At 39.6% G+C, this 72,089-nt stretch overlaps 3 protein-coding genes and 1 long non-coding RNA gene across 13 annotated transcripts; 1 reads left to right on the forward strand and 3 right to left on the reverse strand.

Annotated features, from left to right (window-relative positions):
* Positions 1 to 20,839: 20,839 nt before the first annotated feature.
* On the reverse strand, positions 20,840 to 22,144 carry LOC145798126 (uncharacterized). Its single transcript, XM_082885605.1, has 2 exons — positions 21,435 to 22,144; positions 20,840 to 21,275 (listed from the first exon to the last, which is right to left on the reverse strand). The coding sequence occupies exons 1-2, from the start codon at positions 22,142 to 22,144 to the stop codon at positions 20,840 to 20,842; spliced, it is 1,146 nt and encodes a 381-aa protein (XP_082741731.1).
* Positions 22,145 to 25,723: 3,579 nt separating this feature from the next.
* On the forward strand, positions 25,724 to 28,437 carry LOC145796691 (uncharacterized). The gene is made up of 3 exons (XR_014337182.1): positions 25,724 to 25,863; positions 26,756 to 26,794; positions 28,103 to 28,437. It is a non-coding gene; the product is annotated as an uncharacterized LOC145796691 (long non-coding RNA).
* Positions 28,438 to 28,591: 154 nt separating this feature from the next.
* On the reverse strand, positions 28,592 to 29,341 carry LOC145798127 (uncharacterized). The gene has a single exon (XM_082885606.1). It carries the CDS (start codon positions 29,339 to 29,341, stop codon positions 28,592 to 28,594), a length of 750 nt encoding a protein of 249 aa, XP_082741732.1.
* A 5,525-nt stretch (positions 29,342 to 34,866) lies between these two features.
* Positions 34,867 to 56,886, reverse strand: LOC114278736 (TMV resistance protein N). 10 transcript variants are annotated; one of them, XM_082883596.1, is made up of 10 exons: positions 56,190 to 56,886; positions 50,715 to 51,807; positions 50,285 to 50,593; positions 49,305 to 50,159; positions 45,042 to 45,751; positions 38,174 to 38,606; positions 37,542 to 37,595; positions 37,369 to 37,406; positions 36,273 to 36,372; positions 34,867 to 35,195 (listed from the first exon to the last, which is right to left on the reverse strand). In XM_082883596.1, exons 1-6 carry the CDS (start codon positions 56,681 to 56,683, stop codon positions 38,591 to 38,593), a joined length of 3,477 nt encoding a protein of 1,158 aa, XP_082739722.1. In that variant the 5' UTR covers positions 56,684 to 56,886; the 3' UTR covers positions 34,867 to 35,195; positions 36,273 to 36,372; positions 37,369 to 37,406; positions 37,542 to 37,595; positions 38,174 to 38,590. The 10 variants fall into 10 exon arrangements, with proteins under 10 accessions (XP_082739722.1, XP_082739721.1, XP_082739718.1 ...); XM_082883595.1 differs by having other exon boundaries at positions 36,273 to 36,369; positions 38,120 to 38,606; XM_082883592.1 differs by having other exon boundaries at positions 38,120 to 38,606.
* Between the last annotated feature and the right edge of the window lie 15,203 nt (positions 56,887 to 72,089).

Consider the following 72,089-nt stretch of genomic DNA (forward strand, 5'->3'; position numbering starts at 1 on the left):
ATTGCGGTGTTTTACAAAACGCCATTGTAGTTATTTTTTGAACATAACAAAAAGCTATTACGGCGTTTTTGAAGTGTCGCTGAATGCCTGTGTGACGTCATTTTACTGTTGGGCTGTCACATTAACGCCGCCTATGCTAATTTTACGACGTTTTTAAAGCGTCTTAAACTTACAGCGACGGCCGCGTCCTCGGCGTTTGGTGGTAAGCGTCACTGAAGGAATTAGCGGCGTTTTTCAGACATATAGCGGCGTTTTAAAAACGCCACTAAAAATCATTTTTCCAGCAGTGAATGCAACCTTGGAACATTTTATCGTAAACCTCAAACAATTATTTTTTCTATTATGCCATCCAACTTTCATAATTAAGTCAATGTAGTCCAATCCATTATTAAATATGAAAATATATATGTACGGGGGCGAAATATCCTCTGTTTTCCGTACTCCTTGTACTCCAAGCTCCTCTTGACGGCGTCTACCTGGCAACACAGAAACGGTGAGCTGTCTGGCGGTGGTGTGCTGGATAGACCCTCCAACGATCAAGTCAGTCCACTTGAGGAAGAAGAAGACTGTTAGAGAGAGAGTATTCTCTTTGGGGAAGAAGTTGCATACCTCTAACGTTCACCTTCCTCCACTATTTCTAGGCTGGCCATGCAACCCCAAGATCGTGCGCGCACCACCTCTGTTGTCCTTCCCTGGACAGATGGCAGTGCTTGCCTCCCACCACCTTACGCGTGTAAAGATTTCGTCCTCCAACCAGTACATGCGGAACTGCCAAACGGTATTGGTGCGTGCATGGAGCATATGTCCTCTTCCTCACGCCATTGGCCCAGGTGGCACACTTAACCGGAGTACCACGACCAGCTGGTTCCTTGTGGAGAATTGCCTCCTCGAACACATAATCGAGCTAATGAACGCCGACCTGCCCCTTGGCAAAGGGGCCAAAGTGTTATGCTCATGGCCGGGCTATTTATGATCGGTCCCACCTGACTGAACGGCCATGAAGCACGCTGGACTTCCACCGTTCTTTATTCTTGATCACATGAAGCCCGTCCATCTCGGCCGATCGGTTAGGCGCATGCCGACGCTAATCGCATCTCAAATCCAGTCCGGGCTGCTCTTAGCTTGGTCATCAGACACTGCTGCGCGCTTGGCCGCGTCATAGCTCAGCCAGGCATTGGTTCGTGTCTGGCCGGTCGACCTCTCTGGCCGTGCAAGTCAGGCCGCTGGGCCAAGCAAGAGAGGAGTCTGCTCGGCGGCGTGTGGTTCGTCATGATCGGCGTTATCGTAGCTCGGCCGTACTAACGTGCAAATCTCCTCTCTTAATTGCCCCTTAACCCCATCCGACCTAGTCGTGATTGGGGTTACCATCGTGACCGAGCTAACGGATGAGTTGTGCCATTACCAAGCCGAGCATGATTGGGGGCATATCTATCGCCGAGCTGTCCTGTTTGGTCGGCCATTTCCTCCGCAGTCTCATCAAAGGTCGTACAGCCGTACTGACAGCCGCGTTTCCAGTGCCACGTGGCTTCACGCCATTGGGTCGTGCAGCCAGCTGTTCTGCACGCGCAGAATTCAAACGGCGCAGCCGTTTGGGTTCCTTCCCCTCTCTTTTGTATTCCAACGAAGGGCCTAAAACCCTTCACTTTTCACATTCTCTTCCACACAAACCCTAAACCCTAGCTTCCATATTCTCTGAGAAATTGCCCTCACTGCCGCTGCATCTTACCTGCTTCCGTTCCTATTTTTTGTTTCTCGTGAGGTCACAACCAACTTCGAGAGGCCTTGCTCTTGCATCTGGTATTTGGTAAGTCCTCCTACCTTTCCTTCAAACTCTCGTACACAAGTTCCTCAAGTTTTCCACTTTTTTGTGCTTGTATTCTTCATGTTTATGCTTGGGGCCATTAGAGTTGCTTTCCCTTGCTTAGATCTTGCACACCCTAGGGCAAACAAAAACAGTAGGAATGGATGGGGCTTTCGTGCCCCTTGTTTCTCCTGGGTTCGAACGAGTTCGTCCTATTTCTGGGATGAACAGTTTGAATCTGGGTAGAACCGAGCGAAACGCTCGTTTAGATCCATAAATGACACTACGGCCGAGCAAAAAACTGGTTTGTGGCTTCTCGTAGAGGCTGTAGCCGAGCCGAACTACCAATTAGACCGGTAATAGAACTGAACGGGGCAAAAACTTGAGGTCGTTACTTGGGCCTTGACCGAGCTAAAGGCTCAGTTAGTTCGTCAAATAGGACCCGACCGAGCTATAACTTTGTTAGGATCTCCTTCTTGGACCTTGACCGAGCCAGAAGTGGAGAGTTAGAACCGAACTAGGAAATCGGCCAAGTAGCCTAGCCGAGGTAGGGGTCGAACCGGCCAAACACTAATAATTCCTTCACTAAGCCAATTCCCATAGGGGCCGCGCAATTTATGCCATGCTAACCCTTGGAATTATTTTTTAACATGCAGAACAAATAGGATCGACCAAGCCAGTCCAGCACTATAATTGGTGGAGCTCAAAGTCCGAGCAAACACACCAACATTTTTGTCCGAGATACAAGTTAGTTCACCAAATAAAACCGAGATAGATGGGCAAGCACCAATTCATGGTGAGCTTGCCCGGTGCGATGGCCGAGTTTCGTAGGGAGTACAACATCCCAGATGACGTCGTCTTAGAACTCGCCAAAAATGGAGACACCCCTTGGGGGGATCTAAACCGGTGCTCCTTCACCATCGTATCAATAGTAGAGGGAGGGCTCCGCTTCCCGGTTCAACCCTTGATCTGCGAATTTTTGAGGCAGACAAGGCTTTGCCCGACCCAAGTTTCCAATAACACTTACAAAATAATAAACGAGGTCGCCGAGCTGAACCGGAGGCTCGGTCTCAATCTCGGTCTGGCCGAAATTTTCCATCAGTATAGTCTAAGTAGAAATAAGAGTGGGCTTTGCTGGTACCTCAAAGTCAAGAAGGGCCGAGCAAAGCTAATAGAGGGCAACCCGGACAAGGAGACCAACGACGACGACTTCTTGTGGGTGTCCGGTCGCTATGAGGACACCGAGGCACCCATACCGGGATGGTATATTAGAAAGGATTTTGGCAGTGCCGGTGAGTCGCTTGGCTGACCGCGCTATTTTCTTTATGCATCAATTACTTTCCATGCCGATCTAACACTTGTCTTCTTTTTGCAGATAAGCACTTAGCAACAGACTACCACTAGGCCAACCAAGAGGCCATCAGAGCCCTGCTGTGCCATCCTACCGAGGAGAGGGAGGCTTCGAAATTGCTCGACTTTGAACAGACATACCACTACACCGCACCACACAAGAGCCGGGTTACCGACTTTCTGCGTGCGCCATCCCCAGAACCAGATCCAAACCTACCACCGATCAGGCTTGTTCCACTCACCGCCGAGCAAGAAATGACGACAATTAGGGCAATCAAGTCCATGATTACTGGTGAGGAGGGCGAGTCCCAACCAGCGGAGGCAACCGAGGAAACATCATCCGCACCTGCCGGGCAGAAGAAGAGTGCGGTATTGGCCCTCGCCAGCGAATAACCGGCTGGCCGGTCAAAGAAAAGACCGAGGAAGGACCCGGCCGGGCCAAGCCTCGCTGATGAAGACTCCATTGAGCTCGGCGCCACCGAGCTGGGCGACCAGACCGAACAACCATTGGGCGGGCCTTCCAAATCCCCAAGTTCCCCCCCGGTCTGGGCGCCCGAGATAACGTATAAGGGCCGGGCAGTCTCGTCTGCTGATTCGGTGTATGCTGACAAGGATTACTCGCTTGGTTTCAATATGACCAAGGGGCTAATCCTTCCAGCCGACATGAAGAAGCACGACGAGCTGTCCGATCTGAAAGTGCTTCGTTCAACAGCCAAGTCGATAGTGCTGGTAAGTTTTTCAGTTTGTCTTCAAGTCATTGCTCGGTTTCTGTTCAGTTGCCGTGGTACTCATGATCTCTCATTTGCTTGCAGGCCGCGCAAAAGAATTACCTCGCCCACGAGCGTATGATCGCCGTGCGGCAAAGTTTGCGTGAGGTCATCGCCGAGAATAAGGCCCAAAAGGCCGAGATAACAAAACTCAAGGCCGCGCAAGAAGCGGTCGCGGCGGAGCGAGACATCCTGAGCCAAAAGGTCGACCGAGTTGACGAAGACAAGCAACGGGCCGTGAAGTCGATGAAGGCTCGGTACCTTGCCGAGCTGAGGAAACTGTGCGATGCCAACAAGGTAGCCATGGACAAGGCGGTCGATGATGCTGAGGACCGGGGATACGCTCAGGGCGAGAAGACTTACGAGCGCCAGGTCCAAACGACCAAGGACATCTTTTTCCAGTGCGGTTGGAAAGTCGCTGTGGAAAAAGTTGGCTTTGGTCAGGACGTTGACATGTTCCTTAACCCCCCTGCAGCCTACATCCCGGTCTATATGCAGGCGTACGCCAGTGCTACCCAGAACCGGCTTATTGTTGAGGCAAGGAAAGAGGCCGAGGAAAAAGCCGCCGCCGCGCAACAAGCTGAGCAAACCACTACCGAAGCATCCTAACATGCGGAAGATGAAGTGGCTGATCGGGAGGTTTCTGTGGAGGATGGAGCAGACGATGACGCCGGGGAAAACCTGCCCGAGCAGACAACTGAGATCGCCGAGCAGACGATGGATGCAGCCGAGCAAACCATGGACCTTGAACTGAACTAAAGATCTTCCTTGTTTTGTTTTTTGTTTTTTTTGGATGTAACGGGCTATGTCCCCCATCTTGTACTGAAATTTCCTTTATCAATGAAATTTTTTTACTTTTTGCTCGTTTAACTTCCGTTTCTGTTCAGTTGGCATGTGCATAAATTCCTTGATTCAAACTGGTAGGTTGGCTTCGCCGCGCACCAAGCCGAGCTGAAATTAGAGTTGCTTCACTTAAACTCACTTCTTTCCCTGAGCCGAGCATAATCAGCTTGGTCTGAGCAACAATTAGCTCCGCCATTCTGGCTTTGACAACGTTCTAAGTCTCGTTTTTGGGTGGGGCAAATTAGCTTGGTCCCAATAGGAAGTTGGGGGAAATCACAAACATTTCATTTCTGCCGAGCAAAATCAGTTCGGCGTACATTGGAATTACCAATGTCCCAATGTGGCTAAGCAAAATCAGCTCGGCCTGGCGTTGGACAGGACTCCAACATTGTCTTCGTCCAAGCAAAACCAGCTTGGATCTTGTAAGTTTGGCAATTCACCAACGTTTCGATCTTTCCGAGCAAAATCAGCTCGGACAATGGATTGGACAGAACGTCAATATTTCCACCTTCGAGCAAAGTCAGCTCGGCTATTATTAGTTAGGCAATTCACCAACATATCGTTCGGTTGATCAAAGTCATCTCGGCCTTAACATTGGGTAAAACACCAATATTCCATTTAAGTTGGTCAGGACGTCAACAACCAGCTGGGCAAGCAAGATTCAGCTTGGCCCCTAAGCTAATATACCAATTACTTCGCAAGCCAATCTTCCCAACGGTTTGCGCGATATACCTCATGCCGGCCAGAGAAAGTCAGTCCGGTTCCATTCAGATCGGTCTACTTGCCCCTGGCATCTATAATTGCCTTGCGTCCTTGCGATGTCATTGTACAAAGATGTAATACCAAACAACAAGAGGGCTATTTTTCATTACAAAAGCATTGCCATCTGTAGACACCCCATTTTTGATCGTCCTCAAGACTTGGACGTCACCGTTTGAACACCCGGTGATCATCCATGGTTGTGTTCGTTTGGAGTTCCCGGAGGTCTCGGCTACGCGCCTTGCCTCAGGATCTCCGAACTCGACTGCTTAGTGTCTGGTTTTGCACCAAACACTTGTGTTTTGCCTTGGAGGGGCAGGGAATACCTTGTGAGGCATCCCCACACATCACCGGCCATGGCCAGAGGCCACCGGCTGGTGTTTTGTTGCCATCGGCAATGTATATTGCCGGTCGGCAGTCCATTTTGTCAAAATGGCAATTATGAACAGCCGACTACTGTTCATCTGCTTTTGCAGATATTTTAATACAATTGTATGGCATTTTTTTCCCCTCCATACACGTGTATGAAGGGATGGCCTTCTTGTTAGCTTACCTTGTAAGCTTTACAAGATTGGCTCCTCTATAAGAGGAGCCCTCCCCTCTTGGCTTTAGGGTTAGACATTTTAGAGACAAAAAATACGGAGGAGAGCTCTGGTTCTAGGGTTAGTATAGTTGTAGCTATTCTATCTCTCTTTTTTTCTCTTGAGTGTTCTAGGTGCATTTGTTCTTAGTATTGCACACAAACACCTACCATTACACCTTCTCTTGGCTATTGAGGTTCTAAGGGATTGTTTTCAAAGTTTTGGAGCTGGTTTGGAGCTTAAGGAGCTGCTGGAGCTCCATTTGTGAAAGAGGTCTTCAAGGGTAACAATCTTGCCCTTTTATTCCCCATTTTTGCATACTATTTTTGCCTATCTTAGAACTGTTTTTGATCTTAGTGTACAATATAAAAAAGTTCTATTTTTAGGCCCTCTAAATAGTTTGTTTAGAGTGTTTTGTGATTTGGAGGTGTTTGACCCTTCTTAGGCCTTGAGAGGCCCCATTTTGTGCTATTTTGAGTGAGCTCCAGGACCTTGGTGTTTGGGCCTCCTCACCACTGAAATCTTGAGGGATTTCAGAGGTGAGGATGGTGTCATGAGGTCCTAGGGAGGAGAGGGCCACCCCCTCTCCTTGTTGTCCTTGAAAAGGGCCATTTTTGGCCTCTTGAGGGAGCACCTAGCTTAGGCTCTCGTTGACCATGCCTTGGCTGTTATTTGTGCTTATTATGTCATAATATGCTTCTGTTTTTAATTGGTTTTGGTACACCATGCATGCTTAGCATACCTACCTTGTAATGCCATGTTTAGGCCTTAACATGCCTTAGGTTGTAAACCATTGTTCTAGCATGTTTTAGGCTTAACCTTGTGAAGCTTTCATGCTTATTTTTCCATGTTTAAGGTCTGTCCATAGTTGTTTGGGTCAACTTTGGCATGCTTTGCATAGCCCCTTTGCATTTTTGGTTTGTTGGCCTTAAGTGTGTGAATGTATAGCATGCATCCTTGCCTTAATTTAGTGGGTTGGGATCATTTGTCATGTTATTTCAGTCCCCTTAGCATGCTTGTATGCTTGCCTTGGATGCCTCTTTGAAGCTTTGAAAGCTTGTCTTGCATGCTCCATGTTTTGGTCATTGTGCATGCTTTTGAATTTGAGCTACTTAGATGCCATCTAGGTGTCCCTTGGGTGTTGTCTATGCCTGCCTTAGACCTATTTCAAGTCCTCTTAGCCTTGTGAGGCTTGGTTGACTTAGTCTTGGTTTAAGCCTCTTAGCTTGTCTTGGATTTTGGACCATTGTTGCATGCTATGTTTGTCTTGTTTAAGTTGGTTTGGCACCTCCTATAGCATGATTTTCAAGGCTTAATTTGCATGCTATATGTCCATGTTTGCATCCTCTTAAGTGTGCTTGAGAGTTGCCCTTTAATGTTTGAAGTGTTGGAGACCATTCGTATGCATGCTTGCATGCCATTAGTCCTTCATTTTGGCCACTTTGGCCACTGTTTTGGGCCTAATTAGAGCTGCCTAAATCATGTTTAAGTCCATCCCTTGCTTGCTTGCATGCCCACCTTACATGTTTGTTTGCATGCTTGCATGTACATCTTGCATTCTCATGTTGCATCCTTAGTTTGCATGCCTAGGTTGCATTGCATCTAGCATGCATGTCTTGTTCCTTGATCTAGTGATAGGAATTGGACTTTGGTTTGTTGGTTTGCATTGCACTTAACATCAAAATGTGCACACTTGGTCCCTTGGGCCATCACGCATTGAAATGCGCAATTGGCGGTCCGAGAACCAAGGAGCATGTCCCTTTGACTCACTCACATGATAAGGAACATGATTGGTGCATATATGGCTTGAATTGCATTGCCATGCAAAGTTTTGTCCTCTGCTGCTGTCAAACAGGTTCTGCAGGAACTTCTTGCCAATCGACTTCATAGAGTGCCGACCGGCATTAAATCGGCAGCCGATGATTCATTTTGTGCCGATGACCACCAGACCACTGCCAGTGGCCATTCTACTTAACCGGTGGTGTCGCCCAGTGTCCAGGGAAGCAATTCTGAGACTTTGACAGTCTTCAGAGGAGCAGAGCAGGGAAAATAGAGGCAGATTGCGCATGGCAGTGAATTCCTGAGCAAGACCGAGCATGCATTGCATTGAGCTCTCTTCCCGAGGCAGTTTACTGTTTTTCCTAGCTTAGTTAGTTTGTTAACTAATTAGGTAATTTGTAATAATTAATTAGCTAGGATAGTTAATTCGTTATTCGATTTGTATTATTCTTTTGGTCCCTCCGAGCGAGGGCGAATTTGTAATAAGTGTGGGTGAGTGTGTGCATGTCTTCCAACCCCCACTTCTCCCTTTTACTTACCTGCTTTGATGGTTAGTAATAGGTCATGTTTAAATCAGCATACTTTATGCTATGCATGCGTGCATTCTTACATTTGTCTTGCATGCGCCGGGCTCGGTACATCATGCTAACTGCATTTGTACTTCAATTCCAAATTGAATACGTGCATCAATTGATCGCTTTTCACATGCCATGTTTAGGTTAGCCGAGCCTACTCTAATTGCATCCTGTATGCGTTGCATTAGTCAAATTGACATGAACTAGGGCCATGCATATTGACTAACTAGTTTATTGTTTTGGCACGGAGTACGATGTAAGTATTTATGTTTTAGCATATCGCATGCGTGTGAATGCTATCATGACAGCATGCTTACCATGTGGCTAGATGCTTATGTGATAAACTATTTGAATGCCTGTGGGTGAAGGTTGGATTGTCTGAGTTGGAAAAACTCGTTGAAATTCGTATTCTAGCCTACTTGCGAGTAGCAAATTCCAAAATGTTTTTCAAGACAAACGGATATGCAATGCTTATTTTCAAATTGGGTAATCTAGTCTATACTTGTTTGCTGCGCGCATAACATAGTAATTCTAGGCTAATAAATGGAATAAGAACACATAACGTTTTCAAAATTGGATATCACGGTTAGTAGAGGCCCGTCTTCGGATCGGGCGAGAGGGGGTGCTCATAGCTGACCTTCCCCGATCGTACCCAAGTTCCTGAGCCGAGACAACTTTGGTGATGACGGACACGTGGCCTTTGGCACCGAGTCAGGGTTTCCTAAATTCTCCCATTTTAAAATATTTAGGTGGCGACTCTGTATCTGGCAAAACAGTCCATGTTTGGTACTTCTTTTCAAAAAATCTGTTTCTCAAAACGATTTGCCGGATTTGGACTCTTTGGTTTAGATTAAGAACCGTGACACAAATCGAGTCCGAACTGTAGCGAGGGCCCCCCCCATGCGGGCGCGTCTACAGTTTCTGGCGACTCTGTTGGGGATTTAGAGAGCTTGACTCGAACTCGTGATATCCTGTTTTGATTTCATTTATGTGTCTCTTTGCATTGCATGTGCATTGGTGCGCCTAGGACACCGTGTTTGCCATCTGCCATTCCTGAATGGTTTGCCGGAGGCTTGTCTTGTTAGACATGACCATAAGGCTGACCGGTTATGGGCTCTGACAGTATGGGAACACAAACCCTGGTTTTACCGGGGCACTCTTTTCGACCATTCGACCTAGTGCATATTCGGATCCATAATGACCATTCCAAGCTAGGACAGGTTGCTTACCCGATTATAGGTTGTTTGAAACCGCTGCGTGCGTAGTGAAACCCTAGCTCCTGACAAAATAAGACAAGGAAACCCTACCCCAACATAGGGGTGTTTTGGCTCTCACTTATCTGCTATGTGCCTTAGAGTGCGTCTCTACAGGGAATGCGTGTATCAGTTTGCAAGTCTGGGTATTAGGCCTGTGGACATCAGCATCAGTATTTGGGGAATCAGTTTTACCCGAGTGTATCAGTTTACAGGCAGATATTTGGGAAACAGTGATCAATATTGAGTACAGTCATCCTATTATGCTCAAATCCGTTCCAGTGAAATTGTGCTGAGATGCTGTCTATTTTCTCTTTTGCTAGGTAGTCCTGGAACCATAGCTGCAGAAGGCTCCGATATCCCCGGGGTACATTGGACTAGTGTTGATAGACTTTGTTAGGTCAGAAATTCAATTCAAGGGCAACCAGTGTTCTTTCGCTGAGGCAAGGCAAAGAAAGGCCAGTCAGGGCTCACCGGTTCATCTGATTCGTCAGTCGCCAGTCACATCACCTTTGTTCAGACTCAGCAGACCATGATGGCCCAGGGTTCGGAAGAATTTGTGGCCGTGATAGCAGCGTTAAATCAGGGAACTGCCATGCAGGCTGAGACCAGTATTGAAATGCAGCGTCCATCTGGGGCATCTGCCTCACATCCAGCTTTGGGACCCCAGCCAAACTTTGGCCCACTTCCGCCAGTTGAAGATTTGCAGTGTCCGAATCCTCGAGAAAGGTTGACTCAAGCTCAGGTGCTCAGACCCCTGGTGCAGCCTAATGAGAGGCTTTATTCCCTTGATGTTAATGAGCTCGATTCAACTGTAGTGAAGATTGCGAACCTTGAAAAGCAATTCAAAAAGGCACAGGGCCTTAATTCCATTCCCGACATTGAGGATGGGCACACTGAGTCTGCCGTACGGCTCCCAGACAGATTCAAAATGCCATATATTGACCGTTTCGACGGGTCTGGAGATCCAATGGTACATATCTGACTTTTCTTGGATGTCCTGAAGCCGATGGGTCTGACTAAGCCACAGAAACTCTCTCTGTATGGAAGAACCCTGTCGGGTGTAGCAGCCACTTGGTACGCTAAGTTTGAAGATAAAGTGAAGCAAGATTGGGAAGAATTGGCTGAGGTCTTTGTTGATCGGTATTCCTACAATACCCAAGTTGAAATGACCATGCAAGAGCTTGAAACAACCCGCCAGAACCCAACAGAGCCTTTTGTGAAATTTGTTGCAAGATGGAGAGCAAAGGCAGCATAGATGACAGATCGGCCTTCCGAGAGGGATCAAGTGCAGATGATGGTGCGAAACCTTGAGCACGATATGTTGCAAAAGTCGATAGTCGCTCCATTATTCACTTTCAAAAGTTTGCATGAACTGGGGGTTCAGGTCGAGAATGCGTTCAACAGTGGGATCATCCCCAGAACAAGTGAACCGACAAGGAGGGTGATTTCGAGGAGTACCAATGCTGGTAGTAGCACTATTCCCAAACCCACCGAAATCAATACAGTCGCCACAGCTGACCCTTTTGCCAATCCAAGCCTACAAACCGCCGGCCCAGCCTGAGCTCAAGGCAGAACTTTCACCCCCCTCTATATGAGCCTGACTAGCGCACTAAAAGCCTTGATGGAAAGAGGGCATCTCAAACCCCTCGATCCTCAACCTCTGCCTGACCCACTTCCAGCCAGACATAATCCCTCCAAATACTGTATGTACCATCAGCAGCGCGGTCATGGCACCGACCGTTGCTACCGCCTTCGTCATGAAGTCCAAAATCTCATCGACAACCAGACGATAGCTCCACCTTCAGACCCCAATGACCAAGTACATCATCCACATCTCAATCTAATCCACACACTGGCCGTCCCTTATGACCCCAGCATGTACATCACCCCAGTCCATCTACCCAAGCCTAATGTGTTTATCCCAGAGAGCCTGGACTTATGCATGATGGGTGCATCTGAACCCCAATCATCTCAAACCCACGAACCCACTACTTCTGAGCTGATGAAAATGATTAACGACCTTCAGAGAACTGTGGCAGATCTGACCTTTGGGGTTTTGGCCCCATCATCGACCACATCACGTACCAGGGAATTCATATCTAAAGGCTCCCCAACCTTGGGACGGGTTGCATTTGGAGAAGGCCAATCCCTTGGCAAAGTGGAGGCAAGTGGTAAGAACAAGGTAGGGGCAGGCATTGGTCCCCATGAACACCTTCAGTGGGATATTGAGGCTTTGAAAGCCGAAGGGCTGAACAAACAGCAAGTACTCGCAGTTGTTGCAAAAATTATAGATGACACTTTCGCCACTCTGAATGAGAGCAGTCTGAATCAAGAGGCAAGTCGGGAGAAGGGCCGCTGTACCAGGAATGTTCCTTTCAGCTCTAAACCCTTACTCGGAAGAGATCAGCAAACCCAGTCAGCGCCTACCAATCCCTTTGCTGGTGCATCCAGCAAAATTCCACAAACCTCAAAACACCCACCTCGAGGCCAGAGGGTGTTCGCACCACTGTACATGTCTCTATCAGCCGCCTTGAGGGTTCTGATTAAAGAGGGGGATCTGAAAGCCCTGGAGCTGCGACCACTGCCAGATAGACTTTCTTCCTCCCATGATCCGACCAAGTACTATGCCTTTCATCAGCAAGGCGGCCATGTCACTGATGGTTGTTTCCGTCTTCGCCACGAAATACAAGATCTGATTGACAATAAGGTCATCGTCGCACCAACTCAACAAAGTCTATCGTCATTGGATCAGTGAACCTGGGGGATAATGCGGTGCGATCAGGGGATGAACCACCTGCGGGCGGCGCTCAGTTTACTTCAGATGTGGCGTTTGACACGCACAGTTTTGAGCAATGTGCGAACACTAGTTTTTGTACTTTCTGACTTGGGTATTGGGTCAGTTTTGTTGTTTTGTATATGGTCAGTCTTTTTGTACTAAGTCGGTCAGGTCTGTCTTGTTGTATCGAGTTAGTCCTGTTTTGTTAGAGTCAGGTGATTCCGAGGGTGTTACCTTGGGCATCACTATTTTGTTTTGTGTTTGTCTTTTCGCTTTCTGTTGAGTCTGTTTCTGCCATGGAGCCAGTTACACCAACAGTTATGAATGAAACAGCTGTGGTTTTTCATGCTTTTTGTGCTTGCTTCTGCCTTGTGCCAGTTGTGCCAGAAAGTTTGAATGAAACGGTAGTACTTTTTGCCTACTCTTCTGCACCCCAAAATCATTGCATTGACCTAAGTTTTTCAAAACTTTTTAAACACTGCGGTGAAAACGAAGAGGAAGGAATTCCTTGGGTTTTGCAAAATTTGATCATTTGAGAGAAAGAGAGGCATGCTAAGCCTTTAATGATTGAGATCATGCTTGTTAATGTGAGTACTGAGAAGGATCCTGGCTTGATCTAGATTGGTCTCACACTGTCTTCAGCGCGAGCGACTAGTCGCTCTGTTAAAAGATTTAAAAAAAAAAAAAATCTTTTGCGCGATCCTGCGAAGGCCTGTGTGGAATCGCTCTTGAGATTGTACAGCCTAGGATCGTTCTCAGCCTCGAGACTCGACCCCTCATTTTCAAACCTTGAACTTGGATTCAGAAGGTTCAACAATCAACCACAATGTGAGGCCTGTGTGGCCTGATTTGAAGCAGCCCATGAATTAGGGGCAGGGAAGTCAGATCAAGAAGATCAGATGTCATCAAAAGAAGCTTGCAAAACTAGATCAGAAACACCCCTTGAACTAGGGGCAAAAGATGCCAGATTGTGCTCGAAGAGCCGAAGATGGATCATTCCACAAATCAATGAAGATCGGCAGGAATGCCAAATCCCAGAGGGAGGAAAGAAGAAAGTATTGCTGAAGAAAAACTGAGTTCCGATCCACGACACTGGGGGCAAATTCAGCCTCCATTGGATGGACTCCTGCATCGTCAGCGAACAACAGCCACTCTCTTGGATTCAGACGGATTCGAGATCTCAGAACCATTTGACATGGACCAAGCTACACTTTTACCCTTGAGAGGCTCGCTGGGCCGAAAACCCGGAAGGGCGACCCAGGCAAAAGTTAGAGCAAGAAAAAGAAAAAAAAAGAAAAATACAAAAAAATGAAAAAGAAAAAAAAAAGAAAAGAAAAGAAAAAAAAAAGATGAAAAAGAAAAAAGAAGAAAAGAAATGAAAAGAATTGAAAAGAATTGAAGAACATAGCTCGTAAGGTTGAAAACCCAGAAGGGTGACCTTGGCAAAACTTAGAGCATAAAAGGAGAGGTTAAATACCCAAGTGTACCTTAAACCCCAAACTACGTAAGGCTTGATTCTCATCTTTGGGATACGTAGGAAACTTCATTCCGAAGTCCAGCCGTAAAACACTTCAAAATCAACTGTGTCCATGTAATGGTTTTGATCATCTTTGCCTTCTCTGTATCCGAGAGTTCGGTTGTCATCGTCACTCTGAGGACTGATTGCAATGCGCTGCGATGCTATCCAAACAAGGGGCAACTTTCCGTTACCATACAGTGTGCCGTGGTGCCATTCAAACAAGGGGCAACTTTCCATTGCCGTGCAGCTCTTTTCAAGCAAGGGACAATTTTCCTTTGGATCTGAAGTTGCGCATCTCAAGAGTAGGTTCCGTGCTCGTTGAGCATTGACCGTTTGCAAAAAATAGTTTTTGAGAATTTTTACTGAGGTTGACTATTCTCTCGAAAAGTATTCCATTTTTTTCAAAACTAGACCATTTCTTGGATCCAAAAAAGGAAAATTTTCAGTGCTCATAGCCGGACCTGCATGATTTTAAATCAGAAAATTGAACAAGTATGTTAATCTAACTCTCATATTGGTCAAAATTGTTTTAGTAGAAAATCAAAACAAAAAATGGTCAAAATGATAAACTAGGGGCAAAGTTGAGTCAGTTGTTCTGTCTTTTCCCCATTATTAACATGCTTGCCAAGAAAGGCACCATACCTGCCGGAAAAAGGCACCACTGAAGCTAACCGCAAAAGGGTAGAAAACTCTCACATCCTCCAAGCAACGAGGTATCAAACCAAGTGCGAAACACAAATTGGAATGGATTAGGATATTCCACTCCTTTATCTGGACAGATCTGATCACGTCCAAACTCCCCAGCAGAGCATCGTCAACCGATGTCAGCTGCAGATCTGTTACCCGTCCAGTTGTAGCACAGCCCCTCTCTGGGAGAAACTCACTGTTGTGAACAAAAAGAAGAATCTAGCGGAATGCTAGGGGCAAGAGCTCACAACTTTCTGTTTATCCATCAACCACCTAGGGAAGGGATTTAAAATGAGAGATTGAAGAATACAGAGATGTGCGCTGAGAGAAAAAGTGAGAAAAGGGATTTTTTCAGAAAAACGGAGCCTGAGGGCCGAGCGATGTGAGAATCACAAATGAGAAAGGGTGGGAAACAATACCTGGGGAAACAGGCTCCATGTGCACATTTGAGTCTTGTGTTTTATTTTGTCTATCTCGATTCTTGTTTTGAGTCGCTTCGAGTGTTACTCGATGTGTTTAGGTTGTTTACCTTTGTTTTTCCCTTGTCGAGTCGTTTTGGCTGTGGCCAGTCGTCGGCTCAATACCCGGTTAATAACTCATTTCTCAATTTCCAAAAAATCATCTTGTGCTCAGAGTGCTGTGCCATTCTCCACATTTGTGCAAAACAGTATTTGTTCTTTCATAAAACTGCAGGGTCCACCCCCGATGAGTGTGAACAGTAGAACAAGGACCTATCTGAAGCTATGTAGGTTCCAGACTGCAAAGCAACAGAAAAAAGGAAAATTTGGAGCATCTTAGGGTGTTCCAGCTTTGGCAAGATCCGAGACTGCATTTCAAGTGCACCTTCCCAGACCTCGCCATTTCTCTGGAGTATAAGTGTATCTCGACCCCAAGTGTAAGCCTGCTTCAAGTTAGAATGGCAATTAAAGCAGCAGCAGATGTTATCTCTTGCCAACATAAACAGGGTGTGCCCTTTTTAAGCTGAGTGTGTTACAAAGTCCTCCGAAAGGTAAATCAGAGGCACCAGAGTACATGTTTGATGCCCTCCCATTGCATAGAATGTGCACTTTCATATACACTTCTGTTACATGTGTGCCGCGCATCGTTATGATTTATGTATAGAATATGCTTGCTTTCGGTTCTGCATAGAATATGCTTTCAATATTGCATAGAATATGCTCCTGTTTCTTGCATAGAAAATGCTCGTATCTTTTGCATAGAAAACGCACTCTTCTATACTTGCATAGAAAATGCACCTCATTTGCATAGAACATGCATTCACTCGCACTGTCTTGTGCACTTACACTTTGTATCTCACTAGTACTGTCTTGTGCATCTTGTAGTTGTATCTCACTCACACTATTTTGTGCATTGCATATCCCTCGCGCTGTTTAGCGTATCGCACTGTCTTGTGCATTTCAAAATCACTCGCGCTGTTTAGCGTATCGCACTGTCTTGTGCATTTCAAAATCAATCGCGCTGTTTAGCGTATCGCATTATTTTGTGCATTGCATATCAATCGCGCTTTCTTGTGCATCGCACTATTTTGTGCAGTTTAATCAATCGCGCTGTTTAGCGTATCGCACTATTTTGTGCATTACATATCAATCGCGCTGTTTAGCGTCTCGCACTGTCTTGTGCATTTCAAAATCACTCGCGCTGTTTAGCGTATCGTACTGTCTTGTGAATTTCAAAATCAATCGCGCTGTTTAGCGTATCGCACTATTTTGTGCATTGCATATCAATCGCGCTGTTTAGCGTATCGCACTGTCTTGTGCATTTCAAATCACTCGCGCTTTCTTGCGCATCGTACTATTTTGTGCAGTTTAATCACTCGCACTTTCTTGCGCATCGCACTATTTTGTGCAGTTTATCACTCGCGCTCTCTTGCGCATCGCACTATCTTGTGCATTTCATTACATGCTCTCTCTCATCTTGCATAGAAAATGCTTGTAGCATTTGTCAGTTCATTGCATCACACTGTTTTGTGCACCTTACTTGCATTTTGCATGCATTCTATCGCGCTATCTTGCGCACCTCACCTGTACTTGTTAGTACATTGCATTGTTTTGAATACAAACCGGCTTCACGTAGCGTATAAGTCCAATTATCAAAGTCTTCCTGCATATCATTTGCATCCTGCCCCTGAACTACGCTGGTTTGATTCCTTGCAAAGGGATACGTAGGCAGCCTGCGAGCACAATCATTCATTCATTTGTATTTTGTTTGTTTGTCCAAGTCTTCGGCCTTGTCAAAAATAGGTCGTCTCTGGGCTTTGACATTCACTCCCGTCATTCTTATGACTTTCGAGTTCTGTCAAAGAGGGGTAACTGTAGACACCCCATTTTTGACCGTCCTCAAGACTTGGACGTCACCGTTTGAACACCCGGTGATCATCCATGGTTGTATTCGTTTGGAGTTCCCGGAGGTCTCGGCTACGCGCCTTGCCTCAGGATCTCCGAACTCGACTGCTTAGTGTCTGGTTTTGTACCAAACACTTGTGTTTTGCCTTGGAGGGGCAGGGAATGCCTTGTGAGGCATCCCCACACATCACCGGCCATGACCAGAGGCCACCGGCTGGTGTTTTGTTGCCATCGGCAATGTATATTGCCGGTCGGCATTCTTTGTTGCCGGTCGGCAGTCCATTTTGTCAAAATGGCAATTTTGAACAGCTGAATACTGTTCATCTGCTTTTGCAGATATTTTAATACAGCTGTATGGCATTTTGTTCCCCTCCATACACGTGTATGAATGGATGGCCTTCTTGTTAGCTTACCTTGTAAGCTTTACAAGATTGGCTCCTCTATAAGAGGAGCCCTCCCCTCTTGGCTTTAGGGTTAGACATTTTAGAGACAAAAAATACAGAGGAGAGCTCTGGTTCTAGGGTTAGTATAGTTGTAGCTATTCTATCTCTCTTTTTCTCTCTTGAGTGTTCTAGGTGCATTTGTTCTTAGTATTGCACACAAACACCTACCATTACACCTTCTCTTGGCTATTGAGGTTCTAAGGGATTGTTTTCAAAGTTTTGGAGCTGGTTTGGAGCTTAAGGAGCTGCTGGAGCTCCATTTGTGAAAGAGGTCTTCAAGGGTAACAATCTTGCCCTTTTATTCCCTATTTTTGCATACTATTTTTGCCTATCTTAGAACTGTTTTTGAGCTTAGTTTGAAAGAGGTCTTCTGTTTTTAGGCCCTCTAAATAGTTTGTTTAGAGTGTTTTGTGATTTGGAGGTGTTTGACCCTTCTTAGGCCTTGAGAGGCCCCATTTTGTGCTATTTTGAGTGAGCTCCGGGACCTTGGTGTTTGGGCCTCCTCACCACTAAAATCTTGAGGGATTTCAAAGGTGAGGATGGTGTCTTGAGGTCCTAGGGAGGAGAGGGCCACCCCCTCTCTTTGTTGTCCTTGAAAAGGGCCATTTTTGGCCTCTTGAGGGAGCACCTAGCTTAGGCTTTGGTTGACCATGCCTTGGCTATTATTTGTGCTTATTATGTCATAATATGCCTCTGTTTTTAATTGGTTTTGGTACACCATGCATGCTTAGCATACCTACCTTGTAATGCCATGTTTAGGCCTTAACATGCCTTAGGTTATAAACTATTGTTCTAGCATGTTTTAGGCTTAACCTTGTGAAGCTTTCATGCTTATTTTGCCATGTTTAAGGTCTGTCCATAGTTGTTTGGGTCAACTTTGGCATGCTTTGCATAGCCCCTTTGCATTTTTGGTTTGTTGGCCTTAAGTGTGTGAATGTATAGCATGCATCCTTGCCTTAATTTAGTGGGTTGGGATCATTTGTCATGTTATTTCAGTCCCCTTAGCATGCTTGTATGCTTGCCTTGGATGCCTCTTTGAAGCTTTGAAAGCTTGTCTTGCATGCTCCATGTTTTGGTCATTGTGCATGCTTTTGAATTTGAGCTACTTAGATGCCATCTAGGTGTCCCTTGGGTGTTGTCTATGCCTGCCTTAGACCTATTTCAAGTCCTCTTAGCCTTGTGAGGCTTGGTTGACTTAGTCTTGGTTTAAGCCTCTTAGCTTGTCTTGGATTTTGGACCATTGTTGCATGCTATGTTTGTCTTGTTTAAGTTGGTTTGGCACCTCCTATAGCATGATTTTCAAGGCTTAATTTGCATGCTATATGTCCATGTTTGCATCCTCTTAAGTGTGCTTGAGAGTTGCCCTTTAATGTTTGAAGTGTTGGAGACCATTCGTATGCATGCTTGCATGCCATTAGTCCTTCATTTTGGCCACTTTGGCCACTGTTTTGGGCCTAATTAGAGCTGCCTAAATCATGTTTAAGTCCATCCCTTGCTTGCTTGCATGCCCACCTTACATGTTTGTTTGCATGCTTGCATGTACATCTTGCATTCTCATGTTGCATACTTAGTTTGCATGCCTAGGTTGCATTGCATCTAGCATGCATGTCTTGTTCCTTGATCTAGTGATAGGAATTGGACTTTGGTTTGTTGGTTTGCATTGCACTTAACATCAAAATGTGCACACTTGGTCCCTTGGGCCATCACGCATTGAAATGCGCAATTGGCGGTCCGAGAACCAAGGAGCATGTCCCTTTGACTCACTCACATGATAAGGAACATGATTGGTGCATATATGGCTTGAATTGCATTGCCATGCAAAGTTCTTTCCTCTGCTGCTGTCAAACAGGTTTTGCAGGAACTTCTTGCCGATCGACTTCATAGAGTGTCGACCGGCATTAAATCGGCAACCGATGATTCATTTTGTGCCGATGACCACCAGACCACTGCCGGTGGCCATTCTACTCAGTCGGTGGTGTCTCCCAATGTCCAGGGAAGCAATTTTGAGACTTTAATAGTCTTCAGAGGAGTAGAGCAGGGAAAACAGAGGCAGATTGCGCATGGCAGTGAATTCCCGAGCAAGACCGAGCATGCATTGCATTGAGCTCTCTTCCCGAGGCAGTTTACTGTTTTTCCTAGCTTAGTTAGTTTGTTAACTAATTAGGTAATTTGTAATAATTAATTAGCTAGGATAGTTAATTTGTTATTCGATTTGTATTATTCTTTTGGTCCCTCCGAGCGAGGGCGAATTTGTAATAAGTGTGGGTGAGTGTGTGCATGTCTTCTAACCCCCACTTCTTTCTCCCTTTTACTTACCTGCTTTGATGGTTAGTAATAGGTCATGTTTAAATCAGCATACCTTATGCTATGCATGCGTGCATCCTTACATTTGTCTTGCATGCGCCGGGCTCGGTACATCATGCTAACTGCATTTGTACTTCAATTCTAAATTGAATACGTGCATCAATTGATCGCTTTTCACATGCCATGTTTAGGTTAGCCGAGCCTACTCTAATTGCATCCTGTATGCGTTGCATTAGTCAAATTGACATGAACTAGGGCCATGCATATTGACTAACTAGTTTATTGTTTTGGCACGGAGTACGATGTAAGTATTTATGCTTTAGCATATCGTATGCGTGTGAATGCTATCATGACAGCATGCTTACCATGTGGCTAGATGCTTATGTGATAAACTGTTTGAATGCCTGTGGGTGAAGGTTGGATTGTCTGAGTTGAAAAAACTCGTTGAAATTCGTATTCTAGCCTACTTGCGAGTAGCAAATTCCAAAATGTTTTTCAAGACAAACGGATATGCAATGCTTATTTCCAAATTGGGCAATCTAGTCTATACTTGTTTGCTGCGCGCATAACATAGTAATTCTAGGCTAATAAATGGAATAAGAACACATAACGTTTTCAAAACTGGATATCACGGTTAGTAGAGGCCGGTCTTCGGACCGGGCGAGAGGGGGTGCTCATAGCTGACCTTCCCCGATCGTACCCAAGTTCCCGAGCCGAGGCAACTTTGGTGATGACGGACACGTGGCCTTTGGCACCGAGTCAGGGTTTCCTAAATTCCCCTATTTTAAAATATTTAGGTGGCGACTCTGTATCTGGCAAAACAGTCCATGTTTGGCACTTCTTTTCAAAAAATCTGTTTCTCAAAACGATTTGCCGGATTTGGACTCTTTGGTTCAGATTAAGAACCGTGACACAAATCGAGTCCGAAATGTAGCGAGGGCCCCCCCCCCACGTGGGCGCGTCTACACTATCTTTTACATCAAGTGCCAGAAGGCTAAAGGTTTAGAAAAGCTAAACGACACAAGCAAATTACATCTTAAAAGTAAAAGACCTTAAGGTTGGCCGCATTCCATGGTCGGGGGATAGCCTTGCCATCTAAATCTTCCAGATGGTATGCCCCTTTACCAGCAAGACCAATCACCTTGTATGGTCCTTCCCAATTTGCACCGAGCTTTCCTTCGCCAGGGATCACTGTGTTGCCAAGCACCTTTCTTAATACCCAGTCCACAATCTTGAATAGCCTGGGGTGCACAGCCTTGTTGTACTTTTTGGAGAGTTCTTGTTGATAAGCCGCTATGTGGATCAATGCTCGCTCCCTCCTTTCTTCAGCAAGGTCCAACTCCAATGCCACCGCTTCATTATTCAGATCTGGCTGGAAACTTTCAGAGCGGATGGTTGGCATGCCAATTTCCAACGGAATAACGGCCTCCATGCCATAGGCCAAAGCAAATGGTGTTTCCTCGGTTGACTGCCTTGGCGTAGTGCGGTATGCCCAGAGCACATTAGGGAGTTCTTCAGCCCACTTGCCCTTAGCCTTCTCAAGCCGCTTCTTCAGCTCATCCAGGATGGTCTTGTTTAAGGCCTCTGCTTGACCATTTGACTGAGGATAGGCCGGTGTCGAATTGTAGAACTCGATCTTCAACTCTTCGCAAAATCCGCGAAAGAGTTTACCATCAAATTGAGTGCCATTATCCGAGATGAGGGCCTTGGGTATACCGAAATGGGTGATGACATTTTGCCATACAAACTTCTTCACGTCCTTTTCCTTTATGGTCGCTAGTGGCTCGGCCTCAACCCACTTGGTGAAATATTCGGTGGCGGCGATGAAGAACTTGCGATTGCCCAGTGCTGCTGGGAGTGGTCCAACAATATCCAATCCCCAAAGCGCGAATGGCCAAGGACTTGAAAGTGGGAGCAAATCTCTAGCTGGCTGGTGGATCTGGTGAGCAAATTTCTGACACTTTTCACACCGGCGAACGTATTTCTGCGCGTCCGCCTGCATGCACGGCCACCAGTAACCTTGGGAAATTGCTCGGTAAGCCAAGGACCTGCCTCCAGTATGGCTTCCACAGATGCCCTCGTGTATCTCATAGAGGAAAGCCTCTACCTTGGTGGGGTGGACACATTTCAAATACGGCCCGGTGAAAGATTTCTTGTACAAGGCCCCGGAAGGGGAGAGCCAAAATCGCTCTGACTTTGCCCGGATCTTGTGTGCCGCCTTCTTTTCTTCTGGTAGAATTCTATCTTTCAGGAAGGCAATGATAGGATCCATCCAAGAAGGGCCCAAGTCGGTGCAAAGTACCTCGGCCACTTCCGGTTCTTGTAATAACCCGACCCTCATATCTGTTTCTAGTATATTTTCGATCTGTTATTGTTGGCTAAAATGTTGGCTTATTTTTCCTACGAAGGAAAATATCATAAATGCGAGCGTGCCAGCAAGGATTGAAAAATCCTTACAGATTAAATTCAAGCCAATTATCAAGCGATTGTGTTGACGGTTCTTTTGCCTCAACGAAGAGGACTTCAAGATTGCCAAGTGTAAAGAAAAGAAAAATTCAAAGAAGAATGAGGGGCGGAGAAGGGTGATTGAGTGAACAATCGAAGTAATAATTACTTACCTCTACTCCTATGCTTCGAAAAGAAAGTGCATAAAATGCTTCGAAATGGAAATGCTGAAAATAAATGCTTCGAAATATAAATCTATGTTAAACTACTCCTAAGATAAGGAAAATGACAAGAAATATTGAAATCAAGTGTCTTTGATTTAAGTTCTGGATCCTTTACAATGTAGCCATTAATGGCTATTTATAGAAGAAAAAATACAGCAATAACTACTTAGTAATTACCCATTTCTTCCATCTTCATTCTTGTCTTGCCATGTGTCATTCCACTCATCCACTTTGTCCTCCCACTCATCCACTTTGTCCTTCATATTCTCCATTATCTCTATAACTTCTTTTAACTTCCAAATGAATAAGAGGATGCCACGTGTCCTGCAATTATATAAATAATAAATAATAATAAAAATTGCAGATTTATGGTGTTAACATTACCCCCCGCGGCCCTAAAAAATGATGTTTATTTGAATTTTTGAAGGGCTGAACCAAGCACATGACTAACCTAAGCAGCAAAGTGCTTCGAATGATGTAACAACACCAATAAAGTGCTTCGAATGAGTATGAAATTATGACAAGATGACTCGAATTATTACTAGTAACAAGCTTCGAAAGTGATATAAATGACCAAAATCATTCTTCGAAGGTCGATGGAACCGACCAAAGACGAATTACATCCTCAAAAATACTCGACAAAGCTTCGAAGGTTCACAACCACCATTATTATTTCTTCGAAGCTGTTGTTGATACAAGATAGAGTGCTTCGAAGCTTACAAAATTATGGCAAAACGGCTTTCGAAGCAACTTATGGCAAAACGGCTTTCGAAGCTGTTTTTGGCCAACATTGTGGTTATTCAAAACTTATATGTTCTGGTTCACACATAATTAATGAAAATATTAATTTTGTGCTTCGAACCAATTATTAATTCTTCGAAGACACCAAAACTGTTGTTCTTCGAGCCAACTTATGATGCCAACAACAGGCATTATTCGACAACTAATTAATTGCCATTTTACATATATTTGAAGAGATGTACACATTTCGAAAGTTTTCAAAGTTTTATACAGTTTCGAAGGTGAAGTAATCAACATTCGAAACAACTCTTGATGTTTCGAATGTATCTTCAAAGCTTTATATAGCTTCGAATGTGAAGTAATCAACCTTCGAAACAACTCTTGATGCTTCGAATGTATCTTCGATGCTTTGATTGTGTACATACAAACAATTGGCCATCAATTTGAAAAGATAAGCCATTCTCAACCATTTATTTAAATGCACAGGCTTTTTCTAGCCAAGTTCATGCATTTTAAATGGTCATCCCTTGTTCTTAGTGCTTCGAACTCATAAGAACAATTTGTTAATTTTATTAGCCACATCATCAGAATTATATTTTGATGTGAACCACAAATCCAAAAAGGATTTTGAACACTAAAAGTCATGGTATAGTGTGACCATGAAAATTCATACTTTTTGACATTTTGAATAATGTCAAAAAATTTGCATTCATGAACAGTGGTTTGTTCATTATTCTTGACCATGTTTGGTTTGAAAACATGACTTTCGCCGAATTGATTTTCATAATTCTTTGACAAAGTAGGTTGTTTTTCCATGTTAGCCATTATTGGCTTATGAAAATCCCCCATAAGAATGTTATTTTCATGACTTGACTATCTAAAAATTGATTTTTGGACCCCCCGAGCCATGTATGAAACATCGTTCTTAGCCAAATTTGGCTCAAAAACATGCTCTTTCGTTATGTTAATTTCATAATTTGGCTCTTTAAAAATGGATTCTTGAACCCCCGAGCCATTGATGAAATCAATTCTTTGCTTTTGCTATTTTTAACCATGGAAAAATTCTGAAAAAATTCACCAATTCCGGCCATTAAGGCCTCAGTTAAAGACTTGGTAGTGAGAGTTGATAACTCATCATTCCATTGGCGAATTTCCATATCAAGTTGATGAATTTCTCCAATTAAATGGTGTCTTTTTTCTTCCACCAAATAATATTGTAAGGGATGAAAATTTATTTCATCAAGAAAATGGATCTCTTCTTGAAGATCCAAAATTTCTTGTTTACGCCAATAAATTTCATCTAGACTATTCGAAATGGACAAATCCAATTCATTTTCCATTTATTACACTTGACGTCTCACTGGGCGTGCCAAAAAATGTTGGCTAAAATGTTGGCTTATTTTTCCTACGAAGGAAAATATCATAAATGCGAGCGTGCCAGCAAGGATTGAAAAATCCTTACAGATTAAATTCAAGCCAATTATCAAGCGATTGTGTTGACGGTTCTTTTGCCTCAACGAAGAGGACTTCAAGATTGCCAAGTGTAAAGAAAAGAAAAATTAAAAGAAGAATGAGGGGCGGAGAAGGGTGATTGAGTGAACAATCGAAGTAATAATTACTTACCTCTACTCCTATGCTTCGAAAAGAAAGTGCATAAAATGCTTCGAAATGGAAATGCTGAAAATAAATGCTTCGAAATATAAATCTATGTTAAACTACTCCTAAGATAAGGAAAATGACAAGAAATATTGAAATCAAGTGTCTTTGATTTAAGTTCTGGATCCTTTACAATGTAGCCATTAATGGCTATTTATAGAAGAAAAAATACAACAATAACTACTTAGTAACTACCCATTTCTTCCATCTTCATTCTTGTCTTGCCATGTGTCATTCCACTCATCCACTTTGTCCTCCCACTCATCCACTTTGTCCTTCATATTCTCCATTATCTCTATAACTTCTTTTAACTTCCAAATGAATAAGAGGATGCCACGTGTCCTGCAATTATATAAATAATAAATAATAATAATAATTGCAGATTTATGGTGTTAACAGTTATTCTGTGCATTTACTTGCTTTTTGTGAAAAGTGATTTATATCTGTGGCATTTTTATTAGTGTATTTGGAACCTCCCTATTTTATTTTGGGCTATTGATTGTGGTGGTAATATGATGGTAAAGTAAGATTGGATCAAAAACTTTAATTTGAATAATTCGTTTACGACCAACCGTCACTCTTTTGCCCTTTTCTTGTTCCACACTTGGAATTTGGATGTGAGGTTAGAACCATTGGAAAGCTTATTTTCGGGGCTTCAATTTGGGCACAAGAATGACCTAAAACGGAGTCCGGATGAGAAAGTTACGCCTGTTTGAAGTTTTCATATCTGTGCTGGAAGCAGAACCGCACGTGCGGGAAATGCGGCGCACGTGCGGCGATGTGCGGGGCAGCAGCTCAAAAACGTGATTTTTGGGTCATTTCTTAGATTTTCTTTCCCTCTCTTCTTCTTCCCTCTTCCATGTCCGAAACCCTAGCTCCCAAAACCTTGATTTCCTCCACTTTTCTCAACAAATTAACCATGAATCTTGCATCAAGGATGGAGAATAAGAGGAGATCACCACTTTCTACCGAATGGAATTCCGAAATTTTTTAGGTATGTTGGGGTATGTTGGGGTTCTATTATGGGGTTTAGAGTATGGTTTATGGGTTATGGACCTAGGGTGCCTAATAAATGAGAAGATTTGGAATAAAAAGTAATGGGTTAAGAAGATTTAAAATTGTATTTGAAATTTGTAGATTTCTTAGAAACCCTAGGTTGGTTTTTGATGATAATCCATGATTTGGCCCAAATTGATAGTTGAATCATGAAAGTGGTAAGTTGAATTAGATGTGCTCAAGTTTAATTGGAATTTGGTTATGTTTGAAAATTATGTTTAAATTTTGCGATTGAACTTTGTTAAATGCATTGTAAATTATGTTTTAATAAAAGGGAAATTAGGGGAAAAGATTTATTGATAATGTGGATGATATAAATTCGATTATGGAATGTTGAAATGGAATTTAAGAATTCCTTTTGAGATATGTTGAATTGTGATGATTATGTGGGATGATATTAACTATGTTGATATTAATTTTTGTGACCTAAAATGTGAAGTTTTCAAGAATGGGTTTAATCCCAAATCATTTTACTAAATATTTGTAGGCTTGCTTAGTTATTAAATCAAGAGAATGATTTAATAGGATTTCTTATGGGGATGGGGAAATGTTTGGTTTTTGGTGAAAACACTAGAAATTTAAGGGGTTTTGGGGAACATGGAAATGTTCATAAAAATCCTTTCTTTCTTTGACTAGAAGATGAATGGGTGTAAATTCCATAATGTGTTTTGTAAGACTAGTAATCTTATATATATATATATTGAGTTGGAGAAGTAGGTTTGAAATTTCATGCTGCAAAATATTGTTTGCTCTGTTTTACGTACTTAACCCTCTGGTATTTCTGGAATTTGTGTTTGATGCCTTACTGTATAAGTTGTGTACACGTGTAGGGCATAACCTGAGAAGGACGAGCACTCCGTTATAGCACTGTGAGTAATAGTACTCTGATGCACATTATTTACCGTTAACAATGATTCTTATTAACATCTTGTTCTCCGTGGTCAATTAAGTTAACATGTATGTGGAACGAGAATTAGTGTGAACTTATGTAAACATTGAAGGATTTGGCACACACTGACATGATACAGATATCTACCTAGAGTGGATCATCAAAACGAATAATTGGATAAGACTACGGGTTGTTTTGTACGTTAATAACCATTATGAAATTATGTTAAATATCAGATGAACCTCTGAATGACTCAATCCGGAGAAAGAATTGAATGTCAATAACACGATTATGTGACCCACGTTATGATGTGAATGGCTCCACTCTTATTAATGTAATGGAGCATTTACCTTCTGTTTATTGTTAATAGTGTTGTTCTATTATTGTGGGACAATTATGTCACCTTACGAGAAACCATGGGAAAATCTAAGAGCATTACTGGGTACTACGTTCTGTTTATTATTGATAATGGATACTAACACACTGTTATCTGTAAGTCAGTTGTATGGATTTATAACGAACAAGGGGAATTTAAGTGTATTACGAGATTATGGTATCTGCGTATCTCTAGACTCATTTAATATGTAATAACATTCTGTTATCTGTGAACTAGAGGTAGTAATTCATGACAAACAAATGGGATGTGACTGCATTATGAAGTTCAATCTGGTAATAGTTGCTATTAGCACTCTGTTGAACGTAACATAACTATGTTACCTCATGTGAATAATTAGAAGGAACTATGTGCTTCTGTATGATTTATAAGGCCGACTTGTGAATTTATGAATGAACTTATGAGGCAAAAGGCCGACTTGTGGATCTATGAACTTGTGAGGCCAAGGGCCGACTTGTGAATCTATGAACTTATGAGGCAAAAGGCCGACTTGTGAATCTATGAACTTATGAGGCCGAGGGCCAACTTGTGAATTTGTGAACTTATGAGGTCGAGGACCAACTTGTGAAAATATGAATCTATGAGGCCGAGGGCCAACGTGTGAAACTATGAATTCAAAGGGCCAAGGGCCAAGTTGTGAAATTATGAATCTCAATTATGAATCTATAAAACCAAAGGCTAATTGTGAATATGTGAACCCACCAGGCCAAGGGCCAGTCTGTGAATTTGTGATCCAATAAGACCGTTCTGACATTAGTACGGAATCAGATTAACTACTTGTCTTTTATATTATATAAACTCTGATTTGCATTATAATTCAAGTTGAACATTGAGTTATTCACGTACTATTATTCACTGAGGTTATCTCACTATGTATTTTGTCTGATTCCGTAGGTCCTGCATTTGGAGGTCAGCCTCAACTTTTAATGCTCGTCTTCCTTGTTAGCCTCTGTGTGTCCAAGCATTTGGGTGAAGCCTACCCGTTTGGTGAAGTTTTGGCTTAGATTCTGATTGTCTATAATATGTTGTAACTTCTAATGTTTTTTTTATTATACGCCCAAACACGGGCGGGGTTGTATATGTGTATGTAACTATTATTATCTGTCTATTTGTGATCCTGGCATGATAGTGGTCGCTCAATGGATGTAGCTCTTTCCTTGCATGTTATTATATAAAATTTATGCTTCCACTCAGGCCCCATATGTTATATATAACAGGTTAAGTGTCCGTTTTTGAAGTGGTCATGCCCGAACTTCTAGGGGCGGGTTTGGGGCGTGACAGTTCTTCTATACTTGGCCGCGGTAAAAATTCTATCATCAAGGGGTTGGGAAAAACTGTCTGAGTAGAAGCGAGCCCGGCTAACTCATTAGCCGTGTTGTTTCCTTAGCGGTTGATCTGCTCTACCCTTATGGCATCGAACTTTTTGATCTCTGCACGCACCAGCGCCTGATATTTGGCCATTCTTTCATCCCTGGCCTCATACTCCCCTGAGACTTGATTGACCACCAGCTTGGAATCGCTGAACACCATCAGGGCCGACGCTTTCATTCTTAGTGCGCTTCTTAGCCCGGCAAGGAGAGCTTCATACTCAGTCTTGTTGTTGGATGTTGGGAAGCCGAGTGTAATTGCCTGCTCGATGACCAGCCCGTCCGGTGAGTTCAGCACGATGCCCAGCCCGACCCCATGTCTGTTGGATGCCCCATCAACGCAGAGCTTCCACATCTCGCCAATAAACAGCTTCCAGCAATCAGAGGGGTTCTGGGAGCTTCTCAATTCCAAGTCTCTGATCGGTTCATTCTGGTCTCTTTCCTTGTCTTGGTTGGGTTCATCATCGCCGGACTTTGTTAGTTCGGTCGTGCTCGTCCTTTTTCCTACTTGCGAACCAACACTTGTTTTTGTTGCCAGAACCATGGGTTGTGCTAAATCCGTATCAACCAAATCAATCGGGCATATTAGATGCATCCCAGGGGCAAATTTCGCCACAAAGTCAGCAAGTGCTTGAGCCTTGATTGCGGTGCGTGGTCGGAACTTGATGTCATATTGTCCTAATTCCACGGCCCATTTCAAAATTCTCCCAGTGAAGTCTGCCTTTTCAAAAAGCACCTTGGGCGGGAACTCAGTTAATACAACCATTGGGCATGAAAATAGTGTGCCAGCTTTCTTGACGCTATCATTAGGGCCAGCGCCAATTTTTCCAAGGGAAGATATCTCGTTTCGACTAGGAGCAGAGTCTTGCTTACATAGAAGATCGGTAGGTGCTGGATGTCTTCAGCACAGACCAATACCGCGCTAACCGCGTGTTGAGAGACAGCTAAGTAGAGGTACAACTCTTCGCCCGGCTGAGGCGTGACCAAAATAGGAGCTGAGGAGAGATATGCTTTCAGGTCTGCTAGTGCGCGGTCGCACTCATCATCCCAGAAGAACTTGGACTTCAAAGTTTTAAAGAAGGTCCTGCAACGATCCGAAGACCGGCTGATAAATCTGTTCAACGCGTGCCATCCCGGCAAGATGTTGCACGTCCTTCGTGGAGTTAGGACGCTCCAGCTCTTGTATTGCCTTGATTTGTGATGGGTCGGCTTCGATTCCCCGGTTGGTAACCAGAAAATCCAAGAACTTCCCAGTGCCAACTCCGAAGGCACATTTGGAGGCGTTCAGACGAAGCTTGTGGTGCTTTAGGATGGCAAACATTTCTGCTAGGTCGGCGAGGTGTTGAGACTTCTCCCTACTCTTCACCACCATGTCGTCGATGTAGGCCTCCGTGGTGCGGCCCAACATTGGGGCGAACATCTTTGTCACCATCCGTTGAAAAGTTGCCCCGGCGTTCTTTAGTCCAAACGGCATGACTTTGTAGCAATATAAGCCTCTGGGGGTTGTGAACGACGTGATCTCTCTGTCTGGTTTATACATGGCTATCTGGTGGTAGCCGCGATATGCGTCCAGGAAGCTAAACCTCTGATGGCCAGCGGTTAAGTCCACCAGCTGGTCAATTCGTGGGAGGGGAAAGCTATCCTTGGGGCAAGCTCGGTTGACAGTCTTGTAGTCAACGCAGACTCGCCACTTGCCATTCTTCTTCGGAACAACCACCGTGTTGGATATCCACCGAGGGTATTGCACCTCCTCTATGTCCCCAGCTTCCAACAGGTTCTTCACTTCTTTCGCTACCACCTCAGCATGGTGTAAGGCCGAGCGGCGTGTCCTTTGGATGACGGGCCGTGCATCAGGGAAGACATTCAACTGATGGCAAATGAAGCTTGTGTCAACGCCAGGCATATCGTAAGGCGTCCACGCAAAGGCCTCCAAATTAGAAGTCAAGAATTTGACGTAATCTAACCGCTCGGCGTTCGACAAAGATGATCCCAAGAGGAAGAACTTAGTCGGGTCGTTCTCGTCGATGTGCACTTCAACCAAACCCTCTACCGATTTTTTCTCGGCCTTCCTTCCTACGTCTTCAAGGACCTCTTTACCCTTGGGCCCCTCAATCATTTGGATGAACCCTTTGGCCGCTCGGCTGCCATTTACCGTAACGAAGCATTGTTTTGTCATCACCGGGTCCCCCCAAACTTCCTCTATTTGTCCGCTTGGTGCCGGAAAGCGCATGACTTGGTGGAAGGTCGAAGCAACTGCTTGCATGGCGTGCAGCCAGCCTCTGCCTAAGATCAAGTTGTAAGTCGATGGAACTTTGAGCACCCAGAATTCTACTTGCTTTACGACCGATCCCGCTTTGACCGGCAAAATAATCTTTTCGATTGGCCATTCTGGCTGTGAGTTGAAGCCGACCAAAGGGGACGTTGCGGGGGCCAAGTCCTTGTCTTCCAGCTTCATTTGTTTAAACGCGTCATAATACATAATTTCTACCGAACTCCCCTAGTCGATCAAGATTCTCTTGATGTCAAAGTCTTTGACGCGAAGAGTGACTACTAAAGCATCATTTTGCGGCATCTGAACTCTTTCCAAGTCCTTGGTCGAGAATGAAAGGATGTCCCTCTCTTCGGTCTTTCCCCTCTTCACAGCGGGCTGAACAGAGAGCACTTCTCTTATGTGCTCGGCCTTCTTGATCATCCCTCTCAGCTCGCAGACCCTGGCCGGTTCAATGATGTCGTGGATGACGTTGATTACACCTTGCGGGGGCGCTTCTAGGGCGGCCAGGCCGTTTGGCTCGGCTTGGTCCGCTGGCGTGGCCTTGATGCCCCCATCTATGTATTGGTCAAGATGCCCCGCCGCCACTAACTCCTCTAAGTGTTGTTTGAGCGGCAAGCAGTCCTCTGTTCGGTGCCCCCGTTCTTCATGAAAGGTGCAGCGATATTTTGAATTGAAGCCCCTCTGCGCGCTCTCCAACTTGGCCGGCCAACGGACGAAGGGTTCACCTCGAATCTCGCTCAAAATGCGGTAGATGGGGATTTTAAAGACCGTGGTGATTCCAGTCCGTGCCTTTAATTTTCTTTTGGCATCCTCCGCTGCATCATGGGGAGTGTCAGCTCGGTCGTTTCGGCGGCCCTTGTTTCTGTCATCACGGTTTGAACCATGGCGCTGATCTTTTGACCAGTTGTTTGGGCGGTTATCCTCCTGTCCAACCGAGTGAACTTTCCCCGCCACCCTTCTGTCCGCCGCGGCCGGATTAGCCTTCTCGGTCGCGGAGGTGGCATCATCTTCCACGCGAATGTGCTCATTGATCCGCTGCATCAACGACTCCATGGTTGTGGGTTGATGCATCGTGAGTGAATCTCGCAGCCTATGTCCGACTGGGAGACCCCGTTTGTATTGAGTGATCGCCAGATTGGTGGGGCAGTCGAGGATCTCATTGAAAGGTTCCCAGTATTTCGCATTGTATGCCTTCAACGAACATCCAGACTCCATCTTGACGCCCAGGAGATGGTCGACCTCCTTCGACGTTCGTGTGTTGGTTTTGAATCTGGTGACGAAGGCTTCCGCTAGTTGCTGCCACCCCTCAATACTCCCCTCCGGGAGCCTTTCGAACCACTTCAAACCCAGCTCTCCCAAGCTTGCTAGGAATATGAGGCACATCAAGGCGTCGTTGTGCCGGTGGCCAGCCATTACTTGCCGGTAATGGCTCACATGCATGTACAGATTCGTCTTGCCGTCGTACAAAGTGAACTTTGGCTGGTGGAATCCGGCGGGGAGTGGTGTACTCTCAATCTCTAGAGACAGCGGCGTGGCTGTAAGTCGCGCCAGCTCTTTGTCCACCAGCGCAGGGGCTATCGCTTTGGGGGCTGGCATCGCCACTTCCTCACTACAACGAACTGGAGCGCTCAACCTCTGCAATGTCGGCACTCTCTGAGCCTCCCGACGGCGCGCCCTCTCCTCCAATACATCCCTCAAGTCCCAGGAACGTGCGGAGAAAGAGGATCGCGACGTCGGCGTCGGGCGTGAGGGGCGGTAAGTGCTGTCGCGAGAGAGGGACCTGCCCTCTCTTTGGTCGGAATCTCCAACCCCATAGTTCCTGGTGATGGAGAGAGAGTGAGTCCTCCCCTGGTGGCGACTGCTACAACGAGGGGACGGGGTGCGCTCACTGAGGTTGCCCTCTCCAGCAACACCCTTCCCTTTAATCTGGCGTTTCAGCAGCTCCATCTCCGCCGCCATCTTGCGAATGAGGGCATCTTGGTCCTTGAGTTTGTGCTCCAGGCGCTGCGCATGGGACTCCCCCCGACGTCGGCGGCCCTTTGGACTCTACGAGCAATCAGTACTTCTCCCGCGTTTGTCTCGCGCACCTCGTGAAGAAGTCTCTAGGCCCGCCATGGCTGGAATATTCGGGGGGCCTTCTCTCAAGCGGACATACTCAGGTGTGACGCCATCGACGACGGATAGTGGGGCTTCGCCGTTGTTGGCCATGGAAATGGTCGAGGAAGCTCAAAGAACAAGGGTTGAGTATCAAAGATTTTCCCACAGACGGCGCCAATTGTACGGGGGCGAAATATCCTCTGTTTTTCGTACTCCTTGTACTCCAAGCTTCTCTTGACGGCGTCTACCTGGCAACACAGAAACGGTGAGCTGCCCGGCGGTGGTGTGCCGGATAGACCTTCCGACGATCAAGTCAGTCCACTTGAGGAAGAAGAAGACTGTTAGAGAGAGAGAGTATTCTCTTTGGGGAAGAAGTTGCATACCTCTAACGTTCACCTTCCTCCACTATTTCTAGGCTGGTCATGTAGCCCCAAGATCGTGCGCGCACCACCTCTGTTGTCCTTCCCTGGATAGGTGGCAGTGCTTGCCTCCCACCACCTTACGCGTGTAAAGATTTCGTCCTCCAACCAGTACATGCGGAATTGCCAAACGGTATTGGTGCGTGCGTGGAGCAAATGTCCTCTTCCTCACACCATTGGCCTAGGTGGCACACTTAACCGGAGTACCACGACCAGCTGGTTCCTTGTGGAGAATTGCCTCCTCGAACACATAATCGAGCTAATGAACGCCGACCTGCCCCTTGGCAAAGGGGCCAAAGTGTTATGCTCATGGCCGGGCTATTTATGATCGGTCCCACCTGACTGAACGGCCATGAAGCACGCTGGACTTCCACCGTTCTTCATTCTTGATCACATGAAGCCCGTCCATCTCGGCCGATCGGTTAGGCGCATGCCAACGCTAATCGCATCTCAAATCCAGTCCGGGCTGCTCTTAGCTTGGTCATCAGACACTGCTGCGCGCTTGGCCGCGTCATAGCTCGGCCAGGTATTGGTTCGTGTCTGGCTGGTCGACCTCTCCGGCCGTGCAAGTCAGGCCGCTGGACCGAGCAAGAGAGGAGTCTGCTCGGTGGCGTGCGGTTCGTCATGATCGGCGTTATCGTAGCTTGGCCGTACTAACACGCAAATCTCCCCTCTCAATATATATTACCATTTGTTTTCTAGTTGACCTAATTTTAAGGTTTACACCAATAAAATGATTAATAAATAAGAAAAAAAATATGAAAAGCAAAAATCATTTTTTCCTCACATTTAAGTTATCATTTTACCCATTTAGGTCACGTTTGATTCACAAAACTAATAGTGAAGTATTAATAATTCTATTAAATTAGTATGGTATTCATTATCCAATTGGATTAATATCCATTGGATTAATAATCTCATCCTTACCCCATTACTAATAATCCTATAAATTTGTTGGATTAATTACCCATTGGATTAATAATCCTAAACCAAAATGTTAAAACAAACATAAGATAATTAGGCCCACGGATTAATAATCCCAATCCCATGCTCTAATCCACCCAATCAAACATGCCATTAAGGAAAATTATTATTCCATCCTAAAAAATAAATAATTTCACTTGAAACTGCTAGCATTTTCACTCTGCATTTTTTTCCTCGCATTTAAAATATCATTCTCTTAGTTTAAATCTTAAAATTAAATAAATTAAAAAGTACACAATGGTTTTACCCACATCTATTTATTGACAGACTGCATTGACATATGAAAACCAAAAAAAATGAAAACAGCCAAAACAGTCCCCAAGTAGGAACAGTTTTTGGAATTGATTCACTCGGGTTCATATTTCATCTTTTTAGAAAGCATTATATATTAAAAAGCGGTAAACTTTTGTTGTCTTTTCTTTAACAAAGTTTTCTCTCAACAACCAAACAAAGGGTCAAACAAGAACCAAATGAATATAGCTCATTCATGCAAGAACATGCCACATAATAGCATACTAGTTCTATATAATTCATATTTTTTATTATTTACTAATTTCATTGCACTTAAACTAATCCCAGTTACACAGTCAGTGTGATCAATATGAATTTTACACATCTTACATAAAATCTAAATATTCATTGTATGTCTTCAACAAATAAATTTTGAATACATGAATTACATCTAACAATAGAAAATCAAGAAGATCAGAATTTATTGTTTATTTTTCATTGTTTGACACAGCCTCGAATTTTAAAGGTGGGAGGTTTACCAGCACCCCTTCTTGAGTACTCTCTCCCTCTTCGAGATGCTGTTGCAGCTCTTCATGCTCTCCTTTTTGCTTCCTCCTCTGCAACCACCACATAAAATTTTGAAGTAAAAAGTGTTGGCCACATTTTGAGGCAATTTCTGTCGTCTATATGATTTGTATTAATGCAGAAACCATTCAACCATCAACAGAATTTACTATAGCCACCACAATAATAAGCATCCAAGGAGCGAAAATTTATTTCTATTCTACTAAATGCACTAGTGTAGCACATTTACAATTTCAAAATTTTTTATTTTAGTATTTCCAATGAACACTAAAGATTCAAGTGCCTCGAGTTCTAGCCTCTTTGGATCTTTACAAATGCTAAAACTGGTGACAATACTATGTGCGGAAACTATAAAGCATAGACATGGACACAAGACACCATGATTCTCAAAAAATTATGGTACAAACACGGCAGGAATACGACAATAAATATATTTTTTATATATTTTATTTACAATTTTTTTTAATAGAAATTTAGGATACATAGATATGAGAGGTATATGGATACATATATGGGTGTTTTTTTCTTCCCCCCTACCTTTTCTCTCTTTATTTCAATATATTTTAATTTGGTACCAAATCAGCTTCCTAAAATTATTTAGTTAAAAAAATTAATAAACGATAAAGATGTCCTGAAGAGTGTCCAATCACAAGACATGAGTGTCTATAAAGTGTCCCTGGCGTATTCTACAAAAAAGATTAAAAAATTGAATGCTATGTGGAATGTTGAACACGTTGACACCCGTGTCCTGTCTATCAGACATTGATAAAACACCAATCTTGGAGTGTGGTGCTTCTTAGAAAATAAATCACACAGCAGTAACCTTGCGTTCCTTTCTACAATCTATCCTAAACTAGGCCAAATTCAAGCATAAAGCTACTTGTAAACATCAACTTCTACCTTCTCACTGAAAAAAACCCATAACAGTTGAGCCTTTCCCCAATATTTACAGGGAAGCTTTCATTAGGCTCAATCCTTCATCATCAGTCATCAGACATTTGTACATGACAAAATTTTTATATCAGAATAATAAGTAGAATGCTACAGGGAACCCTTTCCATAATTTTAAACATCAGGACTAATAAATTAGCAATTTTCTTTATTGATACCTGTACTTTGATGGCCTCTGGGTTTGCCCCAGAGATTATTCCAACATGATTCAGTTTGATCAGAAGCATTATGCTTCATCATCCTCACTTTAGCTTTCTGCTGGACACAATGTATAAGCCATTTGTCAAACCTAACACTGATTTCAGTTATAATAACAGAAATCAATGAATATAACAACTATACCAGCCCAGTGATTACAAATATGAGCAGCATTAAAAGATGAAACTTGCTATAGACAATATATCCAAGGTCAAACCATAAAGAAAATCGTAGGTATGGAATATGTGTCTCAACAGGCATGCCATCACTCAATTGCCATTCCGTGTTTGTGGCTTATTTAGAATTTGCTTCCTAAATACAAAAATTGTTTCTATTTACTCTGTTATCAAACAACTTGGCCAAGCTCCTGGAACATGGTTCTCTCTCACTTCTTGAATTTTTTTAAAGAGCAGTTCTCACTTCTCGAATTACACACTCCTATGCTCTTCCTTTTGATTTGTAGTTCAGTATGAAATAGTTTCATTGGCAGATTTTGTTCAAGTAAAAGTTGTTCTTTTATCTTGGGAATCTTGTAATTATTGTTCACATTTTGTAGTCGAACATGATATATCAATCACATTGATTGACCAAATAGAAGCTAAGTCATACAGATCAGCAGACTTAGCACCATGACTGTGCCCTATATCCAGGAGGTGTAGAAAAGTATCCTTACGCTAGGAACTTTAAGTGATTTCACAGAACTTATATGTTGCTGCTGCAAGTATCTGATAGATGGCCAAATTACTAAAAAAAGCTAACGGCATTTTCTGGGGACAAAAGGTTATTCAAATTGACATATGAAATTCTAAGCAATGTAGCTTAACCATGCATTGCTAATGAATAAATAAGATAACAAGAAAAGGTTTTTATAATAAGCCAAAAAAAGAAAAAGAAAAAGAAAAAGAAAAAGAAAACTAATGCAAAATATTGAGACACCAAATAACAGCTAAAGTACAATACAGAAAAACCCACAAAAAATAAAATATAAAGAAGGAAAGGAATGGAAAGAAAATGAACAAAGTAGAAAAAGAATAAAAAAAATATCAAAGTTCTTACCAAGAATTAGCTTGTCTCTTTTCCCATCAGGACGTTGCCTGCCACATTTGGAATAATTGGATGAAAAATAGAAATCAAATATACTAATACTGAAAATATTTGAGTAAGAAGGCCATCATTCAGTTCATCCGAAGGGCCAATGTACAGCGTCCAATCAAGAATTGCGGTCTTACCATTCTAAGAACATCCACCTACGAAGATCCCAGTCCTAAAAGCATCAGTGTAACCTGATTGTCATTAATGAAAACCGTCAATTTATATGTATTTTAGTTTTTATTTTTAATGAACCAGACAATGAAACAAAGCAATCATGCACAGTACTTGGGCATACTTCTATTGTGAGGTAAAGATTTTTGTTTTTACTTTACAAAAAAAAAGTACCTGATATATATTAGAAGAGAGGTTTTGAAAGATTGTTTGGTCTTTTTATGGTGTTCTGACGAATTTAAATTAATAGAAGAATATCAAGCAAGAAAAACTAGTCCTTCCAGTCCCTAATATCAAAAGATGCAACTCAAAGCTACTTTTACTTTAAGGTAAGCAAGCAATTTAATTATATTTATCTAGTACATCTTAAAACCTAATATAAAACTCAGAGATCTTCATAAGAGACAAGGTCTCCTGCCAAGCCATTTATCAATCCAGAAGCGAATTATGTTCCCATCACCTACCACATCAGTATTGGCAAGAAAAAAGAAAAAAGAAAAAAAGTAGAGTAAATTAGGATTGGAAAAAGCAATTGAAATAATACCACTCCAAATCCTTGAAAAAGAAGAGTTAGCTCCATAAGATGGGAACCATCTACCTCTCTCAACACTGTAAATGCTGCAAATCAAACGTCTCCATAAACCGTTGCCTTCAGATCCAAATCTCCTCCACCACTTCACCAGCAAACAATCATTTACATCTCTAATTCTTCTAACTAAAGCCCACCTTGTTCCTTGCTTGTAGACACCTCCTTCCAATTGAACATATGAACATTTCTTTTTAAGGAACATATGAACATTTCTTTTTAACTTTGTGTCCCCCCACAAGAAAGTTTCTTGAAAAGGAGCATCATTACTCAAGAAACACATCCCAATAAAGTTCACATGCCTTCAAATCTATTTATACAGTCTTCAATTGTATGATCCGTTCAAAAAAAAAAAAAAAGTCTTCAATTGTATGAGATAATGAAACAAAGTCTTCCTTTTGCAAATATTCACAAAAATATCCATGAATCTTAATCAGAATTCAACCTTGAAAATCCTAAGTGATTCGTGATTAGATCAAGATTAAAACATTCCAAATCCCAAAAATTCAAAACACACAATCTAAATCAACAAGCACTTACGAAAGTGATTTAGATTGTTTGTTTTTCAGATTAAATAATAAATCGACACAAACGATTTTTACGTGGAAAAAACCACAATTGGACACCTCCAACTGTGATTAAAAACCACGGGCGAAACGCCACTAATCAATCCACTTCTGAAGTAAAAAGATTACAAAGATAACATATAAATTACCCAACTTAGTCAATTTGTCTTCGAATCTTCTGTAAATCTTTCTCCACGACTTCTTCTCGGAACTGATCAATCCTGAAGTTGACTCCACAACCTCACTTGTCGAATGAACGACCACGTATAAGATCAAACGCCTTTTAAAACTATACGCTTGAATCTTCGGAATCCACCGAAGAGAACTCTCTCTTGAATTTAAAGAAACCAACTCCTTGATGTATGTATTTTAGATCATGAGTGAAGAACTCTTCTCAAGACATCAAGGAAAACTCACCAAAACTCCAGAAGAACATCCCAAACAAAACCCTAGGACTCTTGAATAAGATTTAGAAAAAGTAATCCTAAAAACAACCTAAAAAAATATAAATAGGAATCCTGAATCCGCGATCTCCGCTCGAGCGCTCAACACCCCGCTCGAGCGGCTTCAACAAAAAACGCGTGTGGTAACACAGTGGTCCGCTCGAGCGCTACATAACCCGCTCGAGCGCAAAATTACGCACTCCAGTACTTTTACAGACCTGTCAAAAATACTGAGAGACCACAAACTCCGCTCGAGCGTCAATGTCCCCGCTCGAGCGGGAAGAACAAAAATACTGAAAATCAACAACTTATTGAAAAATCTAGAAATCCCCTAGATGTTGATTTGTGATTATGTATCAATTTTAAGCAAAATATAACAATCCCAATCAAACAATCAAGACAAAGAGACACAACGATTTTAACGTGGAAAAAACCACAATTGGACACCTCCAACTGTGATTAAAAAATCACGGGCAACAGCCACAAAACAATCCACTAAGAAGATTTAAAAGAATTACACATGTATACTCTCAATTACCTAGCGAATCCACGCCTAATTGAACCAACCTCTATATGCCTCTTCTAACCCCGTCTTCACCTTGGAATTGTCTTTACGATGAGCCACTCCAGAATCTACCGAAGCTTCAGGCTCGAATTTTTTAGAATCCACCGAAGAACAACTCTCTCTCTCTTGTGTATAACAAACAGAACCTTTGATGTACTCTCTTTAAAGCATGAGTTGTATACTCAATAAAACATCAAAGAAAACTAACAAAATATCCCCAGATATAAACCTTAAGAACCAAAAAGAAGATCTGGAGGAATTAAATAGTTTTGGGAGAAAACCAACTATTTATAGAAAATCTAAAAGTAATCCTAGTTTTGGAAGATAATCAACTTCTAAAAGAAATCCTTGTCAAACGGGATTGCCAATAAAAAAAACCTAACAATCTCCCCCTTTGGCAATGCCGTGACAAAACACACCTAACAAATAAAATCCTAATCACCCTAACCCATTACAACCAACAAACACAAACTTCTTTCTCAAGATTAAGATCTGCAAAACAGCTATTAATGCCACAATCTCCAAAACAACTATTAGTCTCACAAGAGTATATGAAAAAGTAATAGACATATGACACGATTAACTTGAAACATGAGATGGAAAACATGAATAGATGAAAACTAAGACTTATGAAAAACAACTCTCAAACAATAAAAGCAAGATCATAAACCACATAAGCAATGATATGACGATATAAAGACCAGGAGCATACAAGAAGGAAATAATTAGCAAACAGTGCATAGCAATTTGCAAAACAATTAAAGCCAATCCCCCTTACCGAACATATCAAAGTATTTACGCTAAACAACTCTTGCAATGAAAAACCAAACTCCCTTACCAACCCAAATCAAGATGAACCAAACTCACCCTCACTAAAAGCAACCACAAACACTGAAAACAGTGAACAAGAAGAAAATAATAAAAATAATATGGTGGAGCAAGCAAGAAATTTTAGATTTGTACTTTAAAACACACAAGATTATCCAAGAAGCACAATTACTAGTAAACACAATGTGCACAGTCTGTCGAAGATTCCTCATGAAAGAAAGTGATGCATTATGTGAAAAGCATAGATCCCATGATAAAAGTGTGTGTGTGACTCTTGGAGTTCGACAAATACTAGATTCAATCCTAGTAGTGATATGAAAGCTGAACCTCCGACAAGAGAATCTTAAGCACGACAAAGGAAAGTCAAACCACTAGGAATCAAGGGGTATTTGATGAGTAAAGGCGGAGGCTCCCCCTCAATCAATGAATCTTTTTTTCTTCTTTTTTTTTTCTTTCTTTTGCACATTTTTTTTTTCTTCTTTTGCATATTTTTTTCTTTTTCTTTATCTTTTTCTTTTTCTTTTGCACAATCATTAGCGGCTGACACACTCAAGAGTATGGAAACCGAACCAGAGAAGCATGGATATAATAAGGATGGCCTGGTTGGTGACTCTGAGGTAGCCTTTTCCTCATGGCTGGACTACAAAGAATCAAGGGGAAAGCCATGGAGATGCAAAAGGATGGTAGGTGGTTAAGAGACTCAACATCACCCATGATATGCTAGTATAGGTCAATTCCTCTAGAAACGCAAAAAATCAATGACAGAAGTCCATAGAGAAAAAAATAATCACTAAGGCGAAAGACTCCAAAATTTGCTAATCCAAGAGTGTGTATAGAATGAGACATACTAATCAAAAAAACACACACTCCAAAATGAGTAATGACCACAGAAAGCACACATATATTATAATGTAATGGATATTCTCATCAAATCCAATATACACCAAGGACCACTCAAAAATTTTAAGCTTGCAAAACCATACTAAGAAAATCTTTTTGGGATTTTTTTTTTAAAAAAAAAATAAAGCAAGACAAAAAAAAATAAAATAAACAAGCACACATTTTTTTTTTTTCATTAAAAACAACACACAAAAACTCAAAAGCTAAAACAAATAAACAAATTAACACAAGTCAAGTTTTCTCACCCAAACTGCTTTAGTATGAACAAAGTTGTGAGAATTGCAGTTCTTGGGTGGTGTCTTGACGTTGTGGTTCCTTTCCCCTGCAATAGGAACCCGTCTCGACATGGTTTTCAACTTCCTATTCCTAGGTCTAGGCAAATACACTTTCCCATACAACTTATAACAATAAGGGCGAATATGACCATGCATACCACAGTGATGACAAATAAAAACAGGGTATACCTTCTTTTCTTTTACCTTACCAACTCTAGGAAGTTTAAGAAATCCATCCTTATGTTGAATTTTTTGTTCTCCCTTTCCTTGAGTTCTTGTATCATGAGATGTGGATGCATTCTGTTTTTGCTCTTTCTCACCACCAAAGCCAATGCCACTCTTGTCAGAACAAATTTGTTGAGACCCAATGATATTGTCCAAAGTCTTTGATCCTCTGTTCCAAAGACCAATGGTAGCCATAACACACTTGAGCTCTTCCTCTTTCTTGATCATTAGTTCTTCCAAAGCAACTTGTGACATCTCGAGAGTTTCAATTTTTTCTTCATATGTTGCATAGATTTGTTGTAGCTCGTTCCTCTCTGTCTCACAAGTCAAGAGTTTTGCACAAAGAGCTTGTCGATCATTAGCTATCTTGATGGCATCAATCCTAGCCTCGGAAATCTCCTCCTTTAAGTTTGACATTCTCACTTTCACATGCTTTGAGTTTCTTTGTGAGTTTGTCATTTAATTTGAATAAGTTAAGAGACTCCTTATACAACTTTTCATAAGCTTGCTTAAGCTCTTCATCATCACTCTCCGAGGATTCGTCAAGTAAGGGTGGTCGAACCATAGAATTTCCCTCACGAATTGAATCCATTATCACAAATCAAACAAGATCTCGTTCTAAAAGAATTTTTTTTAAAAAAAATAGAACGACCTGCTCTGATACCAATTGAAAAATCTAGAAATCCCCTAGATGTTGATTTGTGATTATGTATCAATTTTAAGCAGAATATAACAATCCCAATCAAACAATCAAGACAAAGAGACACAACGATTTTAACGTGGAAAAAACCACAATTGGACATCTCCAACTGTGATTAAAAAACCACGGGCAACAGCCACAAAACAATCCACTAAGAAGATTTAAAAGAATTACACAGGTATACTCTCAATTACCTAGCGAATCCACGCCTAATTGAACCAACCTCTATATGCCTCTTCTAACCCCGTCTTCACCTTGGAATTGTCTTTACGATGAGCCACTCCAGAATCTACCGAAGCTTCAGGCTCGAATTCTTTAGAATCCACCGAAGAACAACTCTCTCTCTTTTGTGTATAACAAACAGAACCTTTGATGTACTCTCTTTAAAGCATGAGTTGTATACTCAATAAAACATCAAAGAAAACTAACAAAATATCCCTAGATATAAACCTTAAGAACCAAAAAGAAGATCTGGAGGAATTAAATAGTTTTGGGAGAAAACCAACTATTTATAGAAAATCTAAAAGTAATCCTAGTTTTGGAAGATAATCAACTTCTAAAAGAAATCCTTGTCAAACGGGATTGCCAATAAAAAAAACCTAACAAACCTGAAACATAAAATAAAAGAGAAGTAAAGGGATGAGTTTTGCATATCTCAGTAAATTAATGACTTGAATTATGGAATCATGAATGGGCACAGATTACATATGATGCAGGAAAGGCAGATACCTATTATAAATAATTTAGATAATATTTGGTTCATTGAAATGAATATGGAATGGAATGGTCATTCCATCATTACATCCACTCACATCTGATTCAATGAAAAAAAAAAGTTGGAAAATGTATTATAAATCGAATCATCAATCACCATTGTAAAATTTGAAGGAAAAAAAAAAAACCCTTTAAATTTAATTGACTAGTTCAAAAGAAAACTTTTGAAAGATAATCACTGGAATAGAAAAATTAAAAAGCTTGTTTAAAAACTCAAAGGCTGCTACTGACAATGTGGGTTGGTTGGAAATGTTGATAATAGTAGTAAGCCCCCTAAATGTTCTTGCATAATAGTACTATCAAGTTTGATTTGCAAGTCTCAAAAGGAGTTCAAGGATTGATAATTTCATCTTCATTATGGGGACTCTTTATTGTAGAATTCATTTCTTCCTCTTTACAGGACCCTTTGTTAGTTTGATTGATTATTGGGTTGGTGTTGCTTCACCATTATAGGACTATTTGCCACGCTAGTTGTTGAAGTTCTAAAATTGGTGGACTATAATTGTCCAGATGTAATTCTCTATATATTGTAAGTCTCAAAAAAATAAAAAATTGAGTTGCTAGCCTCAAAAAGTAGTTAAAAAATGTGCCTGCCTGTCATCATTGTGCTGTCACACAAGACAATTAATTTCAATTTAGGAAGCCTCCTCAAAGAACTCCAAGAAACAAATGAACAAGAAAAAAAAAAAAGATAAAATCCCAAACCAACCTAAAAAGGAAGGGAAAAGAAGGGGAAAAAAAAACCCACAAAAGCACTACAAAGCAAGAGGAATATATATATATGTATATATAAGCAATGCATAATTAGGTAAAGCAATAAGTCTATGTGCACAGAAATCAAACACAAAATGGGACACGACCCTTTCACAAGGGGTGGGGAGAGTGTTGTGTCCCATTCTGTGTTTGGTTTGTGTGTTGCTCCCATTACTTATAATGTAAACAATTTCAAGAGTAAAATAAATAAATGGGCCTATAATAATTAAAATTTCATAATCTTCTTGTAGAGAATTCCTAGTCAAACAAAACACCTGAATAAGATTGACCCGTGATTTTTATTCCTAGTAATGTCATCCAAACATACCCTAAAGTTTAGCATTGAAGAAAAATTGTTGGAGGAAATTCTCAATAAAGTATGTTTACCATGTTTCTTTAGTCCTTCAAGTTTCAATTTTGCCAATTTCATCTGTAAAATTTTTAATCTAAGTCAAATCGGTCCAATTTTAAATGGTCCTCTAAACCATTAACTGAATAATTATAAAATACACATTTCTCCCTGGAGTATGCATTACGTGTCATTTTGATCCCAAAATTTCAATTTTATTAATCTCACCCCCAAACACTATAAGACCATGCTTCATCTTCGTCATATATGTTTAGGGACCAAACCAATGAGACAAAACTAAAGAAAAAAGGTGACACAAAAGCATAAGTAAATATTATTACTATTGTGTTTGTGTTAAGGAATTAGACAGTACGTTTGAAATTAGAACAATTTTGAGTCATTCGAAATGGGTTATGTCTATTGTAATTTCATTTTATAATTTGCAGTGGGAGCTTGAGTTGGAAGACATTTTTATTTGGAGGAAACTGAGATAGATACTTACCTAAGCCTTTTGCTGTTGAGGTTGTTGAGGTGGTCCTCTTGATCATCAATTCCAGGACTTCCACTGGCTCCTGCTGCTGCTGCTGCTGCTGCATTGTAGTGATTGTCGTTAAGGTCATCGTCGCGTCTTCTCTTTGATGTAGTAGCACTACTACTACTACTACCAACTTGTACCCCTGCTGATCTGTCCAAATCTCCATGAAAAACATCCATGTTGATGTTGTTGCTATCTTGAGAGTTGTATCTACTAGTCAGTGCTTGTACTTTAGCTTCCTTGTATATGACATGGACACCGACCTTTTCGACCAATGTGAGGTTACTTACAGTATCCACCCCAAAAATGTTACTTACAGAAACTTCAACTTCAATTCCACCCTCGTTTAATTCCTCCATACAATCTTCCGCGAATGGCAAAAATGCACCGCGTGGGATACCCTCAACCAGAATATTTCCAAAATTCACAGATGAAATCAATACATCTGATGATGTGATGATCCTCTTAGTAACGTAGCACTTCCAGCGCATTTTAATAGCAAAATAGGCGGATTCATCCTTTCTGAATCCAACAGAGGCGAAAGCAAATCCCAAGAACCTGTTGTTAAACCAATGCGGAGGCAACTGAAAAGATATCGAAGGCCCCGTACCTTGATGGCTGAACCACTTTGGAATCTCTCTCCCAGGAAAACCAATCTTAAAATGACTTGCATCTCTCTGTACAATAGAGATTGGTCTCTCAATCAGTGTTGTACAAAACATATACAAAAATGTAAAAAAGTAATGTCACATAAACAAATTAATAAATTTACTTTTTTTAATTCATTCCTTACCAACCCAAAGTTAGGTACACATTCAAAATCTTAAATTATAATTTATATTAAGTAATTTTATATGAAAAACGATCCCAAAAAAAATCCATGTAAACATATTGTTCAAATAGTAAGAATATTCAACAAACCTTAGTCACCTCATAATATAATTTTATATTTTTAAGATCATTCTTTATATAATAGAATAGTTAAATATCAAAAAAAAAAAGAAAAAGTAAAGGATAAATGATAATTTACCCTTTAAGATCTTTCTTTATATAATAGAATAGTTAAATATTAAAAAAAAGAAAAGAAAAGGATAAATGATAATTTACCCTTTAATGTTTGATCACTTTTTCATTTTAACTCTTAAAATTTATTTTTTCTCACTTTGACCATTTATGCTATAAATTTTTTTTACTTTACTCCTAAAATTAATTTCTGTTAAAAATTAAATAGAGAATACTACAATAACTGCCACATAACATAAAAAATATATTATTATATTAGTCATTAAATCCATGTCAAAAGTATAAATTATATATAATCAAATATTTTTATGTTACGAAACTATTAGTATATCATTTTCTCTCTAATTTTTAACAGAAATTAACTTTAGAAATAAAGTGAAAAAAATTCAAAACATAAAGAGTTCAAGTAAAAAAATAAATAAATATTAAAAATCAAAGTAAAAAAATAACCAAACATAATAAAAGAGGTAAAGTGTAATTTACAAAAAAAAAAAAAAATACACGTATCTATATCTATCATTTTTTTGGGAGGGGGGACCCACAAACTCCCCACCGATGTGGAAAGCTTGCCCCAAACCTACCCGGGCCAAAGAGCCCCACCCCGCAAATCCATGTGCCTGTTTGGTGCAGCTTAAAAACTGCTTATTTCAGCTTTCAGCTTAATTTAAATTATTTTGATGTGTTTGGTTTAGCTTATAACTTATAGCTTCTAGCTTTTTGGAAATTAGAAATCAGCTTATTCTTTGAGTGGGGCAGGAGATGCTTAATTTATAAGTCAGAAATCAGCTTATGTTCATAGTTATAAGCTATAAGCTGTTTAGGCATAAGCTATAAGCACTTTCCCACAACTCTACCAAACAGGGCCTATATCTATCATTTCACTTTTCGTTAATCTGTTAGTTTAAACTTTGGTTTGCTTTGAGAGGTCTAGCCTCACTATCAATAATTTAAATTATTTATTTTGTAAAATTTTTATTTTATATTCATAAAAAAATTAGTTTGATATGATAATCGTAATATTTTTATTTTATTGTATTTGCTTTTGAAAAAATGAACAATAAATATATTTTTGAAAATAGACCATTTATTTTTTTAAAAACAAACATGATAAAATAAAAATATTACAATTATTAAATTGACATAATTTTTTTCATAAACGGTTTGGATCATCAAAACATGACCCGTAGTGAGCCCCACGAGCCCCTCTAATTCTCTCATGTTTGAACATAAGAGAAATTTAATCTCTTTTTTTTTGCGGTTAAATTAGAAATACACCCCTTTAGTTTTGATTAAAATACAAATCACCCTTGTGGGGAAATTATATCCCACCAATTGAAATTTCTAATTTAATAATAAATGGCTCTTTTCATAAATAAATCATTAAGTCAATTAATCAGTCTGTTTGTTTTCAGTTTTCAGAATTCATTTTTCAAAAAATTCTACTTGTTTGTTTTCATTGAATTTTTTTAATATTTTAAATAATTTTTTAAAATTTTTTAGACACCTAACATAAATACACTTAGAAAATATAATATTTGTGAAAAAAATCTTTAAAAAATTCACTAAATACCAAAAAAACAAAAACAAAAAAAAAAGGAAAATTCAGTGCATTTTTTTTTTGTGTATTTTAAAAATATTTTTTCATAAATAATTTGCTATTTAGATACATCTAAGTAAAGTACATCTAAAAAAGTATAAAAAAAAATTGCTTAAAATGTTAAAAATATTCACTAAAAATAAAAAATACGAAAAACAAAAAAACAAAAAAACTCAATTTCTAGAAAATTCAATTCAGAAACCAAACACAATGAATAGTTTTTAATGATGTTAGAAATATAATTTAATTAATAATTCAAATAATTTTATTATTGTATAATAAAACATTTAGAAATTTTATTTTTCAGTTAACTTTATTAAATAAAAAATTCTTACAAGGGACTATTTATAATTTTTCATAGTACAAAGAGAAATCTGTAATTTAAGCAAAATTTAGGGGTGTACTTGAAATTTATATATATATATTTTTAGATGGGAGAAAATTAACCCTTTAAGCTTCTCAAATTACAAAAATATATATATATATATATATATATATATGAGTTTGAATCTTATAACAAAATTAACCCTAAATTTTTAATTTTATCAATTTAAATCTTAAGCTTTTGATTTGTTTTCAATCTAAACTATTTGTCTTTTGCATTAAGTAAAATTAATGAAAAAATTAGTATTTCAATAAAAAAAATATATTTTAAACATTTTATGTATATTTACATTAGATTTAATGATTAAGATTTTTTTTTTCTCAGTTTTACTTAATGAAAATAAACAAATTGTTTAAATTAAAAATAAATCAAAAGATTATAATTTAAATTAATAAAATTAAAAATTCAAGATTTAATTTGTTACAAAACTCTGAATTTTTTTTTGTAATTATCCCTAATATTTTTGTTTCAATCCAACAAAATAAAACATGTAAATTGCTTTTGATAAGTTATACAACTCACACCTACTCTGCAGCTTAAAAGGCAATTTTTTTTTAATTTATAATTATTTATAAATTTTAAAAAATAATTATAGATCATGAAAAATTTTAACTTTTGATTATTAATATTTATAAATTTATAACTGATTTGCAATTATTTTTTTAAATTATTAATGATTTAAACAGTATAGAAAATAATACATATAATTATCTTTATTTTTACAAAGGAACTCTCGAAAGGAATCTTTTGAAATAATATCACCAAAAAAAAAAAAAACCAAGATCTAGTTAATTATAGTCTGCACGAATTATGAATAATGACAGAACAAGAAGAAAATAATGAAGGACCAATCACAGCCTTAGGCTTTTGTTTTATTTTTATATTGTCTTTAGGACTAAATTGATTCGACTTAAATACTTTAGAAACTTAATTGACAAAATTAAAACTTTAGGGACTTAAATGAAAAGGATATAAAATTTTAGGGACTACTATTGTAATTTATCATATATATATATATGTACAAAGAAAAACGAAAACAGTGGACTATGCTAGTGCTGCGTGATTTTTTTTTTTTTAAATTCAAAAAACTCATTGCTGGGTGTTCAAAATTGCAATGAGTGAACTTGTTGAACATATGTATTAGTATTAAAAAAAATAAAAATCAGGGTGTTTAATTAGCTAAAGAGTAGAGTTGCCGCTTCACAGTGCCAGAGAGAGAGAGAACCTGAAATCGATTTGAAAGAACTTTTTCCGTCAGGATGTTGTTTTGCTTATTCTCAATCAATTTGAAGCAATTGTCGAAGTACAGCCTGGCGAAAGAATTGTATTTGGATGGACTGCATATTGTTCTTAATGATGAGCAATTTTCAGCAAATATGCTAACTATTTTGGATGAAATCTCTGGCAATTCTTGAAGCTTCTTGCAATCACTCAACCACAAGTTGCACAGCCTTGAAAGTTGATTCATGCTTGCAGGTAACCTTTCCATATTGTTTCCACTTAGATCCAAAAATTTCAAAGAGTCGATGTGACAAATGGCTGTGGGGATAGATTTTAAATTACAGTAACTGAGATCTAGTTGACGTAAAGACTTTAACCCTGACAAAGAAGCCATAGAATTATCTCTCTCTCTTCGAAAAATGGAAGGCAAGGAGAAAAAACTCCGTGAATTAGATGATATTCCTTTACACTCTTTTAGCGTTGGTACTCCAAGATTCTTCAGACGTCCAATGGGGGATGGGAGTTGTCTAGTTGCAGTCCAATCTGCATAAAGCTCATATAAACAGTCCAAAACACCCAAGTCTTGCGGCAATTTGTCAAGTTTGGAGCAACCAGAAAGATTCAAATTTCCAAGATCTTTCAACTGACAAATGTTGTCGGGAAGACTCTTGAGACTTTTGCAATCCTTCAAGTTCAAACAAATAAGCCTTTTGAGAACTCCAATGGATTGATGAAGATTAACCAAACCTGTACAGCCTTCAAGAATCAGTCTTTCAAGATTTGGGACCCCGGCGAAGTTTGGGCTCTTCTTTAGGAATGTCGAGTGACTAAAATTCATGATCCTTAACTTGTCTAGATGCTGTTGAAGAAAAATAAAAATATAAATAAATTACAGAAATTATATAGAAATAAATTAAATAAATTATATTGTGTCAAGGACTTTGTATCTTATTCAAAGTAGTCAAAGAGAATGCATATTCATACCATTGTTCCCTTCCAAAGTTGTTCAATTCTACTATAGGTTAAGTGAAGTTCGACAAGATGCTCTGGTTGAAATGTTGAAGGCATGTATTTCATAGGGTATCCTAACCAATCAAGATACCTTAAATTGTTAGAAATATATTTGAGGTCTTTTGAGAGGTGCATACAACAAATTTTGAGAATCCTCAAGTTCGACATCTTTGCAAAAGCTTCAGGCCTCAACTTCAATTGTTTTAGAAATTGAATGTCCTTTGGATCTAGACCGCTTAGGCCATTATACTGCATAACTATGCCTTCCACTTTGTTTGTTCCCTAACAACCACAACCAAATAAAAAGGACGCAATATTAAAAGGCTGACAAAATTATGCAGAGCTAGCTTTTGTTAATTAAACAAGTTTTAGAGTGTTTATACTTTTCTATAAGACCTCTTACCGTATTGTTCATCAATACATTTTTTATATCTTCATCACGCCATAACCTAGTGCGCTCTCCAGGCTCTTCATGTGATTGCTGGATAACAATGCACCACCCTAGTTGTTGTATCAAATCATGCATCAACAACTTATTGCTTGAGATAGTGATGAGAGACTTTTGAACAAGAACATCTATTCCAATAATTGGGTCGAAGCCACAACTTTCTAGTATTTTTATAACCTCATTTTTGTCCTTCCCTTTGAAAAAACATGCAATATCTAAGAATATGTCTTGCTCTTCCGATTCCAATGCTTCGTAACTTATTCTAAGTACTTGTCGAACTTCCTTGAGAGGGCTTTTTTTCAATCTGTTTAATGAACTTTCCCATTCATCTTCGTTTCGACCACGAAGGAAAGAACCTAAAACTTTGAGAGCTAAAGGAACTCCTTTAGCATACTTTACTGCACGACGTACAAGTTCTTGATAGCCTTCCATATGTTGGTAATTACCGAAGGCTTTCGATTTAAAGAGCTCCATAGCTTCATCTTCTCTTAATTCCTCAACCTCATAAATATGTGTTATGCCATATCTATTGAACACATGTTTATTTCGAGTGGTTATAATGATTCTACTTCCAGAATTCAAACAATTGTGCTCACCTACCAATTTTTCAAGGTTGGTTGATTCATCCACATCATCAAGCACGATAAGAACCTTTTTACGACATATCATATTCCTTATCATATGTACTGCATGAGCATCACATCGTACTTTCAAATCATTTTCTATTAAGATTTCAGAAATGAGTTGTTCTTGCAAGGTTTTTAAACCACATTTTTCTGAAACTTCTCTAACATTCTCAATAAAGCTACAACCTTGAAATTGGTAGGAGATACAGTCATAAACAGCTCTGGAAATAGTAGTCTTGCCTATTCCACCCAATCCCCAAATTCCTACAACACGAGCATCACCCATCCCTAAACCTAGCAATTCAATCACTTTCTGCATACGAGAATCCATCCCAACTAGGTCTTTGACAATGCTTGAATATGTACAATTTAATTTTGTAAAAAGTATCTCAACAACTTCTTGGATAAACATTGATTCAGACCTACAGATTTAGGGGGACAATAATAAATTTATTCATCAAAACTCAAAAGAGCTATAAGAAGGAAAAGTGTCATTATTTGGGTAAAATGTGATTAATTTTACTCATTGCAATTGAATAGCACATATAAATACAATTTTCCTGTATTTGATATGATCATGAAGAAAAACATGAAATTTGAATGGCACATTGGGTTTCTAAATTTTCCCACAATTGATCAACTTTATTAGTTATTGAACTACATTTGTTCAATTCTACCTTAATTTGTTGTCAGAAACCCTTAGGAAGATTTCTATTTACAGAGTTGTTTATAGTATTTTTTATTTTAAAAATTTGTGTAAAAGTGTTTGATGAAGCTTTTGTTTACAACTTATGAGTTCGAAATAGTTTAAATAAATTATTACTAACAAGGGAAGATATTTCGATCATCAACTTTTAGTTTGCTAGAAACCGCATCAAATCAGTTAGACTATATTTCTAGCCCTTCAACTTTAAGACATTAAAGTTGTTTTTGAATTTATGAGTTTAGTAGGGATTTGTAGAGGAAAATGAAAAAATGCAAAAAATACAAATGAAATATAAGTTAAATTTTTTCACCATTCCTCTTATCTTTTTCTTTTCTCCATAAATTCATGTCCAAACCCTAGATCCAAACACAAAGGTTAGATGATGATTTTCTTTTTCATTAATGTTATGAAATGTTATTAAACTTGGCAACACTTATTTCACGCTTATAATGTTTCTTAAATCATTATTTTTACACACATATTATAATGTTTCCTAAATCCTTATTTTTACGGTCAAACTAATTATATTTTGAATATGATAATATTAAACATCATATAAAATAATGTTATAGAGTTATTTCAGTTGCACTAAGATTATCATTCCAAATCAAATATGTTTTTTCTTTCTTTCTTTTTAATCACATCTTGCATCGCATATGTTGCAACCTCTTTTTAAATAATTTTATAGTTATATCTGCATAAACCTAAGGAAAAATTGGTGAAACTGTTTTGAAAGGAAGGACAACTTTGATGGTTACAAGGACACATAGCACTTCCTTATTAAGGCCTCGTTTGGCAAATGGCTTTTTTAGTTAAAAAGTTATTAAAAAAATCAATGAGTTGACAACTTATACTAAAAAGTCAAAGATTCCATTTTCTCTCTACTTTTTGCACATCTTTTGGTAAAAAGTCATCCCAAACATACTAGTTTCTTTTACATCGTATTTTAGCTAAAAAGTTAAAAACTTACTAAAAAAGTATATGTTTCCAAACGAGGCCTAAGTCCAAATATACGGTGATAAGAATAATTTTTGATATTTTTATTTTTGTATATTTTGTACTTATTATTTTTTTTTAAATCTAATAAGTTTAATTCTACAAATCTTTTTTTAACAAAATTAATATATGTGAATTTAACTTTTTGAGATGTTTCAAGATCAATATTCGTATCAAATATATATATATATATATATATATTGATAAAAAGTGACTATATTTTGAAAAATGTGGTCAACTGTCACGATTTACCCACAATGATACAATTTTCTTGTCGCATTATTTTGAATGAATTTGTGAGACGTATATCATTATTCATAATCTATATATTATATAAGCAAAAGAGGGATTTTAGTGAAAACCCTTGTGAGAGTTTCAATAGCTCATACTAATTTTCTTAATTATTTTTTTTTAGATTAGTTTCTATTTAATCATATAAAAATAAAACTCTAATTAGTCTATGATCTATTTGATAATCCCACATCAGGAAAAGATAAAAAAAAAAAAAGTTGTTTCACTTGTATAAAGTGAATTTTATACTCCCATTTAATATTGTAGTGTTGTACATGTTTCAATTCAATATAGTTTAAATTTAAAAATTTTAATTAATTGATTATTGTGTAAGTTGGTTGGTCTTTTGACCTAGCTCTTTTTGGTTTGAGTGATTCATTAGTTTAACCGCGATTTTAGCGGTTTTATCAAAATATATTAGTTAGATTTGTTTGATTCAAAATAAACTAAAAATTGATGATTAAGATTGCTTGATTAGAAATAAATTTCTCACTCAAACAATTGTTAATTTTTATTTTATAATCCCACATCAAGAAAAAAAAAATGAATTGTTCACTTATATAAAATGAACTTTATGCTCCCGTTTAATATTTTAGTGTTATGCATAATTTAATTCAAGACAGTTTAAATTTTAAAATTAAATAACATTTAAAAGTTTTAAGTAATTAATTTTTGTATAAGTTGGTTATTCTTTTGACTTAACCGATTAGGCTGAATCATTTTCAGTTTCCTAATTCGCTGATTTAACCACAATCTTAGTGGTTTTATCAAAATATATTTATTAGATTTGTTTGATTCGAAAAAAACTTAATTAAAGATTAAATGATTGATATTTCCGCCTGAACAATTGTTAATTTTTATACACAATCTCATATCCAAAAAAAAAAAAAAAAAAAAGAGGAGTTGTTTACTTATATAAAGTAAATTTATGTTCACATGTAATATTGTGCATGTTTCAGTTGAAAATAGTTTAAATTTTAAAATTGAATTCAATTAAAAAAATTTAATTAATTAATTTTTATGTAAGTTGATTAGTCTTTTTTTTTTTTTTATCAAAATATATATATTGTTTATAACATAAAATAAACTAAAACTAAAAAAATTATAAAACGAAATTTATTTTTATTTGATCATAAATATATGTATTTTTCAATTTATTCTATTTTTTTATCTTTATCAATTAAATTATTACAGTTATTCTTATTATGAACTTAAAATATATAATTAATGACATAACAATTCCAATATATATTCTACTAAAATAGTAAAAATTTAATTTATTTTAAACTATTTTTCTATTTTTAAAATAAATTTTATATTATTATTCAATTTTAAAATTATTTGTAATCATTTATTTAGCCGGTGCAGTTCATATGCTATTTTTTTTAAGGTTAATTTGAGAAAATAGTTAAAACTTTTTTTTTTGGTGACTATTTTTGGATTTTGTTTTTTAAAAAAAAAATGTAAAAAATATAAAAAATGATGTGGTGAAAAATGAGTTAAAAAGTGAGTTTTGGCTAATTATCAGTTACCTGATGGTATCACTGGGGTAATGGCATCCTGATATATTGCCAACTTAGTAGATAATTCCAAACACCAAGTTAGTAGATATAAATATGGGTCACAATTAATAAGATTTTTAATATCTATGAGAAAAAATGATTGAAAATTTTAACATTCAACACCTAACAAAATTTACTTTCTAAAATAGTTAAATTATAAAGAACAAATGGTCGTATATAAAATAATTAGTTCTATTTTTTTCATTCTCAAAAAAATAAAAAAATAAAAAAAATCATAGCATTTATTTTTTTATTAGATATATTGTAATATTAAGTTAATATAATTGATCAAACCATTGCATATCTCAACTTACTATATTATTATGAACAATAAATATTTCAAAGAAAAACTGTTAAAAAATTTATAGAAAATGTAAGACTAGTATAATAGTGGTACTTAAAAGAAAAAAATAATTATATTAGTTTCTAGACATATTTTATAAAATTCTGAAATGGTAAGGTAATTTAGGGAAGAAAAAAAAATGTCCTAATTAATGAAATGATTAAACATAATTTAAAAATAAATTATCTAATCTTCTTATAAGAAAAATAGAAACAAATTATATTTTGTATAAACAATTTTATAAACAAATTTATTTTTTGTGTAATCATTTTTAAAAAGATTATATTGTAAAATATTTTGAAAACATTTCCTTATTAATTTATAAAAAATAATGGCATATTATTTCATTTTAAAACTTACTTTAATAGTTTCTATTAATTAAATGTTAAAGAGATGTTATCATAATATGAAATCCAATCCTTTCATGACATGTATTTTTTTTAGTGTTAAAAAATTCAAAAATAAAAAAAAAAATTAAATTAAATTGAGATTAATCTTGAAATTCCAATATTTTTAGGGGTACTTACGTGTAAATCTTAATAAGTGAACTTATTATCTAATAGGTCTTATGAAAAAAAATTGTCATAAAAAAATATCACTAATTATAAATTTTAATGACAATTTATAAAAATCATAACAAAAAAGTCACTAATTGTCAATTTTTAACAATAAAAAAAAATTATTTTTAACGATAATTTTACTAAGACTTATTTTCAATAGGTCTTGATCAGAATTAAGTCCAACTATTAGTAGTTTACCCATATTTTTACTTCATATATATATATATATATACATATTTGGATGGCATGTGAATATATTAAGTTTGTTATGAACGACCAGTATCGAATACAGGTAATAATATCAGCAAATAACATTTTCCCTATTTTGTATCTAATTGCAAGTTACCTGATGGTGGTATCACTGGGGTAATGGCATCCTGATATATTGCCAACTTGCTCCAAAGCCTCCCTCCAACTTTGAACATTTTCCATCTCCGATACTCCCTGTTTGGAAACCAATTCATAAAATGCCTTTCCAAAACTCTCTTTTTGCCTTCTCACATCCGATGGATCCACATAATAGAATATCGGGATAACAGTTGTGTTGCTGCATTCAAGTGCCTCCACGAGTTCATCCAAACACCATCTTGAAGATGCGTAATTCTTCGATAAAACCACAATTGAAAACCTCGATTTTCGAATAGCCCTCCGGAGCTCTGGCGAAATCACTTTTCCTCTCTCGAGCTTTTCATCGTCTATGAAAGTGTTAATCTCCTTTTGAACCAACGCAGTGTGGAGATGACTGACGAAGTTATAGCGAGTGTCTTCGCCTCTAAAGCTCAAGAACACATCGTATGTGTATCGAGATTGAGACGAAGATGGAACAGAGGAGGAAGCCATTGTTTAACTGTTTGGCATAAGGAATTAGTAGAGAGAGATAAAATTGGGAAATTGAAAACACAAGTAGAAACTGGATCTTTGTGCCTTTTTTGTAATGTGAGATTTGCGTTATTTGCAAGCAATTTGGTACAGATAAACAACCAATTTTCTTTGTAACTTCCACGAATTTCTTCAATGAAAAGCGAGAAGGCCCACGGCAGCTACTTTCCTATCCTATTTGCTGTGTATTAGTATTTAGTACTGCAGTACGCGTTTTGTAAGTTAGTAGGTAGGGTCTTATTGCTCTGCTTCTATGCTTTTTCTTGGTTATTGCAAATACGCGTTTCCTTGTGAACAGGAAAAGCTATTCAATTATTAAAATTAATAAAATTTATTATTACTTTAAAATTTATTTAAAAAAATGCACTGACATGTAATGTCTCTTTATGATTAATACTTGAAATAGGTGACTTACAAACTAAAGCCTCCGTTTGTAAAGAAAAAGCCTCAATTTTTTTTTTTTATTAAAATAATCACAAAAAAATAAAATAAATTTTTTAATATAATAAAACAAAATATCGCATATAATTCATAATTATTATATTTTTTCTTTTACAAAAATAAAAAAAGTCAAAAAATCTATTTGAAACGAGATTTTTTAGCCCAAGGCTAAAGGTTGTTTTGGGAACTTGGCTTTTAGTCACTTTTTTAGGTTTGTAGCAAAAGCCAAAAGTTAGCTTTTTTGTATTTTTTTTTAATTTGAAAAGTTAGTTTTCAGCCACGGGTGAAATTATAATTCTATCCCTAATGGGTCAAAATGTGTTACATGGGTGAAGTTGTAAATATTTTAAATTGAATGGAGGTAGTTGGGTCATTTTATTATGATTTGATATCATAAACAAATATTAATCAAAAAATCCAAAAGTAATTTTTTATTAACTTCCCAAATCATTTATCTAAAAAAGTTAAAAACTTGGTTAAAAGTCAAAAAATCACTTTTTACCATCTTATCAAAATAGGCCAAAATAGTCAAAAAATTAAAAAGCCAACCTCACTTCCCCAAGGAGCTCTAATAAATTGATTTTTTTAGTTCATTCCAAATCAACCCAATGTTTGGGTGTACATTCAAAATCTTGAATTATAATTTATATTAAGTAATATTACAAGAATAATGATAACAATAAAAAAAATTGCATGTATAATGTGTTGTTCAAGTTGTAATAATGTTCATCAAATCTTAGTCCCTCATGATATAATTTTATATTTTTAAGACATCCCTTTATATAATAGAATAAATAGTTATAAAAAAGGTGATAATGATATTTTATCGTCTTTTTTTTTTTTTGTGTGTGGCAACTTTCTCACTTTGATTCTTAAATTTTTTTTTTTATTTTACTCCTAAAATTAATTTCTATTAAAAATTAAATAGAAAATACAACAATAACTGTCACATAATATAAAATTATTAAATTTATGTCAAATGTGTGAATGATATATAATCAAATATTTTTATGCTATGAGACTATTAGTATGTGTTGGCTACATATTTTGTAAAAGTCAATTACAATTCAACACGTGGTAGAGTAAGGGTTATATTGGAAGAATGTTTAAGTCTTCGATCATGATCGTACACGTGGCAGTTGATATTGTTTATTGCGTGGTCCGAGTAGCATTGGATCAGCAAAGAGATACAAGGTGACGTGGCTTCAACGGTTACTCACGTTCAAATTCAAATATAGGAGGGAAGCCCAACTGCAAGTGATGGCATAGTGAAACTACTTATAAGGTAGCATGATCAGCGATCACGGAGGAGCAGTTCGACGGTTTGAAGTGCAGTTCGATGGTCATCTTTGAGGAATACAAATAGCAGGGAAGGCCCCAGAAAAAATCCCCAGACTCAGATCCAACAAACCAGTCTTACTTTACATATTTTTCTTTCCAGTTTTACATTTTCAGTCTTTACATTTCCTGTTCTTTACATTCCTGTACTTTAAATTCCTACACTGCATTTCATTCATAGGAGTAGTTTCAAGTAGATTATCGCTGTAAACCTCTACAAGACTGAGTTTGGATCATTGTAAGTTTTTCATACTAATGAAATACTTCAATTGCTCTTTATTTAACTGTTCTTGTGCTTAAATTCTCCTAAATCAAGCCACCAGTAAAAGTCCTCTTCATTGAGGCTGAAAGAACTACAACACAATCGTCTGATAATTGGTTGACAATTAAAATTTTGTAAGGACTGATTGATCCTTGCTGGCACGCTCGTAATTACAAAAATAACCTTCGAAAGCCAAAAAGCCAACATATATTTTTGGCACGCCCGGTGGGACTAATTGAAATGGCTTGACGTAGGAGACAAGGAGAAAATGAACGCTTGGAAGAAGGCGTGGAAGGAGAGGTAGAAATACCTAATCCAGGGGATAATGTAATAACACATCCTGTGGAAACTCCTATTTTATCAGAACCTATGGTCGAACAGACTAGCACTTTGGAGCAAGAACCACATGTTCATAGTATTGGACGAAACCAAGGAATTGGACCATCCACTATTCCATCTACTCAGCCAATAAATCCATGGGATGGCCAAGTAGATGCCATGAGACAGCAATTAATGAACACAATGGAAAGGTGGGCAACATCCTTTTTGGATCGAATGAATAATCACCAACCAACAAATGCAAGACACATGGAGGAAGTAAATGTCCCTCAGCAAAGATTGGCTAAAGATAAACAGCCTATGCAAGTTAATGGACATTCTAATGGTCAAACTAGTAATCAGAATTATGAAAGACCACCACTTCAGTCTTGGTACGAACCCATTTCGAGGCCTATAGCAGACCAAAATGCCTCAATGTTCATGCAAGTTGGTGGATCTAGCCCAGTACAAGAAAATGGCATAAGAATGGTTCCAAATCCCACGTTCGAAGCCATACTTGGCACTAGGGGGTACAATAATCCCTTATTCGAATTTATACCCGGGGGGTTGGAAGGTTTTCCCACAAATAGAAGGGACACAACACCTGTTCCAGCACCTTTCGCAGGTCCCTTCGCAGTGCAGGCTCAAAGGGGTTACCCACACTCCCAACAGCAACCTGCACCACAGGGACAACCGGTCCCAAATGTACCACCCTATGGACCAAGAGGATCACAAGAACAAGTTTTTCCACCAAATCCTGTGTTTGTCCCCCTAGTAGTGGTTCAGTAGGCACAAAATATGGTCCCTTGATATTGTTAGGGAGATGTGTAGACCAATGGCTCAGGGGGTCCAAACCCCTGTGTACAGAAAAACCATACCCAGAATGGGTCGACAGGGTACATGAATACCCAAGGGGTTTCAGGATACCAGATTTCGCCCTTTTTTATGGGAATGGAAACCAATCAACAGTAGAGCATATTGCTAGGCTTGCTGCTTAATGTGGTGAATTTACTAATCATGACTATATGAAGTTGAGACTAGTCCCAAACTCTCTAACTGGGGGAGCATTTGTATGGTACATTAACCTTACACCTGGCTCCATTCAGACTTGGCAACAAATGGAAGAGGCATTTCATGCCCAATTCTTCCAATCGGAGCCAGAAGTTTCCATGGCAGACTTGGCAATATTGAGTCAAAGGCTTGAAGAGAAGGCTACTTAATTTATTGCCAGATCTAAAAGGGCTCGAAATAAATGTAGAGTTATCCTGCCAGAGCCAGAATTCATAAGATTGGCCCAAAATGGTTTAGAGTTCAGGCTTCGAAAGAAGTTTGACTCAACTGAATTCAGAGACCTGGTGGAACTAACCTATACGGTGTCTAGGTATGAAGCATTACTAGAGGAGGAACAGGATCGAAATAATGCATCGTACAAGACATATTATAGACATCCTAATTATAACATCGATGCAGCAGAGATTGTGGGGAAAGAACCTGTAATCTGTGAAGTATTAATTCATAAGGATACAACAATTGACCAACAGTTTAAAAAGAAAGACATTCATATGAAGTACTCTTTCGATTTAACTAAGGCAGATGACATTTTTGATCATTTGCTTGCGGCCAACTTCCTTAAGTTACCAAAAGGAGTAAAACTTCCATCTCTAGATGAACTTAAGGGAAAAGTCTATTGTAAATGGCATAACTCTTGGTCTCACTCGACTAAAAACTGCATTGTTTTTCGAGGCAGAATCCAAGAACAAATTCGGAAATGAAGTTTGAAATTCCAAGCCAAAATAGAAAAGGCCATGGGGATCGACAGTAATCCATTTCCAGAGGTTAGAGAAAGCGCAGCTAATGTTGTTGTACCAAACTTCCAGAATTTATCTCTGCAGGAATTGGAAGAGGTCAATGTGCAGATGCATATTGCCAATCAGACAACTACCAAGAAGGACATCAGAAATCTACCAGCTATTAGACAAGATTTCTCACACCAGAGAGAAGACTCTGATGAAGAAGCACTGGATGATGATTCCCTAGAGGCAGCCGTAATGCAGAGGATGTGTCCCAGGTGCAGACTGAGTTATAAGTGGTTAAAAGGCCTTCCAGTTGATGGGAAGCAATATTATAGGGATGTGCAGAGGCATCCCAAACCAACCAATGTTTATAATAAAAGGCCGTATCCGGCTAGTGTTAGGCAGCAACCATTAGTGGTTGAGCTTACAGTTGATAGGATGCATGCTAAAGGCAAGAGGCCCTTATATGAGTCTAGGCCACCTAACTATTACAAAATGGAGAGCAGTCATTCTGAAAGAAGACTGGAGAAGAGTTCAGGTTTTGGGATCAAAGCCAGAGATCGGCCCCCTAGACCAGCCTCATGCAGGACAGAAAGTGGTCACCTTCATCGAAGGCCTGAATCAGGCTCGAAACTTGAGGTCAAGGCCAAGCAATTGCCTTCACAACCAGCTTCAAAGATGGCTTCGAAGGAAGAAAAGGGCAGCTCAACATCTGGGTTAGTAAGTTCGTGGGTACCTGGAGTTCCAGATTGGTTTGTGATGCAGAACAAACCTAGGGAAGTGCCTACCCAAAGGGATGTTGAAACAAAGGTAGGATGGTTAAGCCTCCTTTGGTAGCCCCCAACAATTGGGTATTGCTTAAACACCCAAAAACGAAGGAACCGGATATGGTCCCCGTAATTTCCAGATCACAAAAGAGGAAAATTCAGCATAGGTACACCCAGTACTAGCAAGACCTGAAAGAAAGTGGAGAGAGTTCTTCATTGATCCAGACTGAAGGAAAGAAAAATCCAAAGTCAGACCATACTCCAAAGCCAACTCTACAAAGCAAGGTGGGTTGCAACAGAGAACAGTTGGCTAAGGTTCATTCTGAACTAAAAGCCAGAGAGAAGGCTAGCTTAGCAGGATTGGAAAAAGCCCTGATGGAGAGTGGTAGCGAGATAGAAGAAGAAATTGGCATAAGCCAAAAGAAAAAAATGGTGGAAGAAGAAATGTTCGAAGTCTTCATGGCCGAGCAAACAATTTTTGGTGAAAAACCAATCGAGGAAAACCATTCGAAGGAACCTGTTAGCAATGAAGTGCCAGAATGTAGCATGTATGATGCTTCTGAGGTAACTGATCAAGGTAGCCAAGAGGGGAAACAGGTACAGCCAGCCATCTAGTTTGGCTCGTTTCCTCCAGTATTAGTGAACATGGTGCACATACTACCTCATGAGTTCCAAGCTGGAGATGAGAACCAAGATGGTCAAGAAATTGACCCAATTCCAGTCTCTAGTGAAGACTCACAAGTGAGTATGGTACAGGATAATTCCGGAATGGCTGCCCCAATGGAAACTGAATATGAGAGTAAAGAAGAGGTGAGAATTAACCTCTCATATCCTTTTAAGTATCCCTCGAATTCTATGACACAACATGTCAAGCCTTTGTATATCAAGGCTTTCTTCGATAGGATACAATTGAACCGAGTCCTGATAGATAATGGGGCAACAGTGAACTTACTACCGAAATCTTCTTTGAAGAAACTAGGGAAAAAGAATCTCAGGTTGATCCCAACCAGCACAACCATTGCTGGTTTCGCTGGAGACAAACAGATGGCTCAGGGAATTCTACCCATCAACCTGAGTGTGGGAACCAGGGACAGCATAATAGCATTCTTCGTAATCGACAGTAATGCTAAATACAATGCTTTACTTGGGAGAGATTGGATTCACACTAACAAATGTGTGCCTTCCTCTTTGCATCAGAAAATAATGATGGCTTTGGGCAATGGAGAGACAGAGGAAATTAATGCAGATCCTCAACCCTTCATAGCCTGTGCAGACTTCGCCGAGGCCAAATTGTATATTGAGGGAGTGACACCACTCAGTATACTGAGGAAACCTGATGGCTTAGCCGAAGTGACGGCTAATGAGGAAGTGACACACCTGAAGCACTTAGTCCAGGAGAGTGCTGATGAAGAGGTCGTCATTAAGGATGACAATGATGCCTAGTTGTAGGCAAAGAAATGAAGTCCAAGAAGCCAAATCTTTGGCTCTAATTAAATTCTCAGCATTGGATGTAAAATCAGTAGTCCAGAAAGTACAGGAGCAAGAGAAAGAAACCATGATAATTGGCTGCAAATAGGAGCAGCAGTAGGTCAGAGTTTTGGCCCTTCATAAATACTGTGCATTGGACATTGAAACAAAAGTCCAGGAAATACAGGAAGAAGAAGCCTTATGGATAGATTTGCCTATGAGGAGGAGGGTAAAGATGTTGAAATAAGGAACCTGGGAACAGAACAAAGCAAGGAGGTTGTTTCGAAGCTAGAAGAAATCAAAGAAGAAACTTCAATAAGTTCTCAGACACAAGACCCCTTAGAAGAAGTAAACTTAGGGGAAGGTTCTATACAACAGCCCACCTATATAAGTGCTTGTTTGAAAGTTCTGGACAGGGACTAGTTGTTGGTTGTTCTGAAGAAATATAAAGATTGCTTTGCATGGTCTTATAATGAACTACCAGGATTGGATAGGTCATTAGTGGAACATAGGCTTCCTATGAAGCCCAATTTCAAGCCATACAAGCAAAAACCAAGAAGAATGAATCCAGAAGTGATTCAGAAAGTTATGGAGGAGATTCTTAGACTACTCAAGGCAGGCTTTATTAGGACAGCCAGGTATGTTGAATGGCTATCTAATATTGTGCCTGTAGTTAAGAAGAATGGCAAAATGAGGGTATGCATTGATTTCGGAAACTTAAATCTAGCAACTCCAAAGGATGAGTACCCTATGCCTATAGTAGATTTGCTGGTAGACAGTTCAGCAGGGCATCAAATTTTATCAATGATGGATGGGCACTCTAGTTATAACCAAATTTGCATTGCATAGGAAGATGTCCACAAAACAACATTTAGATGTCCTGGGAATATTGACACCTTCGAATGGGTTAAAATGCCATTTGGCCTGAAAAATGCTAGGGCTACATATCAGAGGGCTATAAACACCATTTTTCATGACCTCATTGGAGGGTATTTAGAGTGTTATATTGATGACATTGTAGTGCAATCCCAATCCATAGAGGAGCATCCATTTTCATTTAGAAACAGCTTTTGAAAGAATGAGGAAGTTCAAGTTGAAACTCAATCGTCTTAAGTGTGCTTTTGGTGTATTATCTGGAAATTTCTTGAGTTATGTAGTGCACAAGAAAGGAATACAGATTGATTAGAATAAAGCCAAAGCCATCATTGAAGCCAGGCCTCCATCAAGTAAGAAAGAATTGCAAAGGTTCCTTGGACAGGTTAACTTTCTTCGAAGGTTCATTTCTAACATTGCAGGGAAAACTAAAGTATTTTCTTCCTTGTTAAGGCTGAAAAATGAAGAGAAATTTGTGTGGACAGCAGAGCATCAAACTGCTTTCGAAGGTATCAAAGCCTACTTGGCCAACCCTCCAGTGTTGATGCCACCAAAGGGTGATAAGCCCTTGAAGTTGTACATAGCTGCAGCAGATGATTCATTGGGAGCCTTTTTGGCCCAAGACAATGAAGAAGGCAAGGAGCAAGCTGTTTCTTACCTTAGTAGGTTTCTAAATCCTTACGAATGTAAATATTCAGCTGTTGAAAAGCTGTGTCTTCTTTGTATTTTACTGCAATGAAATTAAGATATTATCTTTTACCTACAACTGTCTTGGTAATTGCAACCACAGATTTGGTTAGTACATGTTATCTAGACCTATGTTGAGGGGAAGAATTGGCAAGTGGATCCTAGCCTTATCAGAGTTTCATTTAGAATATGTTCCCCAAAAGGCAGTAAAAGGCCAAGTTTTAGCCAATTTTTTGGCAGACCATCCATCTCAAACAGAAAGCCAAGAGATAATGGAACTTGGAACAGCTAGTGTTGAGCCATGACAAATGTGGTTCGATGGATCAAAAGCCAATGGTTTAACTGGAATTGGTATTGTAATTAGGTCACCACAAGGGGTAGAAACCACACATGGTTTCAGAGTGGATGAAGCTACCTGTTCCAATAACCAAGCTGAATATGAAGCCTTAATAGTGGGATTAGAAATTCTTATTGGATTATAAGTTCATGCAGTTGGCATATTAGGAGACTCTCAATTGGTGGTTAATCAAGTGAAAGGGATTTTCAATTGTCAAAGCATAAGCATTTTGCCATACTATGTTATTGCATTACATCTGCTTTCTCAATTTCAAATAGCAAATGTAACTCATGTCCCAAGATTCTTGAATAATAGAGCTAATGATGTGGCTCAGAAAGTTTCGAATTTCAAGATAAGGGATAATGCCCAAAGGGACATAAGCCAAACAACATATCAGAAATTAATACCACCTTTGAATAAAAGGAATGTGGTCTTGGAAGTCAATGATAATGACTTACAAGAACAAGATTGAAGGCATCCAATAATGCATTACTTGGCTGGTCCATCTTTGAAGGCCAGCAGGAAAATTAAATTGCAGTCTATGCAATATATGATATATGGTAATGCCCTCTACAAAAGAGAGGGAGATGGCTTATTGCTAGAATGTTTAGGCCCAAAAGAAGCATTAACAGCTATGGCCGAGGTTCATGAAGGCATCTGTAGGCGTCCCCGAACGCCCCGGGAGGAACGAGTCCCCCGTTCCGTTCGATATTGGGCCCACTACAGTTCGGACTCTCAATTTGTCATGGTTCTAAATCTGAACCAAAGAGTCCAAATCTGGTAAATCGTTTTGAGAAAACAGACTTTTTTGAAAGAAGTGCCAAACATGGACTGCTTTGCCAGATACAGAGTCGTCACCTAAATATTTTATTTTGGGAAAATTTAGGAAACCCTGACTCGTTGCCTAAGGCCACGTGTCCGTCATCACCAAAGTTGCCTCGGTTCGGGAACTTGGGTACGATTGGGAAAGGTCACTTCGTGAGCACCCCCGCTCGCCCAATCAAAGATCGGCCTCTACTAACCATGATATCTATTTTTGAAAATATTATGTGTTCTTATTCCGGTTATTAGCCTAGATTACTATGTGATGCGCACAGCATACAAGTATAGACTGGATCGCCTGAATTGGAACAGAACATTTTATGTTTGTTTGTTTGAAAATGGTTTGATAGTGCTACCCGCAAGTAGGCTAAGACGTGAATTTGCCACCCTCAGGTGGGCTTAGAAAATATGATTTTGCCACTATCTAGTGGGCTTAAAACACATATTTGATGAATTGTTCCAATCCAAATAACCCAACCTTCACCCACAGGCATTCAGGCAGTTATATCACATAAGCAATTAGCCTCATGGTAAGCATGCTATTCATGGCATTCACTTACACGCATGCAAGGATGCTAAAGCATAAAACTTACCGAGTACTCCAAGCCAAAAAAGAAGCTAATTAGAAATCCATGCATGATCCTAATTATACGGAAATGCCTAATGCAACACATGCAAAAAAGCAACTATAGCAGGCTCGGCTATACTAAACATGGCATATGAAATGCTACAGCTAACATGTATTCAATTTGGAATTGAAAATGCAATGCAGTTAGTATGATGCGCCGAGCCCGGTACATGCAAGACAGATGAATGAATGCAAACATGCTATCATACTGTATGCTAATTGAAACATGCCCTAATCTAACCATTTTAAGCGGGTAAATAAAAGGGAGAAAGACGTGGGGTTGGAAGACATACATCACACACACGCACACTTATTACAGTTGTGCCCTCGCTCAGAGGGTCCGAATAAATAATATACAGTCCAAAATAAATAGTACAGTCAAAATAAATAATACGGTCCAAATATGTACAAAAATCCTAATTAATTACCAAATTAACTAAGAAAACAATAAACTGGCATGCAAGCCAGGGACTGCCTTGACTCTTCTTTAGATGATGAATAATGCATACTCGGGTTGCCTTGTCCGGAGAATCCCTCGCGATGTCCCAGTTTGCCTCTGTTTGCAATTGTTCTTGGAATACGTGCCAAGCTCCGGAAGGCTGTCGATTTCTGATTTGCTGCAACAGAGAGTAACAAAAGGGCATGGCAAAGTATTTTCACATATGTATGCATGACTACTCTTCAGGGAGTGTAGTCCTCGGTCCTCGTGCCACCAATCACGCATATCGATGCATGATGGTCGAGGAGTCGAATTGCACGACTCAATATGAAATGAATGCACATATAAACACAACAAAACCTAAACTCCATCATGGATAATCCGAAGTGTCGGTGACTGGAAATTGAGACACGTTCCGTCACTCGAAGTACGAAACGTCCCTCGTTTTCCGTGCTCGGGCTAACTCCTATCCCAAGCACAATGCAATATGCATGACATGCATGAATGCAACTAATATACAACCTAGAATGCACAATGCTATGAGATGGCATACACATGCACGATGTAACAAGGCATATGCAATGCTCTAACATACAACCTAGCATACGCAATGCTATAAAATGAAATGGCATACTCAATGCACAATGGACTTACACCAACATGAGTGAACCTCAGCCACACTCACATTAGTAGCCATGAGATGAAAATGAGACACTCGAAATGCGTGCACACATGCACGCAAACCGAGGACCGAACCTAAGGCACAAATGCCACTCTAACAAGGCATGGCAAGGCATGAAACATGGTATGCAAACATGCAAATTCCAGTGCTGAAATATGATGCAAAACAGCCCCGAAACATGGAAACATGGCACCCGATGCATGGAATGAACCCAAAATACAAAACTAGGCATATGCATTGGCCTATAGCTATACAAAAAATGCGTTATTGGAACATGAAGTTTGAAGACAGATTTAAGGCAGTCCCAAAACAAGCATATTTACAGTTTTAAGCAAGGACAAAAGGTGAACACAAATAGGGCTAAGTTAACATGCAAAAATGGCCCCAAAAGAGAGATAATGAAGCAAGTAGCAGCTGTTGGACCTAAATGGCCAAGATCCCTTCAACAAAGTTGAAGAGAGGCTCAAAATTAAGCACTTTACCGTTTACAACAAGTCACGTATCTAAACACAAACAGGCCTAAAACATTGTGCAAGAAATGGGCCAAAAGGGAGACAAAGAAGCAAGTGATGGTTGCTGGCCTCAGACAGAGGAGGGACCTTCAACAAAGTTTAAGAGGGGCCCAAAACATGGTATTTTACAGTTAGTGACCAAACCCAAAACAGTGCACATGCAAGCTTAAAATACTATGCAAAATAAGGCCTAAAAAGAGGTTTAAACACAAAGAGCAAAAAGGGAACCTCAAACAGCAAATGACCCTGATCAAACATGAAGAGGGGGTCAAAATAAGGCTATTTACAGTTCGGACCAGAGCCCAAAAAAACAAGCACAAGGGGCTAACAAAACATGCAAAAATAAGGCCAAAAGAGGGATAAAGAGGCAAGTGACAAAAGGAAGCCTCAAACAGTGAAGAGCCCTTCAAAAATGTTGAAGAGGGGCTCAAAATAAGTCACTTTATAGTTTATAACCAAGCTCAAAACAGTTTACAAATAGGCCTAAAATACTATGCAAGAAAGAGGCATACAAGAGAGGTAAAGAAGCAAGTGTAAAAAGGAAGCCTCAAACAGGGAGAGACCCTTAAAAAAACATGAAAAAGAGCTCAAAATAATGCTATTTTCAGTTAGGGTCGGAGCCCAAATATGCAATCAAGTATAGCTTAGATTGTATGCAAAAATAGGGCCAAAAAGAGGAGAATGAGACTTACCCTTGAAGAACCAATCTTTGACAGCCTTTGGACCAAGTTTGGGTGCTCCTAAGCTCTGAAAGACAGCCTCAAGCTGCTGGTATGGAGTATGGAGGCCATGTGCTATGAGGTGTAGTGTAAAATGGTGTAGGATTTGAAGGATTTTGGTGCTTGGAGTAGAGAGGGAGAGAGATGTAATGCAAGAGCGTAAAACAATTTTTTGTAACCCTCCAGATGGGAGCTGGAGGTGCTGTTATATAGGCAAAAGAGGGGGAAAATAGGGGGGAAAAATGGGGGGGAAAGGAATTCAAGTTTCCCCCCAAAAGTGCAACCCCCCGGATACGAAATCTGGGGGGAAACAGAATACATTTCTGTAAAGTACCTGGAGAGAGGATCATGGCCGGCCGGTTTCCTAGGGTTTAGGTGGCCGGCCGGCTCTCCCCATGGCCGGCCGGCCAAGTGTCAAAAGGTTCAAGCAATATTAGTGGCCGGCCACCCCAGATTGGTGGCCTCCCATGTGTGCACAACACAACCATTGGTCAAAAACTGGAGAGAAAGAACCAGGAGAGAGAAAAGGCCACTTTTAGGAGGGGTTCAAAAGGGTCACACAGAATTACTGGCCGGCCATATGATATTGGTGGCCTCTCGGGTGTGTACAACACAAATATGTGGTTTGGGGCAAGAAAAAGTGGCTTTAGGATGGTCAACTTTGGCCTTTGAGTGGGAAAAACTGGCGACGGAGGGCGATGGAGGAATAAAACTGGTTGTCAGAACAATTACTAGCCTCCCACCCTTCTACGACCTTTCTAACAATGAAACAGAGGTCCCTGTCAAAAATGAACTCAAACTGATGCAAAATGGACGTTCGGGGCCGAAACGCGTAGCCCGAGGCCCCGAAAACTGACTGTTAGGCACCAGAAGTGGTGTTCGACCACGAAGTTGGTCTCTCGAGCCACAGTGTCCCTCAAAAGGGAGCAAATAAGATGCACGCCAAAAACCGGAGCAAACGGAGGTGGTTAAGCGGTCCCGAACCGAGGCACACGGCCAACGGCTCCGAAAAACTAGAAACCGGAAACCGGACTCTAAACGGGCAAAATGGCCTACGACCACGAAACGTAGCCTACAGCCACTAAGAGATGATCTACGAGACCTCTCCCTCCCTTCGGGAAGAGAAAACAGAGAAAACAGAGCCTGGTTCGCAAACCGAGGCAAAGCATGAAAGAGTCCAGAAGTCCGGAGGCAAGGCTCGCAGCCGAGACTCTGAAACCTCTGAACGAGCACGATATGCAACATCACCAAGCGCTCAATCGGTGACGTCTGAGTCTTAAGCTCGGTCAAAAATGGGGTGTCTACAGTTGCCCCTCTTTGACAGAACTCGAAAGTCATAAGTGACGGGAGTGAATGTCAAAGCCCAGAGACGACTCATTTTTGACAAGGCCGAAGACTTAGACAAACAAGTGAAATAAACAGAGATGTGCCCACAGGCATGCCTATAGGCAGGGGCAAAATGCAAAATGATATGCACAAAGCCGAATGTAGCTCATGATCATGCAAAAGCAGCAAGCTGTAATGAGGCAAGTATTCGCAAATAGATGCAACAGTTTTAAGCAAGAATGCAAAGCAACAACTACATTTCATGCAATCAGGAATGCAGAGAATTATTCAATTCTTGTCGCGTCTCACACGGAGAAGATATGATACCTGCGTGATTCGTCTGGTCGCACCAGCTTCAAATGAACCGTACATACAATATTGTGCCTGCAAAATAAAGAAACTCAACAAGCACAACATATCTAACAACATATGTTCAATGTGATATCGAATGCAGACAATCGCGGTGTTGATGGAAAAGTGCATCGCAATGCGGGAAGAAACGCGCGTGACAACGCGAGTTTAAGCACGGAGGCTCGGTGATATCAAAGAGACGTGCATAACAATGCAAGTACGTGCATGAGAATGCAAGTTATGTGCATGATAATGCAGAACAAGCGTAAACCAGGATGTATGTTTGTCACAAAACAACGAGCAAGGAAATGCGCATTTCGGCGAGGGCAACTCGATCGCGGCCTCCGGTCTACCTCCCGGAGGGGTTACAACATGTTCAAAAGGATATATCTCACTTTCGACGAGTAATGATGAGACACGCATCGGAAGTTGAAGCTGAGGTTCCGGCGGAGCGATTTCGCGACAAAAAGTGCACTTCTCTTGTACTTTTTCAGGTCCCGGGGACTCCAATCCTCCCCAAAATTTGTAGGGACCTTGGGGGGCATGTGGGGAACACCACCGACCATCTTTATTGGGAGAGGGAGGCCACCGGCCAGTTTTTGAAAAGGAAATGGCCGGCATGCCAGAAAAAGTGGCCGGCCGGCCACTTTGCCAAATTTCGGGGCAATTTTGTACTTTCACCCTCTTTTCTTTAAATACACTCATCCAAACACTTTGTGCTCACAAGTGCAGCTCCAAAAACATCTCCTCTAGCTTCCCAAACCATTTTCTCCCTCAGATCTGTGCTCTATACGCGTTTTCTAACGTCCCACGCAAGTTGTTTTCGCGAAATCTTTCAGTTTTAAGCACTTTGAACCGATTAAATTTTGATTTCGGGGCTTCTTTTCTCATTTTCGCCACTTGAGGTGAGTTTGTCTCAATATTTGGAAGATTTTCTCGGGAGTTGACTTTTGTTGACTTTTTCATTTCCCAAGAGTTGACTTTTGTTGACTTTTTCCAATTTTGGCTCATTTTTGCCCCTTTTGCAGATTTTCTGAAATGGCTGGTCATTTCCTCCACGGTGGAGGTCCTCCAGACGTCAGAGGTGATCCCGATGTCATGGCTCTGCCTCCGAGGGTTCGACCCTTCATACCCGAGAGGTACGACCTACCGGCACATATTCTTCCACGGGCTGTTTTCTATCACTTCACCGATTTCGACGAGCGAGCACCCGGGGATCTCCTTCTGCGGGAGCCAGAGTATCACCTCTCCCATGAGGCACGAGAGGTATTTACTTCGTTTTTACCTTTTCTGTAACATATTATGAATTTTTCATGCATTATGTTTGCACTCTGAACACACGGTTCAATCGCTTGAATTTCTAAACACTTAGCCCATAAATTGATTGTGAACACACGGCACACATCGGTTGAGGGTTGAACACGCAGCCCGCACACTGATTTTCTGAATACATAGTCCGAATTAAAGGTGAACACACAGCACACACTGATTGAGAGTTGAACACGCATCCCAAAACACTGATTTTCTGAATACGCAGTCCAAATTGAAGGTGAACACGCAGCACACACTGATTGAGAGTTGAACACGCAGCTCAAGACACTGATT

The sequence above is a fragment of the Camellia sinensis genome, chromosome 8 (genome assembly GCF_055761805.1).
Source record: "Camellia sinensis isolate YWXY chromosome 8, ASM5576180v1, whole genome shotgun sequence".
In the NCBI taxonomy this organism is placed as follows: domain Eukaryota; kingdom Viridiplantae; phylum Streptophyta; class Magnoliopsida; order Ericales; family Theaceae; genus Camellia; species Camellia sinensis.

Excerpts from the sequence above, each read along its gene's own strand:
- LOC145798126 (XM_082885605.1), bottom strand. The coding sequence starts at position 22,144 with ATGAGGGTCGGGTTATTACAAGAACCGGAAGTGGCCGAGGTACTTTGC. Across the intron at positions 21,276-21,434 it reads TGCGAAGAGTTGAAGATCGA|GCAGTCAACCGAGGAAACAC; the intron begins GTTCTACAATTC and ends CACTACGCCAAG.
- LOC145798127 (XM_082885606.1), bottom strand. The coding sequence starts at position 29,341 with ATGGTTGTATTAACTGAGTTCCCGCCCAAGGTGCTTTTTGAAAAGGCA.
- LOC114278736 (XM_082883596.1), bottom strand. The coding sequence starts at position 56,683 with ATGGCTTCCTCCTCTGTTCCATCTTCGTCTCAATCTCGATACACATAC. Across the intron at positions 51,808-56,189 it reads CCCAGTGATACCACCATCAG|GTCTGAATCAATGTTTATCC; the intron begins GTAACTTGCAAT and ends CTAAATCTGTAG. Across the intron at positions 45,752-49,304 it reads TTCTTTCAAATCGATTTCAG|AGAGATGCAAGTCATTTTAA; the intron begins GTTCTCTCTCTC and ends TCTATTGTACAG.